The sequence below is a fragment of the Tasmannia lanceolata genome, unplaced genomic scaffold (assembly GCF_043159265.1).
Source record: "Tasmannia lanceolata isolate RefF3 unplaced genomic scaffold, GAP_Taslan_0.1 ptg000003l, whole genome shotgun sequence".
Classification (NCBI taxonomy): domain Eukaryota; kingdom Viridiplantae; phylum Streptophyta; class Magnoliopsida; order Canellales; family Winteraceae; genus Tasmannia; species Tasmannia lanceolata.
Window position 1 is genome coordinate 38799549 of NW_027518680.1, and position 72089 is coordinate 38871637.

Sequence of the window (72089 nt, forward strand, 5' to 3'; positions counted from 1 at the left end):
ACTATCCTAATTCATTCAAGGCTCTTCGTGGTCTACCATTCAGGTATACCATAGACACTTGCTTCCCAAGTGGCTCTTCGTGATCTACCTTTCAAGTTGTATCATGGACCCACTATCCTTATTCATTCAAGGCTCTTCGTGGTCTACCATTCAGGTATACCATGGACCCTTGCTTCTTGAATGGCTCTTCGTGATCTATCTTTTAGGCTATATCATGGACACATTATCCATACTCATTCTATTCATCCCCATTACTTGTCATTGTTCATGTTGGGCTCTTTGTGGCTTATTGTCATGGACCCTATATTCATTGTGTGACTCTTCACGGTTTGTTGTCATGGACCCTCGATTATGGCTTGACTCTTCATAGCTAATGGCTATGGACCATTCATTTTCATTTTTTTTAATAAATCAATCACTCAATGTCTTTTGGTGTGGCTCTTCATGGTTTATTACCATGGATCCTCGATTTCTAGTTTCTTAATTTAAAAAACTTTTCCATGAGACTCTTCATGGCTTATCACCATGGACCCTCGATTCCTGTCTGCTTAGCTCTTCACGGCTTGTCTTTGTGGACCCTTGAGTACTTCTTGGCTCTTCATAGTTATTGCTATGGACCCTCGATATCCAATTTCCTAAAACAAATGACTTTTCTGCGAGGCTCATCGTGGCTTATAGCTATGGACCCTCGATTCCTGCTTACGAGGCTCTTCGTGGCTTATCACCACAGACCCTTGATTCCTGCTTGCGAGGCTCTCCATGGCTTATTACCATGGACCCTCGATTCCTGCTTGCTTGGCTCTTCGCGGTTTATCAGCATGGACCCTCGTTCTTTGCAAGGCTCTTCGTGGCTTGTCGTCATGGAACCTTGATCAAAATTTTCATTTAGCTGTTGTTCTTTCTTGTTTAATTTGGTGAAAAGCTGAACGACCACTTTATCTAGTTATTTTTGTTGTTAGTAATGAAAAAGTTAACCCATGTTTTACATGATTCGTCGTTGCGCAGTATACCGTTGCCCACGTGTGGATTTAGGTTACCGCTACCCACGTGTGGATTTAGGTATACCTGTATTTTTTTTGACATATTACCATGATAAGTCTAGTGAGAGTTTCTCTCACCAACATGTTTTGAATGCCGAGTTATGTGTCCAGTATTTCACCAAATTACTCATAAGTCATGTTAATTGTTGAAATTTTAAAACCAAAATCCATTTTATCCTTGTGAATACGGTTTCAAAACAATAAAAAAAAACTCTTTGAGTGATTGGTTTAAACTCATTTTGGCAAGGTTTTTAATATAACAATACAAAAAAACTCTTTGAGTGTTTGGGTTTGTGTTTGTTTTGGACAAGTTACAATATATCAATAGCAAAAAAAAACTCTTTGAGTGTTTGGGTTTGGACATATTTTGGAAAAAGTTTTAATACAATGATTAAAAAAAAACTTTGAGTGTTTGGGTTTATACTTGTTTTTGAAAAGTTTTGATACAACGGTGAAAAAAAAACTCTTTGAGTTGTTAGTTTGTACTTGTTTGAGTGATTTGGTTTGTACTTGTTTGGTTAGTACTCTTTGAGTGTTTATTTTGTGTTTGCTTTGGTAAAGCCTCAGCTTAAGAATAAAATGTGTGTGTTTTGTGTATGTTTATTTTTAATAAGAGTCCTTGTTGACTGATTTGGATAGTTGAATCATGAGCATTAGAAGAGGCCATCTCATTCAGATATCATGGTTACCATGATAAGAGTCAGTGAGAGTTTTTCTCCCTATTGCTTGTAGATTTTGAGTTTTGTTACAGAGTCACTTTGTTGTGTTACCTTTGTGAATACCATTTTAGAGTCAAAACCCCAAAAAATTATTTTACTTCATTTCGGGTCGGCCAAAATATGTTGTCTGTTTAGCTTTGGCATTCGCGCGACGAGCACAGTCTGCAAAAGAGGGGCATCTGTATACACCCCATTTTGGTCGAACCCTTTTACATTTTGTTTTGAATAAAAACCTTAGTAAACTAGTGTTTTAGAGTCCCAAATTGTACCCTAAGGAAGGTTAGGATCCCAAGTAGGTCCCTCTAAAATTTTATTGAAATCCGTCGAGGTTTGCCTAGTAAACGAGCGTAGTAGGTGGTGTAGTGTAAAATAGTGTAGCAGAAGGAGAGTGGTTTATCTAGTTTAGAGGTAGTCTAGTTAGCGTGTGTTGTAGCAGGGGGTTGTCTCTGGGTAATTAGAAGGGCACAAATTTATCTCTTAATATTTCATTAAAAGTTTTACCTATGGGCCACCCATTTTTAACAAAAACTAAGTGAAAAACTAAAAGTGGGTGACATAGGCAAATTAAGGGGGTCAATTTTTTTTATAAAATCCTACAAATAGCAGTGAGGGGGTCTCATTTGAGCAACCCCATCTTAGAAGTTAGGGTTTCATTCATCCCTTTGAGAGAGAAAAATTCCCAATTCCAAAACCCTAATTTTCATAACCCTATCTTTCGCACGAAATTCTTTTTTCTCTGATCATTTTCCAGTGAAATTCCGATCAAAATTCTGTCGGTTATTCTCTTTTATCCGATTAAATCTTGTTTCAGTGCAATTTTCTTCTTCTAAATTATATTTTCCTCATTTTTGACATCTCAGATTTGCTATTTTACATTTAGTTTCAACTCAAATCCTAACTCTACTTCACAAATCCTAGCTGTAAGCCAAAGGGTTCCCATGGGTCTAATAATTCACCTTACCTATTGTTTTGATGCTAGCAAACTCAAATTGATTAGCATTTATGGACTAATATGTTGCTTTGAGGTGTTGTGTTACCATTACACAACTCTTCTCAATACATGGCATGTGGATCAAGGATCAAAGGAACCAAGAGCTTGCGCCTACATTGGAGACATCATCATTTGAAGATGTTCAAGTCAAGAAGCTCGAAGATGAAGATTCCACAAGTTCCTCGCAAGTGTCAAGAAGGAGCTTTGAGTTGAACATGCCATGGTGACTCCTCATGAACCTCTCAACATGATTTGAAGATTGGAGGAAGTCACAAGAGTCAAGACAAAGTTCAAGATGTTCCCTCAAGCTGAAGTAGTCCAAGGAAGTGCAAAAGAGCTGATACAATACAAGAAGACTCATGATATCCACTTTTAGATTGTATTTAGAGTCCTCTTGATTTATGTAAAATGCACTTTCAAAAGGTTTTCAAATGGTTTTCATACTTAACCTTTTATATCTTAGGAAATCATTAACACACCCAAAAATGTGTTTGAAAACCTAGGACTAAAGCCCAAAGACCGTGGCCCAAAATCCCTGAATTTCTAAAGTTAAAATAGAATTTACACAGGGCTGGTCGACCGGGGGTATCTCGGGCGACCGCGATAAGGTAACTGGAAATCCAGCACTTACAGAAATTTAGCGGTCGGGTGACCGGGGGAAGCCGGACGACCGCAGAAATTGTTCTGTGGAATCAGAACCATTCTGTCATGGGTTTGGGCGGACGATCGCCGTGGGTCGGTCGATCATGATAAGGTTTTGCACTTAAATGTTGAGCGGACAGGTAGCCCTCGCCGGGCCACCGCCATGGGACAGGTCAACCGCGACGGTAAGAAATTTGAAAATAAAAAATGGCGCCCGATAGGGGCGGGCGACCGTGGTGGTTTGGTCGACCGCGACGGTCAGGCAAACTAGTCGTTGGGGCTTTCGCTGGTTGACTTTCTCAAACCAGTTTTTTACAGTTTTACCCCGAAACAGTCATATTTTCAAATACAATATATATACATCATCTAAACCTATCTAAACAAGCTTTTGAACATTTGAGAAAAATCAAATCCCATTTCTTTAAGCTTCAACTTTTAAAATTAAAAACTAAAACCTCTGACCTTGTATTTCTACATTTTATCAAGAGGCACTCCATTGGGCTTTTATTTGCTTATTTCTTTGGAGTGATTGTAAGCTTACAAAGTTATAATCCACCTATTAAGAGGCATTGAGAGATTTTCATTTTCTTTGTTCTTCATTGAGGGTCTTTTCTTCGGCCCGGTAAGAATTGTAAAGACATTGTGAGGATCTCCTCTTCGGCCCATTAAGAAAAGTGAAGACATGGTGAGGGTCTCCTCTTCGGCCCTTTAAGAAAAGTGAAGACATTGTGAGGGTCTCCGATTCGGCCCGGTAAGAAAGGTGAATCATGTAAGAGGGTGTGTCCCCTCGCAAGGCTTCTTGCAGAAAGGGTTTGTTCCCTTTGGAGTTGGAGGGGTTGGGTGTACAGCTTGGAGATTCCCCATTGAAGAATCTCATCTTTAGTAGAGTACCCCAAGGAGAACAACTTGGAAGAGTGGAGTAGGTCTTGTAATAGACCGAACTACTATAAATCTTGTGCCTTGTGGTTGCTTCTTCTTCTCATTCTCTTTGCACGTGTGGTGATTGATAAACTCTAACCCTAAGTTATATTTACGCTTTTAATCGAACAAGGGTTAGTAAATGTGCTTGTTAGTTTATCTACACCCTAGATTTCACTAACATGCCTATTTGAACAAGGGTTAGACTAATTAGTGCTTAATTAATGGATTAATATTTAATCTTCCACCTAATTAAGCCTAAAAATTTTAATTGACCAAGTCAACCCCCTCTTGGGTTGTCACACATGGATTTCATTTGATATCAGAGCTTAGGCTCTTAAAGAGTTCAAACGAATTTTGAAAAGGGCCGATTCATCCTAATTCCTCCATTCTTTGATACAACGAATTATGGAGCTTGGAAAGCATAAATAGATGCCTATCTTAAAACCATAGATCATGACATTTTAGATGTCATTGATGAGGGAATTTATTTTTCAAGAAAATGTATAGAAGGTGATTTAAAATTATTTTACTTGAACTCAAAGGTAATGATTTTATTGTGTTGTGGTTTAACTCCAAACATTTTTGACAATATTTCAAATTGCATCAATGCAAAAGATATTTGGACTTAATTAGAAAATATTTATGAGAAGGACTTCTCAAAAAATCTTTTGCAAAAGAAAGTTCTTTCAAACTTTCAATTTTCGAGTTGGAAATTCAAATTGAAATTTTAAAATAAAAAATAAATGTATGTTTGAAAAGAATGAGAAATTAAGTCAATTGCGCATATTTTTTATAAATAAAAATGTTGACTTATTGCAAAGACGCAATGCCTTTGAGAAAGAAATTAAAAGCCTTGAAAATACAAACATAGAATTAATTGAAAAACATAAATATGTTTGTGAAAATGAAGAACAATTGAAAACTAATTTATCTCTTCAAAAAGAATGTTTTGAAAATCAATTGAATGAGATTAAATTAGAAAAAGTAAAACTCTCTGTAAAGAATCTAAGACTTCAAGAAGAACGGAAAAGCATGATTGCTTGAATTCTAAGTCTTCTGATTCTATTTGTTCCTCATCTACCAATCATTATTATTGTACTCATTGTGGTAGATCTGGACATCACAAATCTGAGTGTAAACTTAGATTTGTGAAATCTAACAAGTTTGTTTGGATAATAAAAGATACACTCCCTCAAACAAACTTGGATGGAACCAAAGGGATTTGGGTTCCAAAGAATCTCATAAACTAATCAGTGAATGAGTTAGTTTAGGGATTGTGCTAAATTGTTATATCATTTACATTCATTCTAGATACCTCAATTCATTAATTTATTCCTTGTATCTAGATTATTTGAGCTTAATTTATATATATTGTTGTCCATGAATATAGATACTCATATGTGTGATGTTTTTTACTTGAATGTATCTATATTCGTATGGAGTTAATGATCACATCTTATACCTGCTATAGTCTAAAAGTAATTAAATGATATATTTGTTTGTAGACTATATTTTGTTCTTTACTGAATATCGTTTTAAAACCCATCTAAGTTCAAAATTACATCACATTTGCACTTAGCATCCACAAGTAGAAAGCCTTGCTTGTCAACCGTGCTAGACATAAATTAGACACATGTCATAGGAATCTAGCATTATTATTGGGCATCTACCCATTATGATAGTTAACATGCAATACATTGTGATGGGAACACATATCTCGCTCACATTTTGGCTTTCTATAGATTCATTCACCTTGTTATTTTAATGGTGATTTGTGGATGAAAACATAGTCGTTTGGACCATGAACCCTATGGGTCATGTCATTTGGGTTCAAACTCTGAAGACTATCCATGAATGCTTAAAATGCCATATCTTGCTCATGATTACCCATAAGTGATAGACTATCACTTGCATGAGCCATGGATGTCTCTCTCAGACATGTTCTCTACAGATTCATTCTTTGTCAGAGTTCTATAGATTTGTGCTTTATAGACATATGTATATATAAAATCTATAGTTATTTTCCCTTTTATTGCATTAGCTACATGTTTTGATGGTAAACCTTAAAGTTAAAATCTACTCAATTGGTGCTTTTAGCCTTCTTACTTGGTAAGAGGGAGATTGTACCTTCATCTTAATTAAAACATATAATTACTTTCGCTTCTAGCCAACATCTTAACCATGATAAGCCATATGTGCCTTATGTGTTATACATACATATATATATATATATATATTATATGCACAAATGTAGGGGGAGCATGGTTTGCTAGGTTATCATCTCTTTTTGTATCATATGACTACCTCCAGCAATCATGCATTTGTAGCCCAAGGGTGGTTTTTTCAATCTTTCACCTTAAATCCCCTGGTGCATGTGTGTTAAGACAGCCCTTTGGATTCATACCATGTATGAGTCTTTAACAAAGGGGGAACTTTACATGAATATCTGTCATTTCCATCTTATCATATGTAGGTTGATATGGGTATCATACTACGTGTGATAAGCTCACCCATATGGAGCTTTATTGTTTCATATGTGTGGTAGTTGGGTCTTGTCTTATACTGTCACTCTGAGGTCATCTCTCATTTATGACAAGTACCCTTAGCCTAACCTTTATAAGCATATCTTTTGCAGCTTCATGGGTCATAGAAGTGCATTACAGTAATTCTCTTCATCTATGTTCATTTTCAAACATAGATGTGCCCGACACTGACATACCACATGTCTATGTTTGATTGTTCTTATCATGTATGATTCACTTTAGACATCTTATATACATGATAAGTTCTTTGGGAGAGAAATCATGATATTATAAATTGAGCTTTAATTGTAAAATCTCTTCCATTTTTTATTCATGTATATAGACCTTTATTTTGCTTTATCTATATATACATGTTCCATTATTTGCCATGGATATAGTATTTACTTATCTATTTTTGTATCCATGTGCATTTTTATATCAGACCATATTCATTTCATTTGGTATATCTTTTGTCTGGTATTCCTTTATTCACATTTTAAATGAAAAATTCTGTTGAACGGATTAATAATGAATGGTTAAAGGTGTAAAATGGCAACTCAATTGCCCTATGTGCTTGAGCTATTACATTTAGTCCATATGCACATAGTCAAGGGGAGCATTAATTTCAAATCTCTAGGGTAAGCAACTTGTGCTTAAAAAGTTATTTTATATGTTCAGAGTATATTCATGCTCTGGAAGAGACTTGTTTGCTCATTACCCAAGAGTTCAAAGTTAAAACCCATCACCTTTCCTACCATTCTACCCTGGCATGCCCTAACATAGGTTTCACCTAAGGCCATGACAAATACATAGGGGGAGAGAAAAATGGTTTCTTATTCATGTTTATGTAGACCATTGTAATGTGCTCACCTGGTTTATTGCCCCCATAGTTGTGCTTAACTTGCAAATCTTTAGTACAAAAATAAAAAATAAAAAAAATCTGCTTATCATGCATTTTACCTTGTTTTATATTTTGATAAGCATCGTATGAGCTTAATTGAGACATCATATACACTTTGAATAACTCTTGTGAGTTATTCTTCATCTTGACACCCCACTTGCACTTTCACTTGCATATCCCTACCTTTGTTAATGCTGCCAAAAAGGGGAGAGTTTTAGGAAATAATTAGGTAGTCCACATAGTATATGTACTACATGCTTTACAATATCATTTTGTACTTGTGCATATAGTGAGGGGGAGCATTGCTTCATGGTTTATAGTTTTTAATGCTTAATCATCTATTTGTTTAATATCTCCTACCTCCGTAATCAATTTGTTTGTCATCATCAAAAACGGAGAGAATGTAAGCCCAAGGGTTCCCATGGGTCTAATCATTCACCTTACCTCTTGTTTTGGTGCTAGCAAACTCAAATTGATTAGCATTTATGGACTAATGTGTTGCTTTGAGGAGTTGTGTTATACACATGAACTTCATCTCATAATCACCATTACACAACTGTTCTCAACACATGGCTTTTGTTTGAAGGATCAAAGGAACCAAGAGCTTGCAACTACATTGGAGACATCATCATTTGAATATGTTCAAGTCAAGAAGCTCGAAGATGAAGATTCCACAAGTTCCTAGCAAGTGTCAAGAAGGAGCTTGGAGTTGAACATGCCATGGTGACTCCTCATGCACCTCTCAACATGATTTGAAAATTCGATGAAGTCACAAGAGCCAAGACAAAGTTCAAGATGTTCACTCAAGCCGAAGTAGTCTAAGGAAGTGTAAAGGAAATGATAGAATCGAAGAAGACTCATGATATACACTTTTAGATTGTATTTAGAGTCATCTTGATTTATGTAAAATGCACTTTCAAAAGATTTTCAAATGGTTTTCATACTTAAATTTTTATATCTTTGGAAATCATTCACACACCCAAAAATGTGTTTGAAAACCTAGGACTAAAGCCTAAAGACCATGGCCCAAAATTCCTGAATTTCTAAAGTTAAAATGAAATTTACACAGGGCTGGTCGACCGGGAGTATCTCGGGCGACCGCGGTAAGGTAGCTAGAAAGCCAGCACTTGCAGAAATTTAGCGGGAAGTCGACAGGGGGAAGCAGGATAACCATGGAAATGGTTCTGTGGAATCAGAACCATTCTGTCATGGGTTTGGGCGGGCGACCACCGTGGCTCGGTCGACCGTGACGGTAAGAAATTTGAAAATAAAAAAGGGCACCCGATAGGGGCGGGCAACAGCGGTGGTTCGGTCGACCATGACAGTCGGGCAAACTAGCCGTTGGGGCTTTCGCAGGTTGACTTTTTAAACCCAGGTTTCAAATACACTATATATACATCATCTAAACCTATCTAAACAAGCTTTTGAATATTTGAGAAAGATCAAATCCCATTTCTTTGTTTAACTTTTAAAATCGAAAGCTAAAACCTCTCTAAGCTTGTATTTCTACATTTTATAAAGAGGCACTCCATAGAGCTTTTATTTGCTTATTTCTTTGGAGTGATTGTGATCTTACAAAGTTGTAATCCTCCTATTAAGAGGTCTTGAGAGTTTTTCATTTTTTTTGTTCTTCGTTGAGGGTCTTCTCTTCGGCCGGGTAAGAATTGTGAAGACATTATGAGGGTCTCTTCTTTGGCCCGTTAAGAAGAGTGAAGACATGGTCAGGGTCTCCTCTTAGGCCCGTTAAGAAAAGTGAAGACAATCTGAGGGTCTCCGATTCAGCCCGGTAAGAAAGGTGAATCATGTAAGAGGGTGTGTCCCCTCGCAATGCTTCGTGCAGAAAGGGTTTGTTTCCTTTAGAGTTGGAGGAGTTGGGTGTACGGCTTAGAGATTTTCCATTGAACAATCTCATCTTTAGTGGAGTACTCCAAGGAGAACAACTTGGAAGAGTGGAGTAGGTCTTGTGATAGACCGAACCACTATAAATCTTGTGTCTTGTGGTTGCTTCTTCTTCTCCTTCTCTTTGCACGTGTGGTGATTGGTAAACTCTAACCCTAACTTGTATTTATGCTTTTAATTGAACAAGGGTTAATAAATGTGCTTGATTAGTTTGTATAAACCCTAGATTTCACTAACATGACTATTTGAAGAAGGGTTGGACTAATTAGTGCTTAATTAAGGGATTAACTTTTAATATTCCACCTAATTAAGCCTAATATTTTTAATTGACCAATTCACCCCCTCTTGGGTTGTCAGATTTGAATTTCGTTTGGTATCACAGCTTAGGCTCTTAAAGAGATTTTTAACTTTAAAAATCTACAAGGAAAAAGATCTGTGACAATCCAAATAGATTTTGAGAAAGGCCAATTCACCATAATTTCTCCATTCTTTGATGGAACGAATTATGGAGCTTGGAAAGCACAAATGCAAGCCTATCTCAAAATCATAGATCATGACATTTTATATGCCATTGAAGAGGGAATTTTTTTTCAAGGAAATGTACTGAAGGTGATTTGAAATTATTTTCGTTGAACTCAAAGGCAATGATTTTAATGTGTTGTGGTTTAACTACAAACATTTTTAACAATATTTTAAATTACATCAATGTAAAAGATATTTGAACTTCATTAGAAAATATTTATGAGAAGAATATTTGTCTCTTTTCAAATGATAAATTTTTTTTAAAAAAAGAAAAGACTTCTCAAAAATCTTTTGCAAAAGAAAGTTCTTTCAAACTTTCATTTCCGAGTTGGAAATTTAAATTGAAAATTTAAAATCGGAAATAAATGTATGTTTGAAAAGAAATGAGAAATTAAGTCAATTGAGCATGTTTTTGATAAATAAAAATGTTGACTTATTTCAAAGATGCAATGCCTTTGAGAAAAAAATTAAAAGCCTTAAAAACACAAACATGGAATTAATTGAAAAACACAAATATGTTTGTGAAAATGAAGAACAATTGAAAACTAATTCATCTCATCAAAAAGAATATTTTGAAAATCAATTGAATAAGATTAAATTAGAAAAAGAAAAACTGTCTGTAAAGAATCCAAGACTTAATGAAGAAAAGGAAAAGCATGATTGCTTGAATTCTAAGTCTTGTGATTCTATTTGTTCCCCATCTACTAATCATTATTATTGTACTCATTGTGGTAGATCTGGACAACACAAATCTGAGTGTAAACTTAGATTTGTGAAATCTAACAAGTTTGTTTGGATAATAAAAGATATACTCCCTCAAACAAACTTGGATGGAACCAAAGAAATTTGGGTTCCAAAGAATCCCATCTAAACTAATAAGTGAATGAGTTAGTTTAAGGATTATGCTAAATTGTTATATCATTCACATTCATTCTAGATACCTCAATTCGTTGATTTATTCTTTGTACCTAGATTATTTGAGCTTAATTGATATATCTTGTTGTCCATGAATGTAAATCTGAATATCCCTTTAAAACCCATCTACAAGTAGAAAGCCTTGCTGGTCAACCTTGCTAGACATAAATTAGACACATGTCATAGGAATCTAGCATCATTATTGGGTATCAACCCATTATGATAGTTAACATGCAATAAAGTGTGATGGGAACACATATCTCCATCACATTTTGGCTTTTTATAGATTCATTCACCTTTGTTATTTTATAGGTGATTTGTACATGAAAACATAGTCGTTTGGACCATGAACCCAATGGGTCATATCATTTGGGTCCAAACTCTGTAGACTATCCTTGAATGCTTAAAATGCCATATCTTGCTCATGATTACCCATAAGTGATAGACTATCACTTGCATGAGCCATGGATGTCTCTCTCGGACATGTTCTCTACAGATTCATTCTTTGTCTGAGTTCTATAAATTTGTGCTTTATAGACATATGTAAATATAAAATCTATAGTTGTTTCCCCTTGTATGGTACTAGCTACATGGTTAGGTGGTAAACCTTAAAGTTAAAAGCTACTCAATTGGTACTTTTAGCCTTCTTACTTGGTAAGAGGGAGATTGTACCTTCATCGTAATTAGAACATCTAATTACTTTGGCTTCTAGCGAACATCTTAACCATGATCAGCCATATGTGCCTTGTGTGTTATACATATATATATTATATGCACATATGTAGGTGGAGCATGGTTTGCTAGGTTGTCATCTCTTTTAGTATCATATGACTACCTCCAGCAATCATGCATTTGTAACCCAAGGGTGGTTTGTCAATCTTTCACCTTAAATCCTCTGGTGCTTGTGTGTTAGGACAGTCCTTTGGATTCATACCATGTATGAGTCTCTAACAAAGGGGAAACTTTACATGAATATCTATCATTTCCATCTTATCATATGTAGGTTGATATGGGTATCATACTACGTGTGATAAGCTCACCCATATGGAGCTTTATTGCTTCATATGTGTGGTAGTTGGGTCTTGTCATGTACTATCACTCTGAGATCACCTCTCATTTATGACAAGTACCCTTAGCCTAAACTTTATATGCATATCCTTTCCAGTTTCACGGATCATAGAAGTGCATTACAGTAATTCTCTTCATCTTTGTCCATTTTCAAACATAGATGTCCCTTACACTGACATACCACATGTCTATGGTTGATTGCTCTTATCATGTATGCTTCACTCTAGACATTTTATATACATGATAAGGTCTTTGGGAGATAAATCACGATATTATAAATTGAGCTTTTATTGTAAAATCTCTTCCATTTTTTGTTCATGTTTATAGAACTCTATTCTGCTTTATCTATATATACTTGTTCCATTATTTGCCATGGATATGGTGTTTACTTATCTATTTGTGTATCCATGTGCATTTTTATATCAGACCATAGTCATTTCATTTGGTATATTTTTTATCTGATATTCCTCCATTCACATTTTAAATGAAAACTTCTGTTGAATGGATTAATAATGAATGGTTAAAGGTGTAAAAAGGCAATTCAATTGCCCTATGTGCTTGAGCTATTACATTTAGTCCATATGCACTTAGTCAGGGAGAGCTTTAATTCAAATCTCTAGGGTATGCAACTTGTGCTTAAAAAGTTATTTTATAAGTTCAGAGTATATCAATGCTCTGGAAGAGACTTGTCTGCTCATTACCCCACAGTTCAAAGTTAAAACCCATCACCTTTCCAACCGTTCTACCCTATCATGCCCTAACATAGGTTTCACATAAGGCCAATGACAAATACATAAGGGAGAGCAAAATGGTTTCTTATTCATGTTTATATAGATCCTTGCAATGTGCTCACATGGTTTATTGCCCCCATAGTTGTGCTTAACTTGCAAATCTTTAGCACAAAAAAAAATTAAAAAAATCTGCTTATCATGCATTTTTCCTTGTTTTATATTTTGATAAGCATCATATGAGCTTCATTGACACATCATATACACTTTGAATAACTCTTATGGGTTATTCTTCATCTTCTTACCCCCCTTGCAGTTTCACTTGCAAATCTCTACCTTTTTGCTGCTGCCAAAAGGGGGAGAGTTTTGGGAATTGATTAGGTAGTCCACATTGTATATGCACCACATGCATTACATTATCATTTTGTAGTTGTGCATATAGTGAGGGGGAGCATTGCTTCATGGTTTATATTATTTAATGCTTATTCATCTATTTGTTTAATATCTCCTACCTCTCTAATCAATTTGTTTGCCATCATAAAAAAGGGGAAGAATGTAAGCCCAAGTGTTCCCATGGGTCTAATCATTCATCTTTCCTCTTGTTTTGATGCTAGCAAACTCAAATTGATTAGCATTTATGGACTAATGTGTTGCTTTGGGGTGTTGTGTTATATACAAGAACTTCATGTCATAATCGCCATTACACAACTCTTCTCAACACTTTGCTTGTGGATCAAGGATCAAAGGAACCAAGAGCTTGCACCTACATTAGAGACATCATCATCTGAAGATGTTCAAGTCAAGAAGCTCGAAGATGAAGATTCCACAAGTTCGTAGCAAGTGTTAAGAAGGAGCTTGGAGTTGAACATGCTATGGTGACTCGTCATGCACCTCTCAACATGATTTGAAGATTGGAGGAAGTCACAAGAGCCAAGACAAAGTTCAAGATGTTCCCTCAAGCCGAAGTAGTCCAAGGAAGTGCAAAGGAGTTGATACAATCCAAGACGACTCATGGTATACACTTTTAAATTGTATTTAGAGTCCTCTTGATTTATGTAAAATGCACTTTCAAAAGGTTTTCAAATGGTTTTCAAACTTAACTTTTTATATCTTTGAAAATCATTAACACACCCTAATTTGTGTTTGAAAACTTAGGACTAAAGCCCAAAGACCATGGCCCCAAATTCCTGAATATTTAAAGTTAAAATGGAATTTTACACAGCTCCGGTCAACCGGGGGTATCCCGGCTGACCTCGGCAAGGTAGCTGGAAATCTAGTACTTGCAGAAATTTAGCGGGCCGGTCGACCAGGGAAAGCCTAGCGACCGCTGAAATGGTTATGTGGAATTAGAACCATTCCGTCATGGGTTTAGGCGGGCGACCTCTGTGGGTCAGGCGACCGCGATAGGTTTTTGCTCTTAAATGTTGAGCGGACAGGTAGCCCTTGCCGGGTGACTGCCAAGAGGCCGGTCGACCGCGACGGTAAGAAATTTAAAAACAAAAAAGGGCACCAAATAGGGGCGAGCGACCACGGTTTCGCGAGTTGATTTTTTCAACCCAGTTTTTTACACTTTTGCCCCCAAACGGTCATATTTTCAAATATACTATATATACATCATCTAAACCTATCTAAACAAACTTTTGAACATTTGAGAAACATCAAATCCCATTTCTTTGAGCTTCAACTTTTAAATTCAAAAGTTAAAACCTCTCTGAGCTTGTATTTCTACATTTTATCAAGAGGCATTCCATAGGGCTTTTGTTTGCTTATTTCTTCGGAGTAATTGTGAGCTTACAAAGTTATAATCCGCCTATTAAGAGGCATTGAGAGTTTTTCTTTGTTCTTCATGGAGGGTCTTCTCTTCGGCCCGATAAGAATTATGAAGATATTGTGAGGGTCTCCTTTTCGGCCCATTAAGAAAAGTGAAGACATGGTGAGGGTCTCCTCTTCGGCATGTTAAGAAAAGTGAAGACATTGTGAGGGTCTCCGATTTGGCCCAGTAAGAAAGGTGAATCATGTAAGAGGGTGTGTCCCCTCGCAAGGCTTCGTACAGAAAAAGTTTGTTCCCTTTGGGTTGGAGGAGTTGGTTGTACGGCTTGGAGATTTGCCATTGAAGAATCTCATCTTTAGTGGAGTACCCCAAGGAGAACAACTTGGAAGAGTGGAGTAGGTCTTGTGATAGACCGAACCACTATAAATCTTGTGCCTTGTGGTTGCTTCTTTTTCTCCTTCTCTTTGCACGTGTGGTGATTGGTAAACTCTAACCCTAACTTGTATTTATGCTTTTAATTCAACAAGGGTAAGTAAACGTGCTTGATTAGTTTGTCTAAACCCTAGATTTCACTAACATGCCTATTTGAACAAGGGTTAGACTAAATAGTGCTTAATTAATGGATTAACTTTTAATCTTCCACCTAATTAAGCCTAAAAATTTTAATTGACCAATTCACCCCCTTCTTACGTTGTCACACTTGGATTTCACTAGCTAAACCTTGAAACCTCAGATACAAGCTCTATGATTATTTTTAGCCTACAATCTTCGATCGAACACCTTAAAAACCATAGCTATTTTCATCTTCTCCAGTGATTCCGATTAAGATCCTGTTGAAATTTCGGCCAGTAACTTTCCTTTGCTGTTACATCTATTTTCTACCATTTTTTCTGGATTCGTTGTCCTTCATAAAAGAAGCTTTAAATCAGTGTTTTGAACTATAAATTCTAGTTCTTTGTAAAAATCAAAAGGAGTTGGGTTGGAGAGATTTAGATCTGAGTTAAGGCATTTTATCTGCAAATTGAAGGAGAAGAATAGGAGTAAGTTTCTTTTACATGTAAGTCTTTTATTTTCAAAAAAATGTTGTGTTTATAGAAGATTCAGGTTAATTTTGTTCACTGATTCGCTCTTAATTAAATTTTAAAGGAAAGAGCTCTGTTTTTTATCTCCTTATGATCGATGACGTTTAAAAAAACACAGGCAGAAAAATTCTTTATATTTTGTAATCTGTTCCTTTGGACTTCTGTGATTTCTTTTTTATGTCCAGATTATATTTGCAACTCATGCTCTGTCAAAATGTTTTAAAAAAATGTTGTTCTTTAGAAATTTTTGTGTTAAAGTATTTCGAAAGTTTTGTTATATAAGAAGTTTATTGTTGTGTTAAGCTATTCCAAAAAAATGATGTTTGTTGTGTAAACTGCATAATCAAAAGAGTTTTGAAAGCTTAGATTATTTGAAGTCTAGCTTGATTAGCGAATATCGGTAAATTATGAAGACTGGAAGGTGTTTAGATCTGATTGTAAAGATAATCTATAGATGAAATTGTGATTGTTTTTCTGAAAAATTTGTAATGTAGATGTTATATCTGTAGTAATTGAGAGTAATTATAGTGTGAAAACTTTCTTTTCTTTAGTAATTTGGGAAGTCATAGTTTTGATGCAATGTCATATATTATGTTCTTTGTTTGTCCTTGTGGTTGGGGTTATTGTCTTAGACGACAAGTCTTTGGTTAAAAATTGATGAATGTATTTTATAAATTGTGAAGACATTCATTCTCTGAGTTTTGAATTGTGCACGATTCTAAGATGATATCATTAGTGCGTATATATGCGTATGAGTGTATGTGTGTCTATCTATATGTGTATGTGTCTTTGAATATGTGTGTGTGACTATATATGTGTCTATCTATATATGTATATGTGTCTGTGAATATGTGTGTGAGAGTATGTGTGTCTATTTATATGTGTCTGTGAATATGTGTGTGAGTGTATGAGTGTTTGTGAATATATCTATATGTGTACATGTGTCTATGAGTGTGTGTGTGTGTGTGTGTGTGTGTGTGTGTGTTTGTAAATATATCTCTATGTGTGTATGTGTGTGTATCATAGTGTTTTGGTATTGGTACTATTACATTTTAAAAGTGACAAGACTAGTGTATTAAAAGTAAAGGACAAGTTGAACTTAGTACATGCATTACATTGTATTGACATCTCTTCATTAGGCTTTAGATACATACACCATCCATATCCAATCCTTCTCATTTGGCAAAAAATTGACAGTTAGTGTGAGACAAGCCTAGTTACATGTGGCTGCATAAATGATACATGTGTTAAGATTTTTTTTTTTCAAGTCCTTTCATTGAATCCATGATCAAATTCATTGAAATCTGCTGCATTTGGGGTTGATCCGAGCACCTGGCTCTTATTCCAGAAATATTCCTTAAATGGGTGACTACAATTGGGTGTGTTTGATGGCTGACACCTTCTCTTTCCTTATAGTAGCTTAGGGAGACAATTCATGTGTCTTATTGAATCTCTGGTTAAGCACGAAATTGCCTATTGAGTTGCATGTAGAGGTAGAGGAATATGACTTTGTTGATTGAAATTTATTTAAAATTTTCTGTTAGAAGATTTATTCAAGAATCCCATGGACTGATTTCGAGCTAGTGTGTAGACACCCCCATTTTGCTACGCTTTAAAAAGCGAAAGATTTAGTTGGTTTGTCAAGTCTCGAGTCTGTATTCCGCATTAGATTAGGCATCCATGCATTTTATGGTAGATTTCATCTTATTTTAGGTGTTTTGAAGTTGATTCGCAATCCTAAAGGTTTCTTAGGTGTTTCAATGGTCTCTGGAAGATGAAAATTTAAGTTTCCAATTAAGTGAAAAACCTGTCATATTTGGAATTTCTCAGGGTTTTCCCTATTTTCACCTATTTTGCACCTCGAGGGTAATTTGGTCATTTTCAATGTGTTTCACTTGACCTTTAGAGTGTGTCTAAGGAGTCTTAGATGATTTCATGAGTTTTTGAAAACCTGTTAAATTTAGAAACTCTTAGGGGTTTGACTTGACTTTGAAATTTTATGTGTTGAGGGCATTATGGGGCCTAGCCCGGTCGACCAACCCTGAGTGAAATTCTATTTTAACTTTAAAATCCAAGGGCTTTTGGGCAATGGTCTTTGGGCTTAAGTCCAAGGTTTTCAAACACAATTTTGGGTGTGTTGATGGTTTTCAAAGATGTAAAATGTTAAGTATAAAAATCATTTGAAAACCTTTTGAAAGTGCATTTAAACATAAAATCTAAAAATAAGAACCTTGAGTCTTCTTGGAATGTCTTGGCTCCTTTGCACTTTCGTGGACTTCTTCAGCTTGTGAATGAACTGCTTGACCTTGTTTGGCTCTTGTGACTTGTCCTCAAATCTTCAATGTATGTTGAGGTACATGAGGTGTCACCATGGCATGTTAAACTCCAAGCTCCTTCTTGACACTTGCTTATGAACTTGTGGGATCTTCATGTTGAGCTACTTTACTTCAGCATCTTCAAATGAAGATGACTCCAATGTAGGTGCAAGCTCTTGGTTCCTTTGATCCTTGATCCACAAGTCATGTGTTGTGAAGAGTTGTGTAATGGCAATTATGACATGAAATTCCTGTATACAACACAACACCTTAAAGCAACACATTAGTCCATAAATGCTAATCAATTTGGTTTGCTAGCATGAAAATAAAAATGTGAGGTGAATGATTAACCCATGAAAGCCCTTGGGCTTACAGTTTTGAATGAAAAAATAAGACAAACAGGAAGCCTCGGAGGGCGACCGCAGCAACCCAGGTCGACCGCGGCGGTTTGAAATTCAAAATTAAAAATGAGCGCCCGATAAGGGCGGGCGACCGCCGTAGTTCAGTCGACCGCCCCGGTCTGGCAAAAGTGGTGTTGGGGCTTGCGCAGTTTACTTTTTCTTGGCCAAATATTTACAGTATTTCCCCCAAACGGTCACAAAAGCACTTGGGGTATTTGAACCTCGTTCAAGACCTTCCAAAGAACCTTTTGAACAATCATTTTGCAAACCCTAGAGCTTGTACTCTCAAAATCAAAATGATTCTTCTTCAACCTCTTGAAAGCATTTAATTTTGCATTTACTCCTAGTCAAGAGGACTCCATAGGACGTTGATTTGCAATCATTTGGAGTTATTGTTAGCTTGAGAGATTTGTATTTGCCTATTTAGAGGCTTGTGAGCTTGATCTTTCCTTTTCTTTCTTGTATTTGCAAAGAGGAGTTGAACCCTTTGAGGCGGTGTGCAAAGAGGGCTGATTCCTTGGAGGCGGTGTTTGCAGAGAGAGTTTGTTCCCTTGGAAGCGAATTTTGTTGTAAAAAAGGCCCAGAGATTCGGCGTGCGGAATCTCAATATAGTGAAAGAAAATCACAAGGAAAAGACCAAGTACCTGGGTAGAGGAGTAGGTCTGTTTATGACCGCACTACTATAAAAATCTCCGTGTGGTCTCTTTACTCTTCTCCTCCTCTCCTTGGTGTTTGGTAATTTCTTTCCTTAACTTGAAATTTTATCTCGAACAAGGGTTAGCATAATCTAGGTTTAAATAATCCAATTCACCCCACTCTTGGGTTGCCCTTTGGGATTTCAAGGAGCATGAGCCAAAACTTTCATATCTTTTGTGCTATGCTTGTTTATCATGTGGAGCTAGACTATGGCTAACATTTAATCATGATAAACCGACACTTAAAGTGTAAGTGTCATTGTAGCCCAAGGGTTGAGTCTAATGTGTTATCTTTTGGTAAATATATCCAAAATCCCTTGGAGTCTATTTGCGGACAACCCTTTGGAGTCATACATTGTATGATTCATTTTCAAAGGAGGAGCTTGGAGTTAAATCTTATCCTCAGGGGCTTATCATATGATGTTTAATGTGTATATCATTTATCATATAATAAGTACACTCATTTGGAGAATGATTGCTCCATATATGTTAGATTGGGCTTGTCTTGTGCTCTTATTCTAGTATCACCTAATATTTTTTATATCATTTACCATTTTCTTTTGGTATAGAGAAAAAGCCCATAGCCTAGGACCTTAGTGCCATATCCTCTTAGGTTTCATACTTATCTTGGATAATCAATCTGGTTAGATCTTAAATTTGGTATCATCTATTCCAAGGATAAGTATTCTCTTCTAGAGAACTACCCAAGATAAGCTCTAGAATCTCTTTCTTAGGACATTCTTATAGTTGTCTATCCTATTCCCTACGAAAAGATCTCCTTATCATGTGCTTGTAAAGTGATTTATTATATATATATTCATGACAAGTTTTATTGGCCATGTATTCACTTTTATATTTTTGGCCTATTATGCCTTGTCATGCCTTACCTCATAGGTTTCACCTAAGGCCAATGACAAATCTTTAGGGGGGGAGCTAATTTTTGATATCTTTATATTCATATGGACTATAAAGATATGTTTGCATTGTCCATTTTGACATTCCCCACTTATTATGCTTAAATTTTCATATCTTAACAAAAAAGGAGGGGCTTATCATGCTAAACTTTATATTTACTCTATTTCCTTCATGATAAGTATAACATGAGCTTTATATTGCCATATTATTCTTGTGAAATTAATTACGGGTCATAAGGTTATTCAATTTTTGGTTTTATTCATATACCCTACAAATTTGAGCTAAAATATAATGTCTCTTTGCTTTTTCTCCAACATAGACTTGATTTATATTTGTTTCTTGTTTCTATGTTGTTATGCTCTTATCATGGCATCTATACGTTGTTTATCTTGTACTCATGATAAGAAGCTAAGGGGAGCATTTATATTCATTGAATATCTTTCATGCTTTGTATTGTGCTTAATTGTTAATCCTTTCTTTTTGCTTATGCCAAAAGGGGGAGAATTATGAAATTAATTAGATGTCCATAATTCATATGCATTCTATACTATATTTTGGTAAATCTAACTTATGCATATGTTGAGGGGGAGTAGTTATGCTTATATTGTTTATCTAATCCTCATAAGAGGTTCCTCCTACCAGTCTAATCAATTTGGTTTGTCATCATACAAAAGGAGAAGATTGTTAGCCCAAGGGTTCTCATGGGTTCATTCAATCACCTTGTTTTGATGATTAATAAACTCAAATTGATTAATTGTTTATGGACTAATTGTTTGCCTTGAGTATTGTGCTTCAGACATGTAATTTATAAGTTAATTCATACTAGCACACACCTCTGTTGGCCTATGCTTGAAGATGAACCAAACAAAGGACAAAGGAGCTAGAGCATTCTCGGACCAATTATGCCTTGGAGGTACAACCAAGGAGTAGCTCAACATTACTCATCATCAAGGCAAGATCAAGTTCAAGCCCAAAAGACGAAAATCAACTCAAAGGCCCAAGTTATGTTCAAGCATCAATGGAGTTTATTAAAGACAATTCAAAGTGCCAACAAGATCGAAGACCAAGCTAAATTTAGAATGTAATGGTCAATCATGTACTAGCTAGGTTAAAGGCACAAAAGAAGAGATAAAACCAACCCTAAATTGAGCTTAAATGGTTAGTGAATGATCATGGTGGTGTCCTCACATATTTGGACCCACATGACATTCCATTTAACATGGTAGATGTGAGTTCCGAAGGCCTAAAGAAAATTAGCAGTTAAAACCTGAAAACATGCTGAAATAGCCTTCTCGGAACTCCGAGAATAATTCTCGGAGCTCCGAGCTCGGAACTCCAAGACAATTTCTCAGAGCTCCCAGAAATGGTCCAGGTTCAAAATTTAACATTTAACGGTCCACTCGGAGTTCTGAGCGCGGATTTCAAGAAGACCGTTGGGGAGTCTAAAAAAGCCATATTTCACTCTCCCCTATATATATGAACTTTGGGGCTTTTGGAAAAATACTCAATGACATAACCTAACATTCATTGAGCATTCAAAAAGGTATTAACTCCATTTAATCAAGGTTTTCACTCTCATCTTCTCTCTTGTGCATTAATCTTTGCTAGCTGTTGAGAGTCCTTAGGAATCCAACTTGTTTATCTTTCCTTGAGTGAGAGTGAGCGTGATTTACTTGTAATCAGCCTACTAAGACACAAGTGTGCTACATCCTTCTTCTCTACATTGTACTTGGCAATAAAGGGCGCCGTATTTAAGACCCTTGGAGCTTGGACGCTCAAATTGTACTTGGCGGAAGGAACGCCGTATTTAAGTTCCTTGGAAGAAGATAGTGGATACCTCAAGGAGACAAACTTGAGAAGAGTGGAGTAGGTCTTGGGCTTAAGATCGAACCACTATAAAAACCTTTATGCCAAGCTTCTAATCTCTTCCTCTCTTCTCTATTGGTAAGTGCCTTAACTCTTGCATTTGAATCTTATTCTCAATCATTTTTAACTAAATTAAAAACTAGTGCAAGCAAAGTCTTAAAATTCATAAAGTTTTAAAAGAAACCCAATTCACCCCCTCTTGAGTTGCCAAGTGGAATTTCAGAGAACCCTTAGGCTACAATATTGTATGCTTGCCATAAACAAAAGAGAATCATAGGATGTTTTGAAAAACACATGCTCCCCCTGGATATGTGCATAACGTATACACCATAAGTCATATGATCATAGTTAAGAGTTAGATGACTTAATAGATTTTACATTTGGGTTTAACATCTAAAACAAATCAAGGGGTACTAAAGAATAGAGTGGATTTACAAAAAACAAATAACCTTATCAAGAATAGCAAATATAGCCATTCCAATAATGAAATGGCCGAGCTTTGGGTTTAACATTAATCCTAAGTATTTTATAGAATAAGAATGATTACGTAATTAAGTGAGATTAATGTTTATTATTTGATCTGTTTAATTATTAAGCCAGAGGCGTATTTTGGTAACTTCACTAAGGGACACAAGTGTAATTGAGAAAAGGCTAAGGGAGTATTTTGGTAAATTTACTAGGGGACACAAGTGTAATTACTAAAGGCTAAGTGTGATAGTTAAGGACATTTTAGGTATTATACATTAGAATGGCTGGGAGAGAGAGGAGAGTGACACTTGGAAATTCAAGTGCCATCTCTCTCTCATGCAAGCTTATAAATCTATATTAATTCATTTTAACTATGGAAAAATGAAGAGAAAATTAGTTTATTTACATTTCATTCAAAATTAAGTAGACATTTTAGTTGATTTCAATACTATATTTGGATTCGACCTCTTGGAAGGTAGATGGTTGGATTATATTTGTGGGACCTTTATGTTCAAATTAATGATTATCTTAGTTGCTCTGTTTACTCATTGTACAGAATGGTGATGCGGAAATGTTTGTCTTCTGTGTCCATGTGGGTGAACCATGGATTCGCGACGCTGTTACGGTCCCCGGTCTCGGGGCGTGATAGTAGTGAGGTCAAATCTGTAATAAGAAGAAAGAGGAGGATGGTGATGTGGCAAGGTGATTGGGGCCACATGGTGTCACATGTGGTATTGGAGAATTGGACATGTGGCAATTGGGGGACCACATATATAACTACCTAAGCCCCTAGAATGATGACAAGTGTCCTAGGGGACCACATGGCACATGGCAGGTGGATGGCCTTAAGCCTGAATGGTGGAAAGTGTCCAAAAGAATCACATGAGCATATTGCAAGTGGACACTTGTCTCTCTCCTATTGGTGGCCAAGAAACATTTACAATCCACTTGACACATATTGATTTGTTGCCTTGATTGCCTACACTCATTCCTACTCTATGAATAAGGGTTGTGGCCTTGATTTTGGGTATTTTGGATTATTGACAAGTGTTTAATTACCATCTTTGACTCATATTGTCACGCCCCCAAACCACACACCCAAGGCCTGGAGACACAACAATGTCTTATACCTGCAAAGGAATCTTCACAAGCATACAAGGCTAACAAAGCAATACCGAAACCATCCATGACAGGTCAAATATAATAACTAAAAGGTCATACATAATCAAATAATTAGATTTTAAACTCTGTCTCATCCATCCCAATTCCCAGAATACTAAAATAGCAATGTTCCAAACAATATCTAATCAATGCTCAATGCCTATAAAACTAGAAGAACCAACTAAAGTTGTCAATCAAGAAGTCACACCTCCGCTCCCTCATCTGCACCATGAGTGTCAAAATTTAAAAATGTTAAACCACAGTCAGCCAAAACCCAGTAAATAATAACGCACTACAAAAGTTGGGTCATGCATGCTACTAACAAGGGAATTAATAAGTGTATAAAGAGGGTACACAGATACACATGAAATAGCTAACATAAGTACAATAAATGAATGAGAAGTAAAATCCACAAGGTTCACACACAATAATTCTGCCCTAGTTCACCTTTCACCTTTGTCGAGTCTGTTGAGTTTCCAACAGAGGCTGTTTCTCCTTTGCACTAACCCTCTTTCCTTCTCATGGAACCCCCTGATCCAGGGATTCAAACAGGCCTGAAATCCCCGTACCAGAAAGATCCAGAAGGATGGCCGATCTAGTATCATCCAGCACCTGGATTCTTCAAACATATTGAGGAACTAAAAAACAATAAACCCTCCATTCAAAACCCTCCTCATGTACCCCATGACTTCGAAAATCCCCCTTTGATAGGAAAAGAGTGCTCGCCCTCTTCTGTCAGCATCTCCTCGTCCCAAGCTCTAGAAACCCTGAATCTTTACTGGCATAATGAAAAACATCAATCATAAATCCCCCCTAGGACCCACACCTCCCTTCTTCTAGAACTCTCCTTGAAATCCAACCCTTTGGATAACCTAGACTTGGATCCTAGTACCCACTTCAAAAGAGGAACCCGCACCCATAAAATCTCCGATAAACCTCAAAAGGTAGCCTCTTTGTCTCCCAAATCAATCACCTCCAGGAGGAAACCTGATTCTCATCCATACATCAAACCCCATATGATGCATTCTCTGGACCCTGAATCAGTAAAACATCTAAACCCCCACCATTAGCAAAACTCTCCTCCTTCTTCAACACCCTACCAAAAGAGCATGTGCAAACCCTGAACTCAGCTCTTCCAAAAAATTAAAAAGCTTATTGTGACTCAGTTGCCATTGTCGAGTCAAACGCCCCCACCAGAGTGAACTCACTAAATCAGCTCAATTTTGAATCCCCTGTCTCCTCGGGCCCAACGCCAAACCAGAACCTTGTGCAGGCGGGAAAATTCAAAATTTTGACGGGCTTACACAATGGGTGCCAAAGCCTATTTGAAAATATAAATGGAATCTTCTCAAAAATCAAAACCCCTCCCTTCCCGCCAAATAAAATCAATCGAGATTCCCTGGATAGGAACCCCCCCCCGCTCAAAATATTAGCCCATCAAAAAGCTCTGCCCTCAACTAGGAACCCCCCCAGGACCAAATATGGCCAGCCTTATTGGCCCCTTCCAACAACAAACCTGAAACCCCTGCTGCTCAAACCCCCTTGCCTACTTCCCCCTCTTACCTCTGTCCCTTCACCACCCCCTTGGAAGGCTCTGTTCTCCTCATCAAAACCGAGAGTAGTCGACACCAAAATAGAGTATCATGCCCCTATTGAACCTGACCAAGGACCCATAAGAGCCCAATGTGGTGAAGCAGACTTTCAAAAAGCTGAATCAATGAGGAGCCACTGCCTTCTAGGATACTTTCTAGGGAGGAGCCACTGCCTCTCTCTAAAAGAGCATCTCCTTCGGAAATGGAAGATCAAAGGAGATTCCAACCTCATGGCTTTACCAAATAGTTTCTTCCTCTTCCGTTTTAGCAATGAAGAAGATTGCACAAAGGTGCTAGAAACACCTACAACCTATGGAGGCAGAACCCTGATCATCCAAAGATGGACCCCAAACTGCGCCTTGGAGAAGAAGAAACTCACTTCTATACCCCTATGGATCAAATTCCCTGGCCTTCACCTGAAGTATTGGACCCAGACTGGATTGGGAAAATTGGCAAGTCTAGTACGGAAGCCCCTCTACATGGACACCCAGATAGCTGAGGGTACCCGTCTCACCTTCGCTAGAGTTTGTGTTGAAGTTTCTGCAGAGGACCCCCTTCCTGAAACCATTCATATCCAAACCCCGACTGGCCTAGAAACTCAAGATGTGGAGTATGACTAGAGGCCCAGGGCATGTCAACTGTGCAAAGATTTCAGTCACCCCCAAGAAAGATGTGCCCAAAATCAACCCCGAGGTATCCCAACCCAAAGGCAAAAATGGATTGCAATAAAACCACCAGAAGAAACCGAGGATCAAAGACCTCAATTGGAGCCTGAAGCCTACACCCCTGCTGAGAAATTGCCCATCTCAAATCCTTTTGACATTCTAGATAAAATTGGAGAAGAATCAGGACCTGAAGAAATCCTGCCCCCTCTAATCCTTCCTCCCTTAGAACTCCCAAGCCCAAAGGAACATGAAAATCTTGCCAAAGAAAAATCACCTGAGCAAAAAACAAATTCCTCTTGCAAAAAAGAAAAGAAAAAGAATCCCAAAAAACCCGCAAACCTCTCAAATCTTCATCCACCCATAGAAAAGGAAGGAGTAACCACGGACTTAACTTCCCCCTCTGCAAACCCAAATCTTCCCCTCGCCATTCCCCCTCTTATAGCCTCTAGTTCAACCCATCCCAACATCTCTACTTCTTTCCCCAATCGACCGGAAGGCCACCCCTTTCCTTTGAACTCAGAAAGCTTAGAAAACCATCCTGAACTAATGATGTTCGACTCTCTTAGAGCCCAAACCTCCAAACCTCTCAACCATCAATGAAAATCTTAAATGCATGGAATATAAGGGGCCTTTGTACAAAAAAAGAGAGGGCGGAAATCAAAGAACTCATGAGAAAATTAAATGCTCCCATATGTTGCTTAATAGAAACAAAAGCAAAAATTCACAAGCTGGCTGAATACTCCTCTCATATATGTGAAGGCTGGCAAGCTCATGGAAAGTACTCTTCAGTCATTAAGGGAAGAATCTGGATTTTGTGGAACCCTCTTATGGTGGATATCACCTTCCTCGAAGAATCTTCTCAGCATGTCCATACAGAGGTAAGAGTCCTGCACTCAAATAAATGCTTCAATCTCACTACTATCTACACGCATAACTATTATATCTCTCGAAGGGCCCTCTGGTCAAACCTGGAGAATTTAGAGCCAAGCATAACCCTCCCCTGGATCCTGGTGGGGGACTTCAATGTGGTTAGATATGCAAATGAGAGAATTGGGAACACAAACCACCATCAAAGTGAAATGGAAGAGTTTAATGAATGTATCTCCAACTGCTCTCTCTCAAATCTTAGATCAAATGGGCAAATCTGGACATGGCACAACAGATCAAAAGATAACAGAAAGCTGGCAAAGCTAGATAGAACCTTGGTCAATTCCCTCTGGCTCCAACATTTCCCTACTTCCTTTGCAGATTTCCTTACTCCTGGAATATCAGACCATTGCCCAATCTCAATCTCCCTAGATACTCTTACAAAACATGGTCCAAATCCTTTCAAATTCATGAACATGTGGGTTGAAGATCTATCAATTTTCCCCATTGTTGAAAAAGCATGGAGTATAAAATTTGATGGAAACCCAATGTACCAACTCTGTAAAAAGCTTAGAGAGGTAAAGACTTATCTGAAAGTGTGGAATAAAGAAGTTTTTGGGCGTATTGATATTCGCACCCCCATAATTCGAAGTAAGCTTGAAGAAACCGAGAAATTGCTTCAAGGAAATCCCCTTGATCCCCCCCCTCATTGCCCTGGAGGATGATCTAAGAACTGAACTCCTCAAAGTTTCCGCCCTTGAAGAATCTATGCTAAAGCAAAAATCTAGAATCCAATGGCTGCAACTAGGGGAGTCCAACTCAAAGTTCTTTCACTCAGGTCTTAAATCCAGAGAAAACCAAAACCACATCTTGGCAATCAATAGAGAGGATGGCACCCAATCTACTGACCCAATGGAGATTTCGGATTCACTCGTGCAGTACTTCAAAAAAATTCTGAATAATGGAAAAGCACAAACCTCAGCAACTCCCACTCCCCACAGAATTCTTACTGAAGAAGAAGCTGCTCTGTTATCTAGACCAGTTACAAAGGAAGATATTAAAAGAGTGGTCCTCAAAACAAAGTGGGAAAAAGCCCCTGGCCCAGATGGTTTTAATGCCTTCTTCTTTCAAACTTTCTGGTACCTGGTGGAAGATAATTTCACCAAAGCAGTGCTGAATTTCTTTGAAAAAGGTACTCTCCTTTCTGAAATCAATTCCACCTTCCTTGCTCTCATTCCCAAATGTCTTGATGCTTCTTCTCCAGACAAATTTAGACCTATCTCACTTTGCAAATTTGTTTATAAAACTATCACTAAAATCCTTGCTGATAGGCTAAAAAAAGTCATGGACTCCCTCATCCACCCAGCACAATCGGCCTTCATAAGAGGCAGACAAATTCAAGATAATATCCTCCTAACCCATGACCTCCTCCATAACTTCCATTCCCCTCGGTCCCCAAATGCAATGTGCTTAAAACTTAACTTGGCAAAAGCATTTGACAATGTAAACAGGAAAGCCCTACTTGAATTCATAAAGCTGCAAGGCTTTGATGACAAATGGATCTGCTAGATTTCTGAATGCATTAACAAGCCCAGATTCTCGTTCCTTATAAATGGCACCCGTCATGGATACTTTACATCCTCAAATGGGCTAAGACAGGGGGATCCTCTGTCCCCACTGCTTTTTTGTATTACAATGGAGATGTTGGCCACTATATTTGAAAAAGCCTCCTCCCAAAACAGACTTAAATCGCCCTTCCACAGAGGAAATGTACGAATCAATCACCTCCTTTTTGCAGACGACCTAATGGTCTTTGCAGAAGGATCCACCTCTTGCGCTAACGAAATTTCAGAATGTATGAGCTATTTTGCGCAGGTGACTGGCTTGGAAGCAAACAAAGGAAAAAGTGAAATTTTCTTTCCTAGCACTGGCCCTAGAATCAGAAGAGAAATCTCAGACTCCTTGAACATAACTGAAGGAAAGCTGCCCATCCGTTATTTGGGTCTGCCCTTAATCTCTTCCAGGCTCTCCGCAAATGATTGCACTCCTCTGGTCTCCAAAGTCAGGAAAAAAATTCATCAAAGGAGCAGCAAATATCTCACCCAATCTGGCAGAATCGAGCTTGTTAAATTAGTTCTCAGCACTTTTCATATCTACTGGGCTGCCTCATTTGCCCTCCCAAAAGGCATCCTCACTTTGTTGGAAATTTTTTTTCAGAGACTTCATTTGGGGAGGATCTGAAGGCTCAAAAAGATTCCACTCAATAAGCTGGGCTGACATGTGCAGAACCAAACCTGAAGGGGGAGTTGGAATCAGAAAGCTAGATGAATTAAGCAAGGCCCTTCAAGTTAAGCAACTATGGCATCTGCTTCAAGGAAAGAATACTATGTCGACAAAGTGGATATACTCCAAATATGTCAAAGATAAGAACATTTGGACTATGCCTATGCCATCTAGGCCATCATGGGGACTTAGGATGATCCTCAGAGCTCAAGAATATGCTAAACCTTTTACCTGCTTTGAAATTGGACTGGAGGAAGAAATTGACCTATGGGACCAACCTTGGCACCCTTCTGGCCCCCATCCTCTCTTATTCTGAGAAGCCTGACTGCCTACTCCCTCAGCTCCCTGAATCTCCTCTCTGAAATCTTCAAAGATGGCACCTAGAACCCCTTGTTAGACAATCCATCTCTCCGTGAAGAAAAAATTATGATAATGGAAGCCATGCTTAGCTCGGATGCTAAAAACACTCCTATTTGGAAGCGACCACTGATGGAGTTTTCACAACAAAGAGTGGGTGGGAAACTTTCAGAATGAAAACTGGTAAGCCCCCTTGGATATCCTCTATTTGGTTTGCTGGCAATAACCCCACCCATGCCCTTACTACGTGGAAGGCTCTAAAACAGAAGCTCAATACAAAAGACAGAATTATAAAAATGGGTGCTATTATTGATCCCACCTGCCCCCTCTGCAAATCGGAAGAAGAATCAATTGATCACCTCTTTTTCAAATGCAGCTATTCAGCCTGGCTTTGGAAATCAATCGTATGGCGGAATGGTCACCATAGAACTAAAAAAAAATCCCTTCTCGCTGAAGAAGAATGGCTCAGACATCACTCAAAAGGAAAAGGGCAAGCCACAGTGGCCTTCAAGCTTTGCTTCTGCGCTCTGATTCATAATATCTGGATGGAAAGAAATAGAAGAATTTTTGAATCCTCTGAGAAGCACAAGAGGCTTGTTCTTAACCAAATCCTCACAGAGATCAGCATCAAGATGAATGGGCTGAAAATTAAAGACAAGAATTCTCCACGAAACACATCTACGGCCACAAATCTAAAATACAGACACATTCCTGAAGATCCTTCCAGCAGATACTACTCTTGGTCTCCACCAAAAGAAGATAAACTGAAATTGAATTCGGACTCATCTTTGGATTCAAACGGAGGAGGTCTGGGGGGCCTTATCAGAGATAATCGGGGTATGATTAAAAATCTCTTCTCTATCAATGTAGACAAAATAGAAATCTATGAGCTGGAATTGCAGGCTATTGAAAGAGGCATCGACCTTGCCCTGTCCATGAACTGTCTGAACTTATGGATCGAATCGGATTCAAAACTCGCAGTGGATATCATCCTTGGAAATGTACCTGTCCCTTGGAAGCATAAACAAACCCTTAGACAAATCAGAAGCTATCTGGAACATCTGAGCTGGCGAATATCCCATTCTTGGAGAGAAAGAAACTGCCCTGCGAATCAACTGTCAAAAGGAACTACCCACATAAAGGCTTTCCTTCCATTGTTTTTTTGGCTACTCAAAGCCTCCTCTCAGCTGTAATTGAAGACAGGAATGGATCATTGTATCTTAGATTGTAAGGGCGGAAGCCCGGCCTGTCGGCCCTTTTGTACTGGCCTCTTGGCCCCCTTTGTTATACTTCTATCTTTTTAATGATATCTGGTAGGGGTCTTCCCTAACCCCAGCTTACCTATAAAAAAAAAAGTAAAATCCACAAGGCCATATATCGAAAGTGCCACAACAAAGAGAGAGTCAATATAGAAGAGAGTCTCAATATATGAGAGTCACAAGTCCTGAAAGATCACTGCAAGCAATCAAGCTGGGAACGATACCACCCCAAGATCATCATCGTCTTAGTCCAAAAAGTGTGTTATTGCTTACACCGACCACTCACGATGTCGAAAATAGTTTCTAATCCACATACATGTCGACAGGGTCAGCGTCTCGACCCACTGACGGGACCCAAAAGCTAACGTCCTAGCCCCATTGGTACGGGCCCTCATAGTCCACATAAACCTAAGCCTCCACAAAAGGTATCCACGTATACACAGGGTCCAAAGAAAGGTACAAAGGTCCAACGATAGTGATTCACATGGGTTTCACAAAGGTTTTCAGTATAGGTTTGTGCACAGCAGCCGAAAAAAGTTTATATATAGGGAGGATCACAAAGGTTTTACAAAAGTCCCATGTCATGGGGCACACATTCAATACGAGTATCATAAGACGCCAATAAGCATAAAGATCAATCAATTTCAAACAATAAAGGCGTGATCATGCAAGACCAAAATCAAAGTTCAAGGGTACATCAAAGGTTCCACATATTCAATGAGTTTAGGGAGTGTTAATCGAGAAATAGCACATCATCGAATGATGAAGCATTTCACTAAAATAGTACGAAATTACGTACCTCAAATGTTCCTCTCTGAACTCTTCTGGACTCAAGAGCAATCAGCTAATATAACAATTATCCCATTGTTATCAATGTGGGACCTAAGGAGATGAATCAAAATACAAAAATTCCATTCTCGGAACACAACAAGGTCAAGTGGGAGAAAAATGGTAAGCCAAAGTAGGGTCTCTCAAATTGTTTTGAAATTAACATCCTTATAGAGTTTTTAAGCGTTTTGCAATCGTTTTTAATAGAAATAATATGTTTCAGAAGTATCCGTAGAGTACAAGAGCGTCGGAAGCGGACGAGAAATGAAGTAATAATTTCTAAAGTTGCACTGACAGGAGGAAAAAAATCGTACCGGACGTCCAGGATTTTTTCTGGACATCCGTCTGTAATCAGACCCGATTCAGGTTGATCTGGACTGGACGTCCACCGTTTCGCCGGTTGTCCACCCCTGCACAGACTCAGTTTTTCTCAAACTATGATTTTTCACAGTTTTGACACAAAATGGCTCTAACTTGGTCGTTTGACATCGGAATAGGGTGCGACTGGGCTCGTTGGAAAGATTAGAGCAAAGAGCTTCCAAAGAGGGTAAAAACCTTGTCGGAATCTCGCCAGACTGCGATTGTAAGAGAAAATCAAAGAATAGGTGAAAATCGCATCTATTCACTTCTAATGATCAAAATATGATGATCTAGGGTTCGATGGGGATCCAAAGACACGATCAAAACCAAAGAACTCTAGATCCATCAAAATGACTGTCTCAAACACGATTGAAGATCCAAATAGTCCATCACAATTCAAGAGCGTTAATCTTTAGGGTTTCTTACCAACAAACTAACTAGGGATGTGGTTCTTACCTTGTTTCGCAATCTATGGCTTGGAAATCCGCTTCTCCTCTCTCCTCCCCACGCACTCCACGTTTGGGGATGTAGAAACGTATAGGTTAAGGTTTTCTCTACACAAAACTAACAAAAGAATGTATTTATAGCCTCTCAAAAGAAGCCATAACTTACGCTTAACTTGAAGGACAAAAAAGCCCTCACTGACTAAGTGGGGAAGACAAAAAGGCTCAGGAGGTATTTTTGGGATATTTCAGTGATTTTTTCAGCCCCATCAGGCATTTGGTGGGATCTTAGAGGAGAAGATGTGGTAGAGAGCTAGGAAAGTCTCCGGATTTTGTAATGGGTCTACTTTCCCTCGCTCTTTCTACTTGCATACAATGTAGGATCATCTTCTATCTCTTTTATGTGGAGTATTCAATACTTCGGATCTTGTTCGAATTTTCCTCATAAACTTCATGAAAATTATTGCTTCTTGCCATAAATTTTTGAAGTTTCATATGTATATATTTTTTTCTTCCGCTGATTCCCTCTAGATCCACATCACCCACGCCATTAAAATATGAGGTCTAAAAAGATGGGCCCCACCCTAAGCGTGGGCTTGGTGGAGATTGTGGGACTCATCAGTAAGAAACACATGCTACTTTTTGACATGTAATGATGTGATTCACCAAGGCTTCGCTGTCACTCGTGGATAGGGGCTAAGATTAGATGGTCCCATTAGATACCTTGTGAATATATGGCTCGCTTCGGCCCACATGTGGGCTTAAAGTATGTGAAATAGGATGTCCTCCCTTTCACCCCCAATTTTAAATTGGTGTAGGTCTCAGCCCATCGTGGTTTAATATTTGAACTCGTACTGCCGAAACCCATGTATGCTCTATATTATCCGCATAGACATCACTTAACTATATACTTTGAAATACTAGACCGAAGTATATATGTTCGAAGTTCTAGCCCAAACCCTTAGATTCTCGCGGATGTGGTGAACTTACGACGTGCTTCTGACAACAAAAAAGCGTATGGTCAATAGATAAATTTGAAAGAGAAAGGACCATAAAGGGTCCCATTTAAGGACCGAGGTTGGCACCATACATGTACTTTTATTTAATCCAGAATTTATCTAGACCTATGGTGGAATCATAAATTTTAATCATTAGGTAAAAAAATACAAGAGGAGACACCCCACCTGACCACGAAACCCAAGAGTGTACTAGAATTACTTTCATCGAATACTTGAAAGAAATAAGTTGTCAAATCTTAACGCAGCCCAGATTTAGTAGAAAGATCTCTCACTCAACAAGTGGGCCGCTACCTTCTTGGACCACCAGTCTACCCATTCATACAATGTGTGCCCCCAGTGTTTAAGAGGAGAAATAATGAACTTAGCACCGGTATGACTCTCTAACAGCCAGTTCCACATCGAGAGGCTTTAGCGAAGATGTGACTTGGGAAGCATAGCACCTCTTTCCCTTTTGATGAGCACGTAATTACTCATTGTAACCAATCCGATGTGCTTACTGTTCGTCCAATGTCTTAGGCATAGAGACAATACATTAGACCAAAATCTGCGTACATAACCACACCATTTTGAGATCCATATATCCTAACCCCTTGAGGGATTGGAGTGGCTGATCAACCATGCACTATTAGATTTATATCACCAGCACAGTTGGTGAAAGATTGAGCAACTGGATTGGCCTCTCATATTGATGAGACATTATTCGCTTCAGTTATAGGACAAGAGAGTGCAATTCCTGCGGAGCAAAATTAATAGGCCAGGAAAGGTCTTTAGGGCAATGATAATTCGCACCCCTGTAGGATAATTCACACCCGTTTAACGTGAATTGACATTAAAAAGCATTCAAATATGCCTCATACCCTCTTCTAAAGGGGTGCGAATTATCCTACAGGGGCTGCAAATTTATCATCACCCTGTCTGTATTGTCATTCAGCATATCAATCATCACCTTGCTGGTTTCTTCAATACAAATGTTCAGCACACCCACAGTTTATATTACCTAACTAAGACCATCAAGCATGCATTTAGCCTGTCCTTGCAAGTTAGTAGCAACATAATGATAGCATGACAAAGTAAAATCCATCTTATCGATACAAATACATGTACTTAATACAGCAAAATTCAATTTTAAGTTGGGTTGAATACACTTCGACTTTTAATTAATAAGGTAAAACTATAGAGTAGTGTGTAGTCTCAGTGGGCTTGGGTTTGAACGAGAGAGAGATTGTGGTAGTGGGGGAACCCAAAAGATGGGTCAATTTTAAAGAAAAACAGAAATTTAAGAAGCTCAGAGAAGACTAAAACAACTAGAACTTGAGAAGAAGTTCTCTCACCCTTTGCTTGATGGATAGAGAACATATGTGTATTGCTACAGTTATAGATTTTACAAAATGATTCAAGCATATTTAGATATCCTATTTGGTATACAATATTCAATCAAGGATCCTCTCTTAGGTAATACTTTTTCTATGATTTATGTGATACAGGGTATATTGCCTTAATAAACAAGGACAGCTTGTGCAAGTCTTGTTGATGCAAGATCTGTTGTCTTAATAAACAAGGACAGCTTCTGCAAGTCTTGATGATGCAAGATCTGTTGCCTTAATCAAAAGGACAACTTGGGCAAGTCTTCTCAAGCAACAATTACATCCTTAATTGTTACCGTGAATCCCAGGATCACATAGGCTACCATTACTTTCCATTTCAGTACCTCCATTATAATCTTGTATATCACTTTCCTTTTTTAGCACCTTGATTATAATCTTCTATACTCCCCCACAAACTGGGCTGGGGTCAACACCACAGACCAAGTTTGGTACGTAGCTTAATGAAGACATCTCGAGATAGAGGCTTTGTAAATATATCGGCTAGTTGATTCTGGGATGGAACAAACTTTGTGACCAAAGAACCGAGGGCTACCTTCTCCCATACAAAGTGGTAGTCGATCTCAATATGCTTGGTGCGAGCATGAAAGACTGGATTAATGGTCATATGAAGAGCACTCGGGTTGTCACAGAAGAGTGTAAACGGCTGAGAGTGAGGGAAGCCGATATCTCGAAGGATGAAGGAAAGCCATGTTAGCTCGGCCGTGGTAGAGGCCGAGGCCATAGCACTATACTCAGCCTCTGCACTAGATAGAACGACGGTAGACTGCTTTTTGGCACACCAAGATATACAATTCGACCAGAGAAAAGTACAAAAACCGGTTGTGGATCTCCTAGTAGTGCGGCAGCCGCCCCAGTCAGCATCAGAGAAGGCATATAAATGTAGGGAACTGTGAGCAAGAATGTGCAACCCGAGATGTAGAGTACCCCGAACATATCTTAAGATTCTTTTGACTAGTTGAAAGTGACCAACTGTTGGGTTGTGCATGTGTTGGTAGGCACTATTAACCGCAAATGATAAGTCTGGTCTAGTCATGGTAAGCTATTGGAGTGCACCAGCAATACTGCGGTATTGAGTGATGTTTGGATGGGGCTCATGAGTACCTCTTGTAGTTGAAAATTTGGCCGCCATAGGTGTAGAGATACTCTTACATGATTTCATCATAGCGCGATCCAGGAGATCAATTGCATACTTAGATTGGGATAAAAAGAGACCATCGGGTGTGTGATGGACTTCAATACCAAGGAAATAATGAAGTGGCCCCAAATCTTTCATTGAGAAAGAGCTTCCCAAAGTGATGATAAGATCATGAAGTAAAGACGGAGTATTTCCAGTCAAGATTATATCATCCACATAAAGAAGAAGAATGATAGTGTCGTCACCGTGTCGATACACAAAGAGAGAGGAATCTGCTACACTACAACAAAACCCGTATCCAAGGAGAAAATCACTAAACCGGTCGAACCATGCCCCGTGGAGCTTGTTTGAGGCCGTAGAGAGCCCGTTTAAGTTTGCATACATAGTGAGGCCGAGCAGGATCAATAAAACCTAGAGGTTGATGCATGTAAACGGGCTGAAGAAGATACCCATGTAAGAAGGCATTTTTAACATCGAGTTGGCGAATGGGCCAGCCTTTGACTGTAGCAAATGTAAGAACCACACAAATACTCCCAAGTTTAATTACGGGGCTGAATGTTTCAATAAAATCCACTCCTTCTTGTTGATTGTAGCCTTTGGAAACAAGCCAAACTTTGAGACACTCAAGCCCACCATCAGCCCGTAACTTGGTCTTGAATACCCATCGACAGCCAACTATATTCATTTGTGAGGTGGGGGGTACAAGATCCCATGTCTGATTATCTGCAAGTGAAACCATCTCTTCCATCATTGCAGTTCGCCATCCTGGGTGTTGAAGAGCAGACTTTGCAGTTTTGGGTTCAATGGGTATGGAGGGAGTCAGAAAGGCATATTTGGGAATGGGTTTGATTATTCCAAGTTTACTACGTGTTTGCATGGGATGGATGTTGTCATTTTGAAAGGGTCACTACAAGAAAAGGGATATTCACCGACGGTCATGACCGTCGGTGTATATACCGATGAATGTCGGTGTAACTTACACCGACACTTTTAGTGAACGTCACTGATGCTACCGTGCCTAAATGTATATACCGAAGTAAAAAAACGTCGGTGATACCATTTATACCGGCGTTTATGAACGTCGTTATAAATAAAAATCAAACGTTGTTGTTAGGTAATCGCCGACGGTTTAAGAAACCATCGGTGTATATAATATTACACCGACGGTCTCGACCGTCGTTAAATCCCAAGTGGGCCTTTGGATATGTATATTTACCGTCGTTTTTGGAGCGTTGGTAAGTACACCGACGGTTACTAACCATTGGTGAATATTCTATTCAGCGACGTTTTTGGAGCGTCGGTGACAAGACTGACACTCACAAAACGTCGTTGAATAGGATATGGCTGCACTTTTATTGTTGAAATCACCGACGGTCTTGACCGTCGGTAAATATAGATAAATTTTTTTTAAAAAAAACAATCCCTTTATTTTGAATATGTCCATCAAATGGAGATACAACCTGTAACCTGTATCAAGCGAGCACAAGGAACTCGTGCTTCCTCTTTGATCTTCTGAACTACTTTCATCAACATCTTGAATCTAAAATAAAATAAATAGAAGTTATAAAATCAATGGCATTATTCCATCTCTACCACAAGCTTATCATGAACGACTCATAGAATCAACAAGGGAAACTTATCAGATTATGATATTAATGAAATCATTTATTTCAAATACCTATGCAGTACAGACCATGAATGAAATGAATAAAGAGAAGAGATTCTCAAATAATCTAAAAAAAACATAAGGTCATTCATTCTAAAGTCTAAACTACTGCATGCCCAATATCTGTATGATCAAATAAGATAGTATTATTTATTTCCAACCGTGTGGAATTGATTAGAAAGAAGAATTAATTAATTTCACACTCAAAGATACATACGTGAGCATTTGATAGACACCACTAAATGATGGATTACGAAAATTAACATCCAACAGCTTATTCAACTATCTCTTTGTTTTTTAAAAACAATCAGCCAAGAAGAACAAATGTCTTAAGAAGAGGGATAACAAGTTGAATCCTTTTTTTTTTTTAAGACAAACTCAAGTAGTCATACTATAGAGGATTGTATGCTATGTAATGGACGTAAAACCAACAAGCATCTCAACCCAATAGAACTTTCACTAAGAACAACTTTATGCTATTTAAAAGGGAAATACTAACCAATTCTATGTTTTGAGCAATACCGTATCATTCCATAAGTAAAAATCAAGCAATTGTTGTAACTAATAAAAGTTTTCGAAAAGAATCCAACAGTTGCATCCACTCAATTTATAAAGAATTGCAAACATTCAGTGTCTTAATAAGTAATTAGCCTCATGAAACAATCTTAATATGTTCAAACTTGTCCCATTGCATTCGCTCACTTTGTCATTAAATGGTTTGGAATTTCTTACTTACAAACCAGTTTCTTAAAGACCTTTATTCTACAGTCTACAGACTCACAAAGGAACTTTTATAACAATTGCAATGAATGGAAATAATTCATTACAGAATTGTATATAGAACATAGCTGGTTGCTATAATTAGTAACCAAGCAGTAGAAACCATTAAAAAAAAAAGAACATAAAAAAAACATACTTACGTATTTTTCCTAAAAAAATGGGCACAAAAACAGGTAAGCTTAAAATATCTGGAGGAGAATCAGATTGGGATCTTTAGAGTGAGAAAAAGTCCAAGAGAAGATTTTCAAGAGCAGATCTAAGAAACAAAACTGAAGACAGATTAATATAAGTCGATCTAGCAAACAAAGCTGAAGATCTATTAAACAAAGCTGAAGATCTATTTTCCTCTATTGCATAATACCATAGTTTTTCAAATCACAAATTTTGGTAAATTATACCCAACACCTAATAGATCTTCAGCTTTGAAAAGAAATAAGCACTTTATTAACTCTTGAACGAACCACCATATTGACAAAAAATCCAAAAGAATCTCAACTTGCAGCTGACTTTCTGGGCCAGGGACACTAAACAGGAAGAACTCTCTTTTTTAAAAAAAAAATGAATTCCACATAACAAGAAAAAAAAAACACTAATGCCTACTTCTCAAAATGGGAGTTCAGACAAAAAATATATAAGTGTCCTTGAAACAAAATTCCAAGACCATTTAAACCATGAAATGAAAGCTTTCAGATTATTTATTAAGGGTCACCACGATCTCCTTCTTCTCCGACGAACCCCCAAGATCCGAAACCCCTTTCTCAGCACTACAAACCCATTCACCTCACTACCCCCTGTTTTTCACTTGAAACCCACTTCTGTGCAAATCTCCCATCAGCCACCTCCATCATTAACCCCTCTTCTCCGGCCGGATTGCCGGAATCCGGCCAATCCCCCATCCTTTTGTTTCAACCTTAAACCCACTCCCATTTTTTCCATTTCCATCATCCTCTGCCATTGCAGCCATCACCTTCACTGCAAACCCAATTCGTTTTGCCGCCATTAATACCCTCTAAAACCCTCACCATCAAGATCAACTTCTGGGTCTTCATATTTGGATCGGATAATTCGGGAAGGAGGATTGAGAAGAGCATAAAGATCCGAGCAGAGAGGGAGAGATTTCGGCTCTTTGTCTCCATCGATTTTGGCAAACCAATTCCGACCACCACTGCTACTACCAAACCCAGTTCATTTTTCTTCACAGCTCAGAGAAACAGAGAGAGGGAGGAAGGAAAATTGCAGAAGGGAGGAGTTCTTCATTTTTCTGGAAAAACTTGCAGAGAGAGAGGGTATCCATCTTCTCCGGTTGCTTAGCCGGAGCCCCGACGAATCCGACCCAACAGCCACCCTCTCCGGTTCCCTCCGATCATCTCCCTCAAACCCATATAATCTCTTCCATTTTTGGTCTTTATATAGCCCATTCATCATCACCAATCTCAGCCGATTGCACCACGGATTGCCGACGGTCATTCAGGAATCACTCAATACAGGTTACTCTCGGAGAGATACTATAAGTAGGAGCCGTGAGGGCTATACCCGCCTTCTAGTGCCACCGCACCATTAGTATCTCAACACCTGGACACCTTGTGTGTAAAACGGACATAGTTCGTATGCTGGGCGATAGTCACAGCATACAAGTCACTATGCACCCGGCCAGGTGGACCTCTCGACATTAAATCTGGTCGCCATCTACAAAAGGATTCTCGTACAAGGATAATTTTGCAGGGAGAGGGATCTTCTTCTCATCTATATCCTCTACCTCTTCTTCTTCAGCTCCTTCAGATTCGGTGTCTTCCTCCATCTCGGTCTCCGCGTGGGTTTCCGATCCAGAATCCGGTGGATTCTCACGGCTCGGTGGTCGGCACATCTTGCAGAGTGGAGGAGGATTTCGTGACAATTATGATCTCCGTCGGGGTGAGAGGTGTTGGGGGAGATCGCCCTAGATGGGCCAGTGGGGCGAATTTGATCCCTCTTGGGGTCAGGCGGATCAACCCCGAAGCAGGCCTTTTGGGCGATTCTGTAGGAGGTTGGAAGAAGTTTGGCTCTGAGCCGGCAGTTGGGTAGAGAAGTTCGCCTCACCGATCTGAAGAGGAGGAGTGGCTACCCGTCCGAAGCAAGAAGGGAAGACGAATGGAGAGTGCCTTCCACAAAAGAAAGAATAGAGAACTGGGAGATTGGAGATGTTGCAGATGTGCTTTCGGGAATTTTCGAAGGAGGGTTAGATGTTGGAAGTGTCATAAAGTCTGGTCCAGTTCGGACTTCAATTTTCCAGGGCACCAAGAACAGTCAGCGGATCCGGTGGCGAGGAGGCGGCTTGTTCCTAAACCAACAGCGCCTCAAGCAGAGAATGTTAGAATGGAGCCGTTGCTTCCTGCAACTTCGGAAGGTGTAGCTTTCAACCTTGAAGTAGTCCCCCTTAAGTCTATTAGTAATGCAGACTTAGGCTTATGGGGGAAGATGAAGGAAGGGTGGGATGGTGATCTGGATGCGCTGGAAGACTGGCTCTCTCGCAATAGCAGACTGAAGCTGTGGTGTATAAAATTGCTCCTTTAGAAATCCAAATTTCCATCCCAGCGGGCGCTAATCGATCTCACTTAATCAGAGATTGGTGCTCTCCATCCCATTCTCCTCTGGAAGATCTACAGAAGTGGGATACAAAATTTCCTAAGGCGGGGAAGCCTTCTTGGTGGAAAATAGAAGGAGTTCCGCCTGAAGCATGGTGCGCCGATAATTTTCAGCGTATAGGGAGGAAAATAGGCCAGGTGGTGGAGGTAGATTTGTCGTGTTATGCGGGTTTCAGATATGAAGTGGGTAGGATGCTGATCATGTCTGAAGGACGCCCCGGAAGTGAACTATCTCTCCAAAGCTCTATCGATGGCACAATTCGTTGGATTCTAGCCTCCCGGGAAAGAGTTGACGACGACCCGAACTCTGCAAAAATCTCCTCTCCTTCTCCGGTGGGGCAGATGGTTTCCGAAGAAGAGTTGGGTCTTCCTTTAAATACTCCTACTGAAGGGGTAAGTGAAGCTGAAGTAGTTCACCACCCCATAACTGCAATCCATGATGTCTTCAATGCCATCAATGAAGCCTCAGCATTGCTGTCTGTGCCGGAGATAAATGCTGGGGTCGTCGGGTTGGTGGAGTCGGAGATTCCTTCACATTCAGCCTATTGTGCGCAGAAAGCGGCACCGGTTAGCAGCATCACACCTGGCAAAAATGTTGAATTTCAAAAAGGGGGTCCCCCACATGCATACAGGTGGTCCAGTGTAGCTGGTCCTATTCAAGACTCATCAGCAACAGCTACTCCTTACTCTAAGGTCAACAGCTTTGAAGATATTATCTCAGCCTTATCCCCTCCGCACCACAGCGACTCTCCTCGAGTAGATGTAATCTACGTGCCCGATTCGGGTCCAATGGAATTTTCTGAAAGAGAAGTTGCTTCAGAGGACCTTTGGGCTTCTCCACTGGTGAGCCCTGGGAACCAGGAGGAGAGCCTCCTCCACGACTCAAGCACAATGGGCGCTACTCGCACGTATTCTGAGACTGAGGAGGAGATCGGTGACAACCGGGTGTGGGGGTATAGTCTGCAACGTCACAAGAGTAGGTGTATCCTTATCTCTCGTGATGACCGTTTCTTCATTCAGTGCCGAGTGGGGCAAAGGAAGGTGATCATTGATTATAGTGGTTTGGGAGGTATGAAGCATTTATTCTCTGGTGAAGTTAGGGAGTGGTCCTTTCGCTCGCTCGTCAGGGTATCGCTTGGAAGTTTCTCCCATCTTTGTCCACTGAGATGGTGTAGCAAGGCGGATTTTCAGCTCCTGCCTTGTGCCTCAGAACTCTCTTATGTCCCTCCACGGAATGACTCGGGCTTGGTTTCTTCCCAACAGGTGCTTGAATTGATGGTGGATCATACCATGCACATTAGTTCTCATCTGGGTCTAATATTTCCGGGTCCCGTTGAGAAATATAGGTCTAGCATAAAGGCGGCAGAACTACGGGAGGTCGCTGGAGTGTCATCTCCAGTCTCCATATCCGAAGTAAACCTGAAACGCACGGAGCGCGAATTGGTGAGACTTCAATCGGATATCAATTATGATTCTGGATCGTATAGCAAAGGTCTCACATCCTAGAAAAAAGGAAGAAAGTATGGTATCAGGGCGGGGAGGAATTCATCGGAATACAGTTGTTAATGAAGATTTTATCCTGGAATATAAACGGCTTGGGCTCTCGGGAGAAAAGAATTCAAATCAAAGCATTAGTTAAACATCGGCGCCCTGAGGTTGTTTGTCTTCAGGAAACAAAGATGGAGCAAATCCTAACATAGATATGAGAAGCATGGGGTTCAATACTGACTGGAATTTTGCTTTCTTAGCATCCAAAGGAGCTTCAGGGGGCATCTTGGTGGCTTGGGATTCAGTCTTGTGGGACAGCACGGATGTTTGGCGTGGAGTTTTCTCTCTCTCCGTTGCTTTCCGAAAATGCAATGATAATTCAGTCTGGTTCTTCTCAGGCGTCTATGGTCCTTTGTCATCCTCTGAGAAGTGTCTTTTTTGGGAAGAATTAAATCAGACGCGACGCCTATGTTCCGCTCCTTGGTGTATCGGGGGGGATTTCAATGAAGTTCTAGGATCAAGAGATCGACTTGGGGGTCAGCGAGTCACTGCGGGCATGAGATCTTTCGCTGATTTCATCGCAATCAACGAGCTCGCAGATTTACCTTTAGGTGGCTCCTCTTTCACCTGGGCCAGAGTTCGACCCGGAGTCGGCTTGACCGATTTCTTCTCTCGGGTGACTGGTTGGCAATTCTTTCTGAAGTCTATCAGCAGGCTTTACCCCATTCAGTTTCCGACCATTGCCCTCTCCTTTTGTCTCCTAAAATGGAGTTCTGGGGCCCGCCCCCCTTCAGATTTGAATTAGCTTGGCTGGAAAATCCCCAAATGGAGGCTCTCTTAGTCCGATGGTGGTCTGAAAGCGTCTTTGAAGGTCCAGGGGACGTAGTTATAGGCAAAAAATTACGCTTCATTAAGGGGAAATTAAAAGAGTGGGATAAGGAGCAGAAAGAAGTGGACCAAGGCAGGAAGAGGATTCTTGAGGACAGATTGATGGAGATAAATACATTGGCAGAGAGTGGTTTGGCCTCGGCGGAGGATTATGAGCAACAAGGAAGATTAATTCAAGAGCATAAAGAGTTGTTGATGCTTAAAGAAATCTCTTGGCGCCAAAGATCTCGAGTCAAGTGGTTGTTGGAGGGAGATAAAAACACAGCCTTCTTCCATGCCATGGCTAGTGCTCGCAGAAGAAGGAACAAAATTGAATCCTTAGAAGTGGAGGGGGAGATTGTATCTGACAAGGAGCGAATTATTGAAGAAATTATTGAATTCTACAGATCTTTATACTCAGCTGATGGGATGTTACGCCCAATTCCTCAAGACATTTGTTTTGCTAGCTTAAGCCTGGAAGCCTCAGCCGGATTGGAAATCCCTTTCTCTGAGGTGGAAATCCGATCAGCACTATTTTCTCTGGCAAAAGATAAAGCCCCTGGACCTGATGGTTTTTGTTTGGCTTTCTTTCAAACTTGCTGGCAAACAGTAAAATCGGACATTCTTCGATTCTTCATAGAATTTTTTGAGGGAGCCATCCTTGACAAAGGGACAGGTGCAACTTTTCTCGTCCTCATTCCAAAAATTGAAGGAGCAACAAAAAGCTCGGATTTTCGCCCGATTAGCTTGGTGGGCAGCCTTTACAAAGTCCTCGCAAAGGTTCTGGCAGATCGTATCAAAGTGGTTCTTCCTTCAATTATATCGGTCTGTCAAAGTGCCTTTATAAGCAACCGGCAAATTCTTGATTGTTCTTTAACAGCCAATGAAGCCATTGACTATTATCGGAGGAAGGGGGAAGGTGGCATTCTATGCAAGCTTGACATGGAGAAGGCATATGACCGAGTGGATTGGGTAGCATTAGATTTTCTCATGGGTCGTATGGGCTTTGGGGGTCGGTGGAGAGGGTGGATCCGGAACTGCTTATCGTCCGCCTGGTTTTCTGTCCTCATCAACGGATCAGCAAAAGGATTCTTCAAATCTTCTAGAGGATTGCGGCAGGGCGATCCTCTCTCTCCTTTTCTTTTCCTGATTGTGGCCGAATCACTGTGCAGACTGCTGAAAAAAGGAAGTGAGTTGGGGCTATATCAAGGGTTCCTTATTGGTGAGAGTAAGGTGGAAGTATCGCTTCTTCAGTTTGCGGATGACACTCTTCTGTTCTGTTCTCTGGTCATATCCCAGATTCTTAACCTTAAAGCTATGCTTCGTTGTTATGAGATGGTTTTGGGTCAAAGATCTAATTTCGCAAAATCTCGGTTGTTCGCGATCAACGTTTCTGAGAGCGATGCATCCTTTTTCGCCGGAATTATGGGGTGTGGTTTAGATGTCTTTCCAGCAACCTATCTGGGTCTTCCTCTTGGTGTGGGTCGACCGAAACACAACTTATGGGCTCCTATTATTCAAAGGATTGAGCGACGTTTGGCCACCTGGAAGCGCCGGTTGGTTTCCAAAGGAGGTAGATTAGTGCTTATAAAGGCCGTTCTATCCAATATGCCGATATATTTTCTATCTCTTTTTCAATGTCCCGCCTCGGTTGCTAAACGCATCGAACAAATTCAGAGACGCTTCCTGTGGGGCGGATCAGGGTCTTCCAAGGGGGTCTCCCTGATTAAATGGAGTATGGTCTGCTTGCCTACTAAAAATAGAGGTTTGGGTATCAGGAGGGTTCAGAGTTTTAACCAGGCCCTTATGGGCAAGTGGCTGTGGAGATTTGGCGAAGAACAATCCTCTTTGTGGGTCCGGGTCATTGGAAGTAAGTATGCTTCAGATCATGGGCATTGGGACTCTGTTGATAATTTTAAACTCAAAGGTCTCACGGTTTGGAGGGACATCTTGAAGTTGAAGTCGTTATTTGCTCCTGGCGTCCGATTCAGAGTATATAGGGGGGATCGGATTCGGTTCTGGCAGGATCCTTGGTGTTCGGACGATCCTCTTCAAGTCATGTTTCCTGACTTATTCATCGTTTCATCTCAAAAACAGGCCTGGGTATCAGAATGTTTTGCAAGGGAACATGGGATGGTGGCTTGGTCTCCTAAGTTTCGCAGAGACTTCTTTGTTAGGAAGTTAAAATCTTACAGCGCCCTCCTCTCCTTATTGGATTCTTGCTTCATCAAGTCTTCGGGCGTAGATCGTCGGATTTGGATTTGGAATCCTTCGAGGATATTTTCAGTCAAATCTTTTTATAACCATCTGATCCCTTCTTTAATGGAGCATGTGTCCTCCTCGGTTTGGAGACAATCTTGCCTTCCGAGAGTTGCTTTCTTTGGGTGGTCGGTTAGCTGGGGCCGCATTCAAACTATGGATTTTTTGAGGAAACGAGGAATGTGGTTGGTAGATCACTGTCCTCTATGTTTATCCGTTGGGGAATCCATTGACCACCTTTTCATACACTGTAAGGTTGCTCGCCATATTTGGGGTCTTATTTTTTCTCGTTTTGGAATCAGTTGGGTCCCCTCCAACTCTATGGCTGAATTCATTCAGAGTTGGGCCTGGACTCCTTGGAAAAGGAAAGGCAGAACGCTGTGGAAGATGTGTCTCCTGGCCTCATGGTGGTTCTTGTGGAAAGAGAGGAATGCTCGTATCTTTGAAGGGAAGGCTAGATCTCCCTATTGGATTTATATTCAGTTGATAGCTGCGGTCATATCCTGGGCTCGAAGCCTTCCTCTGTTTCGTTTTGTTTCAGCTTTCGACCTCTGGGAAGGATGGTCAATCATATGCTTGGAATCGGCTACCAAAGTGAAAATCCTCCCCTCCTGGATTCCTCCTCCTCCGGGGTCCCTGAAACTTAACTTTGACAGATCGTCTATCGGCAATCCAGGAATGGCAGGAGTAGGGGGGTTATGTAGAAACCACAAAGGGGAAGTCCTCTGGGCCTACTCGGGGCCTATCGGAGTGGCAGACTCAAACGAGGCAGAGGTCCGAGCCGTTCATAGCGGGCTTCTCTCGATGCCTCGTCTAGAGTGCGACAAAATTATCGTCGAAGGGGATTCCTTAAATGTTATTCGCTGGCTTTCAGGTAACGCTTCTCCCCCTTGGCGATTTTTGCCTCTCTTAGAGGAAATAGAGGACAGAGCTAAGGGCTCCTCAATAGTTTTTCGCCATGTCAGGAGATCAGCCAATGCGGAAGCAGACACCCTTGCCAAGAAAGGAGTCTTTCGGGCCGCGTTTGAGTGCTTTGACTATTTACCTCCTTGAATTATTGTACTGCTATCTTTGTATTATCTTTGTTCCTTCAGGACCACCTCGGTTCTGTTTTTACATATATATATATATATATATATATATATATTCTGTTGCCCTTCTCAAAAAAAATTAAGGGTCATGATTTCTATGTACAATGCCGTTAATCTCAACTCAAATGTTCATAAAATAAATAATATTTTAAGTGCCTAAATGCAATGGGAAAAGCTCTCAGTTGGATAATAAAAATCTTCTTTTATATGTAAACGAGATAAAAGGCTACTGTTGTCTATAAAAACCTTATTCATATGGAAAGAAGAAAATCAATTTCTGAAGATATTAAGCCCAACATCACATTATTAATCCTACGATATCATATTATCCTCCACTGTTGGAAATACCCTATAAGCCTATAAATTGACTTTGAACCTGTTCATGCTACTATTGTCATAATGACATTACACAATAAAAAATCATCTCCATGGACATGATGAGGCAAACTTAAACCTGTAAATTCCATTCAAAACCTTTGGACTGGCTTCTTATTGTACTCATGAAATTGCATGTTAAGACCCTTAATTCATATGGTTCCAATGACTTTGACCTAATACCCAAATGTTACCTTCAAGTGAGCTGACCATCTATGGGGAGTAATCCAAGACTAATTGACTCAAATAAACTCAAGAATGACAATCAGCTTGAACAAAGTTTGTATGAAATATGTGGCTCAAAAGAATCAATGAGCAGGCTCAAAAAATCCATCCAAGATAGAATATTCAGTAAAAGGAAATCAGAAAAATGATCCTTGTGCATTTAAAAACAAAACAAGAATATTTTCTAAGTCCATTGCCTTCAATTTTGCCTAAAGCTACTACACATCTACTCGTATGGAACTTGAATAGAAATTTGAGTTTTTATACGATGAAGAGCCGTATAAAGCAGTATTGGAGATCCCATCCTTCATATTTGATCCAACAGCAGCTCGCTTTTTGCCTCAAAAAGTGAGCTGCTGTTGGATCAAAATATCAAGGATGGGATCTCCAACGTACTCCAATACTGCTTTATACAGCTCTTCATCATATAAAAACTCAATCCTAAAACATAAATATATGAAAGAAAAAAGCCTCCTCACCTGATCGAAGTCTTTATTGATTGTTCTAAGGTAGTGATCACAAGGGCTCCTCAGTAATGGACATGCGAAGCCATTCAATACTGATTTTATGAATATGTGGGCATAGAGACACTGATTTTAAAGTTAATATTTAAGAGAAATTATATGATGAAGGGCCATATATACAAGTATCCATCATCCCATCCTTGATAACAGCAGCTCACTTTTTTAGGAGCTGCTGTTGGATCAAATATCAAGGGTGGTACTTCCGTCGGACCACCTTTACGTGTTTATACAGCCTTTCATCATATAATTCCTCACTATTTAAATAGGTTCAAAATGTTTGATATCAGTAGCTTTTAAACATTAAAATGACGACATAACTTTGAATTCTATGCCCAGCATTGCATCAACCAAGAATCAAATAGAATGTTGAACATTAATATTATTTTATTTCGAAATTCAAAGTGTTCACAGATTTTAGCACTAACAGCAGGATACTAATGTTGCGCAACCCATGTTTTATACCTAAAATCATATTTGTCCGCATTACTGAAAGTGTCACATAAAACATACAATTTGCCCGAATTGAAATGAATTACACTTTCATGAATGTTAATGGTTTTAATGATAATCTTTTACCATCTATAGCTGGAGATGAGTTTCAACTGTAGGTAAATTAATAAGGTCGGATTCTTGCAAAAATATGACCGGTGGGAATGCTTAAGGTCAGATTCTTGCAAAGCAACACTCCCATGTGCAAATATATGACAGTTGGGAATGGTTAAGGTCGGATTCTTGCAAAGCAACACTCCCATGTTCAAATGGGGACATTGTAGACACATCACCAACCGGACCCATGATCCCTAGCATACAAATTCAAGCACTTTATACCATGCAAATGTTTCAATTACCATATAATTTTAACTGGTTACCTAACAATTTGCCACATGATGGAAAAAGCTTACTTGCTAAAAAATTTGAAGTAAAATGTTAACCGGCCATCATATAAAGTGATAGTAACATACTTGAGACAATTCCTCCAGAAGGAGAGAAGGACTGCACCATACTTTCATGAAAGATATAGAGAACACCATAGGAATAGAAAATTTTAAAAACAAAAACCAAATCATGATGCTAAAATTCAAAATAGATAACAAAAATAGGAGATTTTTGCATACCAATTCGGCAATTCGAAATAAACCCCACCATGCTTAACCCCATGGACGGTTATCTCCCTCAAGGGTCTTTTCTTCATCTTGGCCCCACCCACCACCAGATTATGCATATCATAAATGTAGATGTACAATTAGATAGCATCTTGAGAGCACTTTATAGATGAACAATTACTCAAGAGACAAAAGATCATATCAATAGTGTTGCCACATCCTAATAAATAGAAGGAAAGAGGCAACAAATAACAAAAAGAACTCACGATTTCCATTATGTAGATCCAAATGATCACTTTTCTCTTGATCCGAAGCTCTCCCATGACCTCTAGTACCCTGTGCAAAGCAAAACCCAAATCAAATAAACCATAGAAGCATAGACCCTGTGCAAAACAAAAACCAAATCATGATGCAGCCTTCTCCTGCCACATCCCACCACCTGATGGTGAGCCAAACAACCTAGACGGCGTAGGACCAGGTCCCAGCATGCGCACCCTGCCTCGTTTCTCTGCGCCAAAGACCCGCCCTAAGTCATCATCTGGGGCAATTGAGGACCTAGACTCGAGATGCTGAGTCTGGATGTCCTTTATTTGTGCCTGCAATAAAGAGAATGTGAAATAATCAAGTTTTATATAAATTGTAATATCAAGAGTAATATAGTAGATTAACTACGAATGTTACAAAACTTACTATAATAGGTTTGTAGGTATCATCATAAGGCGTTTTGTCTTTCTTTTGGTGGGTACGTATGAAGATATCTCCACGGCTTTGAGGCCTACCATTCTTGACGGTCTGTGCTCATAGAAAAATATCATTGTTTGTAAGTATCGAAGAGCTGACAAGTAAATCAATTAAAGTCATTATTGAAATTACCTCCTCTTTCCAATACACTGCAATGCTTTTTGTCCCACCGGTGTGTTTTATCATTTGTAAGGCGCGGTTCACTTTGTTTTGAATGCAAAGGTCCTAAATCATGCCATCCAAAAAATATTCAATTTCATTCTTTTGTACGTAGAAGAACCCAAAATGTATTTAACATTCAATCTTACCTTCGATGCTCGTGTACTCCAGTGGTCACACAGAAATCGGTAGTGCGACTCAGTAATTCTATCTAGTGGCGGCGGAAGATCCTCGTCAAAATAGTTTGTCTTCAGGGTACACCTCCATTCCCGCCACTTCCTTCCAATGTTTGCAATAAGCCAACCCTTATGGCTATCACCAAAAGCCCATTTTTCCTACATTACATGTAAAAAAAAGACCGGAATATAATATAATTGGCAATTTGATGATGAAGAAACAAAGACAAATGTCTGTCATTTCAATATACCATAACAATATCCCATGCGTCATCTTTATTTTGCTTCGGCATCTTCCTCCAGTCAAGATAAGTAAGCGGCAATTTATCACCCATTCTCACTACAGACCTGAGGAAATTCGCCAATTTGCAAGCTTTTGGACACTCGGGCTGCCCAAGCTCATTAAATTCCACAATTTTTTTCTCTTTAGAACCCCATGTATCTTTGCAATATGTGGCCCCTCGAGTCCTCTTCGATGAGGAGGGGATGAAATGGGAAGACATGGAGATCCTGTGAAGGTGGGATAAGCTCGTGTGCATCTAAATGTGGGCTCATCTCCTGTATCTCTGAATGTGTGATCGGCTCTTGCCACTCTGAAGGTGGGAGTCTCTCATCTTCCATGTAAGATGGGAGCATCTCAACTGCCATGCAAGGTGCGTGAGGCTCTATCCTCTGGGCAGAGGGGTGTATATGTCTCCTCATAGAGGGTGGTTGTGAGTCATGGGAGGTGGGCATATTCTTCCTCTTTGCCATGACTGAATGATAAAGATATGACCTGTAATATAAAAAAGGGAGATCTACATCAGTGTTTAATAAAACATATGCACTTAGCTGCATGTTAAAAAAGTGAATGGGTTCCACATGCATCCAAATGTTGTTTCAGACATGAGTAACTCAATTGAGGATGATAATTTTTTCTTCCCAGAAATGATGTTACGCAAAGAAAATAAAGAATGAAACCCATCTAAAAGATATTAGAAAGGGGAGGAAGTTAGCATATTCACATGACTGTGTTATATTTTAGTTGTAAAGAAAATTAGTATTAGTACTTGAGCAGTTGAGCCTATTCGTATTTGTCTATGATCATTTTTGCTATTTGGGGCTGTGATTCATCATATTTCGCATATTAGGCAATCTACCCTAGTATGAGATTAATGGAGTTATTTTGCCTCTTTCCACATTAGATGTTATTCAAGATTTGACATGCCTAGGCAGAGCCATTAAAGTAACAATTGAAAATAGAACTCACTTTTGAAAGAGGTTTTGGATTGCGAAAAGTTTTATGATCAACTCGTGCTTCATGTGCTTACCAAGGAAAAACAAGCGAAGAGATTTGCAATGATGAAGCAAGGAGAGAGTTAAAAGGGCCACTGAGAGCTAGGGCCACTGAGAGCTTGAAAAAGATAAAAGCACACAGGCATTATGATTGGTTTTGACACAGGCTTTTGAAACTGAGGGCCACTTTAGATCTGACCAAATTGGTCCTTATCTGCAAATATGATTATTTTAAGCTAATCTTATTTACCAATTGGACATTAATGCCTAGCAAGCCATTAACAAAGATCGATTCATAAGTATAATAAGTAACATTAGCATTCAAGATTGTATCCAAACAAGATTATATGCATATTAAATTATATGCAAATAATTTTTAGGGGCATCAAAAGATGCCTAAGTTCATGGAGGTGTTAGTGCTTCCAAAAGGTTGGTAGTGGAGGTCATATAATGTACTTTTGAATTAAGTAGATACTAATCTCAGAGACAGCAGAAAAGGTAGTGATGTACTTGTATGTTGGTACAGAATAGTACATGCTGTGTAAAACAACTTAGAATCCTAAAGGTGCATCAAAAAGAACTTCCATTAGATTAGCTTTAAAAAGTTTTCTGTGTGCGAAAGTACAAATAGCGTAACCAATTTTTGTCTCTACCTCCTAATGAAATATTTCTTCTTCAACTGAGCTGTATGCCCCATTAACATCCTATGACCATTAATCAAAGGGAAATAGAAAACAATTTCAAATGTCAGTTACGACTGAGGTTCTGCCATGATGCAATCAAAAGTAATATTTAAAAGATACATATTGAGTATCTTGCACAACAACACAAAGAAGCTGATATTAGAATCATACAAGTCATCATGCTCCAAACCTATGGCAGCACAGAACCTTGCCATGCTGATGTAACAAGTAAACAATCAAATACTTGTCTTTGACCTGCAACTAGTTGATGTAAATTCCATCCTAGAAGCAACCAAGTGCAAATACAGATGAAACTTTCGACGCATCATACCAGACAGTTGCCACCTTCCAATTATAAATGGGAAATGGAAAAAAAATGAAATAGACACTGCAAATAATGGTAAAAAAACAAACAACTCATATTCAACAAACCAAAAACCTAAAAAAAACAATCAAAACAAGCTTGGAGACCGTTGCAGATTAAAAACCCATCAGCCAAGTTTACAAAAATCCTTAAAACTGGAAACCCCAAAATTTAAAAGCAAATTACTCAAACTAAATAATGCAAATTCAAGCATCCAAGAAATATGGAGCCTGAATTCAATAACCTAAACACCTACAAATCCAAAATTCAAAACACATAACCAATAACCAAGAACCCAAATTAAATAATCAAACAAAATCAAACAAGTAATAGCAGAACAACTTTTACAGATGACATTCAACATATACTTCCACATTCCATTAAAATAAGTCCACTCACAGGAAAAAAAAATTAAGGCAAAGGCTTGGATTCGCTACCCATGAAAACCCTAGGTCCGATACATACATAGTCCACGAAACCCCAAAATAAAATCTCATGAAAACCCAAAAATACATAATCATATTACCATGAAAAGACCCCCAAAAATCCATGAAAAAAGCCCCAAATATCAAACTGAATCCTCCATGAAATTAATCTATTTATAAAGAAGCGCGTGAGTGTGTGTGTGAGAGAGAGAGAGAGAGAGGGGGTACCGTTTTTACGTAGAGACCTCCAAAACCCTCCCAAAAAATGAGATCTGAGAGATGATGGAGGCTGAGACAATGGAGCTCCTCCTTGATGAATCCTCCCTATTTTTGTTCTTCAAAACGACCATTAATCGAAACCCAAACCCATTCTTATTCTTCCTCTTCAGAAAAGAAACCCTACCTTGAAACCAGTGGCGACGGCGGTTGAGTTTCTCGGCGGCGACGGCAAGAGAAAGGAAGAAGGAAACCCTAGCTTTTGTTCGCGCCAGAGAGGAGAGAGCGAAATAAGGTTTTCCCGCGCGCGAGGGTTTCCTTATCTTTGGGCGCGAGTGGTTAGTCGTGCGGAAAAATCCTTCACCGTCGCTCCTTCGGTGAACGTCGGTGTATGTACTATTATTAGGGACGTTCAACGTCGGTGAATGCCCTTTTTTCTTGTAGTGGGTACAAAATCAAGAGAAGTTGTCGAGGAGGTAGTTAATCTATCTCCTGACTCAACAAAGTTGAGAGAGGATGGAGATGAAGTTGGTTCAATAGGAATGTCAGGAATGAGGGATGTAGATTCAGGAGGGACAAGTGGTACTGATGTGTGCTCTCTTTGGGTTGAATCAGGTTCACTCTCAACGTGTTAAATTATAGAGATCTCATTAAACTTTGATTGCTTTACAAAGAGAATCAATGGTGCTTATATAGAGCACTTACATGATGAAGATAGAAAGAAGATCGTGGTAAACATGGAAAGAGATAATACTAGAATATTCTAATTTAATCTAGTTACTAATTTAATTAAGCGACCTATTCTAGCTACCTTTCATGTTCAACCCACTTGCCTAATCCCATTCAACCCACTTGCCTAATCTACACCAAGATAATCCAACGGTCTGATCTGACAAATCTTAACACGTCCCCTCAAACGTATATTGATTGAAAATCTATATACGTTTGCATACAATGAAAATTCTCAAATTGATTACAATAAAAATTCCCAAACAATTACAATAAAAACACCCCCAACACACTCAAGCAGAATATTGCTGATTCTTCTAGTGTAATACACACCAAGTTGATGACGAAGGTCCATTAACGCTGACTGATGCTTCCTGCCGATGTCCATAGAATTCCGGTTGTCGAAATGAAGTCGCTCGCAAGACGAGCAACGAAGATAGACTCTCAAGGCCTTGATGGGCGAGCCTACATGAAATGGGTAACCATGGACCAGCGAGAATGAGCCTAATGGGCAAGAAAACTATCTCAGGCACGCACTACAAGGGGCCAAGGATTGTACCCTAAAGGACCGAAGTACCTCAACTGAGTAGAGTAGTTATTCCAGGCACGCACCCCAAATAGAGGTACCTCAACTGAAATATTCAAATTGAAAGAAATGAAAAGCAAGGAAAAAATTGAAGGAGAGCGACAACAAGTGGCTGAAGGACAACAATTATTGGCAAACATCAAAGGTCAAACAAAACTTAGGATAGTGTGGACAAAAGGGGGCTGCAAATATCAATTTTTGGGAAAGTATGTTGAATAAAATGAAAAAGGGGTGTTCCAAGGAGAATGGGGGCCACCAAATATAAGGGATAAAAATAGAGAAATCGAACTAAAATGTAACCAAACCAAAAAAGAAAGGGTGACCATAGCAATTTTTTTTGGGTAGTCATAAAAAAGGGAAGATGCAAACATGAAATGGTCCAAATGGATATAGGCTGTCACTATCAATATAAAAGGATGGGTATTTTCCTAAAACCAAAAGAAAGGGTGTTCTCCTTTATGAGTCATAATACCAAAGCCTGAGAAAGTGACAGGTGGTATTAAAGGTTTTGTGAATCTGCCATTTTTTGCTTGCTTCTGACATGCAGCTTGGGATTTTTCCATGTCTCTGTGTTCTTGAAGAAGAAGAAAAATCCGCAGCATGAAATGTCCATAAACCTAGCCAAAGAGAGAAGAACAGAGCCGATGGCCATTGGAGGCGACGATGAAGAAGCTTCGGCAGCCAAAGAGAGAAACAAATAGGAAATTGACACGATAAAGGAAGGGGAAGCGTAAAACCTTATGAACCCTAATAGTGGCTTGTGATGGAAGAGCAATAGGTTTCTTCTTCTTCTTTTTTTCTTTTAGTTGCAGGCCCGGCGGATGGCTAGATCAGCCGTCCACCGGAGAACGAACCTCCTTGAGTTGTGCTCAGGACCACGTTGGATCGTAGTGCTCTGATACCATGTTAAATTATAGAGATCTCAGTAAATTTTGATTGCTTTACAAAGAGAATCAATCGTGCTTATATAGAGCACTTACATGATGAAGATAGAAAGAAGATCGTGGTAAACATGGAAAGAGATAATACTAGAATATTCTAATATAATCTAGTTACTAATTTAATTAAGCGACCTATTCCAGCTACCTTTCCTATTCAACCCACTTGCCTAATCCCATTCAACCCACTTGCCTAATCTACACCAAGATAATCCAACGGTCTGATCTGACAAATCTTAACACAACGAGCCCAGCTAGATCATTTGTCTCCAAAGTAGAGGATGATTCATTTGTCTCTAAAGTAGGTGGTGATTCATTTGTCTCCAAAGTAGGGGGTGTCACCAAGGGCATAGCTAGATCACTCTGATCTTCATCATCACAAGGTGGTACCCAGTCATTGAAGATGGACAACTCTCCTTCCACTTGTTCTGCATAAGACGAGTTAGCAGACATAGTATATGGAAACATATTTTCATTAAACATCACATGTCTCGAAATATAGACTCGACCGGTGGAGGAATGAAGACATTGATACCCTTAATGTTTGTCATATAGCCAAGGAAAGCACAAGGCAATGATCTGGGCTCAAATTTGTTGGTGGTGTAATTCCGAAGATATGGGAAGCATCTGGAATCAAATACTCTCAAGATTGAGTAATCAGGTTGTATTCGAAATAAGATGTTGTAGGGACACTTCATGTTCAATGTAGGCGATGGCAAACGGTTTATTAAGAAAACTACAGTAGAAAATGATTCAACCCAAAACCATTTAGGAATTGTGGCCTGATATATCATAGCCAACCCAAGTTCAACAATATGTCAATTCTTTCTTTCAGCTACACTATTTTGTTCAGGTGTGCCAGGGCAAGAAGATTGATGAACTATCCCACATTCAGCCAAGTGGTTGAGGAATTCCTTAGAAGAGAACTCTCCCCCACCATCTGATTGAAAATATTTAATTTTCTTGCCTAGTTGTCTTTCAACCATCTTCTGAAAGATTACAAAGCATATGAAAAATTCTGATTTTCGTTTCAAAGGATAGAGCCATCTATAACGGGAATAGTCATCAACAAACAATTCATAATATGGAAAATTTTGAATTGAACTAACCGGAGCTTGCTCCCAAAGATCACAATGCACCTTTGTAAGGGTTCAGTAGAGTGATTATTAGAGGCAAAGAAAGGAAGTTTAACATTCTTACTGATTTGACAACTAGTGCATAAATCCAATGATTTTCTAGTAACATAAATAAAACCATTATTCTTAAGAAAATTTAGTACTCTGTCCTGTGGATGACCCAATCTCCTGTGCCATATGTCTTCGGCTGCGGTACGAAAGCGCTTTGAAAAATGTGCCTCTACTTTTGTGCCATCCAATGCGTACAATCCACCTCATCTACTCCCCGATGCCAATATCTGTTTTGTCCTTTGCTCCTTTATCTTGAAACCAGATTCATCAAATTCAAATCAGCAAGGATAGTCAGTGGTAGGTTGAGATACGGAAATTAGATTTTTCTTAATATTTGGAACCATTAAAACATCTCGCAAGGGAATTGTAGTATTATCACCGACTATTTTTCCTTGACCAATATGAGAGATATGCATTTGATTGCCATTACCTACCACGAAGGAATCCAAACCTTTATATAGGGTCAAGTTGGTGAGATTACCTGGATTCTCAATCATATGGGAAGTTGCTCCAATATCAGGAAACCATTCATTGTCTTGCGAGTCTGAAATCTGCATTGCAGCTAAGGCTTTCGGAATTTTTTCTGATTGGTAGCTATTATCCCATCGTTTCCATCAATCTAGAGCTTCATGGCCATTCTTCCTGCAAATCTGGCATTTAACAAGACTGCCTCGATTTTGAAATTGATCATCTTGCTGAGAATTAAACGTTTGAAATTGGCCACCTTGATTAGGTCGGGCATGATTTTGATTTTCACGGTGAGGTGAATTTCCAGTTTGGGGAAATCCCTTGACTTTGGATTTGAAGGACTGGTATCCTCTCCTCTTATTATTATTGTTTCCTCCGTAAGGAGAGCGCTGGCCATAGAAGGCCATTGAAGGGTTCAATGCTTCTCCCATATATTCCTTATTACGTAGTTCATGGCTTTGTAATAAGGGTACTACATCGGAGTAAGTTGGAACTGGATGTTTAAGCATCACCATTGTGAATGATTCATATTCTGGCCCAAGTCCATGCAACATAGTATATACTATATTTGTATCAGGAACAGGCTTTCCTATTGCATTTAATTCACCATAGGTCGATTTGAATTTAAGCAAGTAATCAGATAAGGATAACGTACCCTTAGGAAGTTTCAACTCCTGCAAGAGCTCAAACTCTGTTGCGTGTGAGTCTTGAGCGAAGGCGTTTTCAAGGGCCTGCCACACATCTCTAACGGTAGTCAAGCCTATTGCCAACCCGAGAACTTCCTCTGAGAGTGTTCCGGTGATCCACGCCATGAGTAACCGATCTGTCCGATTCCATGACATCAGGTCTGGATTGGGCCAAGCATATCTTGGCTCTAAATCAATGCCGTGATTTGAGTCTTCCACAGCAAATAGTTTGATTGTTTCAGTTTCAGTGAGAGAAAGTTATTTACATTTAATGAAGATGGGTAAGGATAAGTTGAAGCTGCCATTGGTTAACAAAGGAAAAGGCCGGATTGGATACGGTGGAGAAGGCGGCAAACGGACAGATAGATGGTAATGAGACTAGATAAAAAGAAGAAGCGAGAATCGTGATGGTGGAGGAGACGGCAAAGAAGAAATGTCAATGGTGGCAGCTATGGCTCTGATACCATAAAGAAAAACAGAAATTTAAGATGCTCAGAGAAGACTTAAACAACTAGAACTTGAGAAGAAGTTCTATCACCCTTTTCTTGATGGATAGAGAATGTATGTGTACTGCTACATTTATAGATTTTACAAATTGATTCAAGGATATTTAGATAGCCTATTTAGTATACAATATTCAATCAAGGATCCTCTCTTAGGGAAGACTTTTTCTATGATTTATGTGATACAGGGTATATTGCCTTAATAAACAAGGACAGCTTGTGCAAGTCTTGATGATGCAAGATCTTTTGCCTTAATAAATGATGGGGTCCAAAATCTGCAACCAATCGGCTGTTGACACGTGGCCCTCACAGGGACCACTGCAAAGCCAACACCTGTCCCTGCTAGGTATGACACCTGGACCAATCAGGGACTTCCACCTGCCCCTCCTAGGTATGAGACCTGGTCCATACAGGGGCTACCACCTGTCCTGGACAGGTGGCTCAGAACCACTATAAATAGCCTTCACTTGTGCTAAGGTGAGGGATCTGAAATCAAAACCCTAAGCTTTTTGCTCTGACATTGCTCTGCACTCCTGCTCATACTGACTTGAGTGTCGAAGCGCCCGTCCGGAGCACCACTCCGGGTTGGTCTTCTGACCCTTTGTATCCTTGTCTGTGCCCTTGTGCAGCGCAGGACTCCATTGGCCCTTCAGCTGTGGCTTGCCAGATCAGCCCTTCCGGCCCTACCATAACCTGTTACCAATTTTAGACCTAACAGATTTGGCGCCATCCGTGGGACCCCGGAACAAAAAGTTGTTCGGAACCTCACTCAAGCAATGGTAGGGAAAAACGGAAAGCATGTGCCAACCTCCCGGACGACTCGGGCTACAGCCCCCCGCGAAGGAAGAAGCGAGCGACTGGCCTCGCAGATAGAGGTCGGGGCGGTAGGGGAGCAAAGTCCGACTCGCTCGGACCGCTCAGACCCTACCCCGACCCCAAGGGAGATGCGGGCCCTTTTCTAAGAAATGACTGCTGTGATTGCGCAGTTCAGGAATCCGGCCCCCGCACTCCAGCAGCACCCAGTCGAGGCTTCTCAGCCCACCCAGAGGAGGGGAAGCTCCCGCAGAGAGCACACGCCCCTGCCCCGGGAGCAGACTCGTCACTCCACAAGACGAGATCACCTCTCCCGGGACAAGCATGTGCGCCCCGAGCCTCGCCTACATCACCGGTCACGATCTCCCTCCGTACAAAGGCATGGCAGCAAGAGAGACGCCACGCACGGAGAAGGATCGCGGCACCGGCAAAGGAGTTCGGCCAGTCAGTCCGGCTCTGCTATGAGCCCGCCGGCAAGAAGAGAGAGGCCCGTCCACCGGGCAGAAAAGAGAGACGACCCGATGTTACTAAGGATCCAGCAGATGGACCACCGGATTGAAAAGCTCGCCAGAGAGCAGGGCCGGCCTGCCTCCCAGATCTTCACAAGCGCTCCCCCATTTTCTGACAGAGTGCTCAGCGCGGCAGCCCCCGCGGGCTGGAAGATGCCGCAGATGTCGCAGTATGACGGGACCACCGACCCCGTGGACCACTTGGAGACTTTCAGGACTACAATGCTCCTCCACGGGGCGTCGGATGGATTCCTTTGCCGGGCATTCCCCACCACATTGACTGGAGCCGCGAGGGACTGGTACTCGCGGCTCAAACCCAGGTCCGTGGATAATTTTGATGTCTTTGGGGACGACCTGGCCCGTCACTTTATGAGCAGCAGAAGACCCAGGAAGACGACGGCTTCGCTGATGGCCCTCAGGCAGGGAGATGATGAGGCCTTGAAAGTGTTCGTTGGTCGCTTTAATAGGGAAGCCCTTCAGGTTCCTAACCTGGATCCCTCCGCGGCCACGAATGCCCTTCTGGACGGCGCCCGATCAACTGACTTCAGACGAGCAGTGGCCCGGCGCGATCCGCAGTCCCTCGCAGACCTGATGGCCGGGGCGGAGGAGTACATCTCGGTGGAGGAAACTCTCGCCGCCCTGGACTCTGCTAGCAAGAGAAGGCCTGAGGAGAAGAACCCTACCAAGCAGCGTAGGGATGATAAATCTCAGAAGAAGGAGAGAAGCCCTTCCCGCAAGGAGAGAAGCCCTTCCCGCAAGGAGAGAAGCCCTTCCCGAAAGGGGAGAAGCCCCCACCCGAGAGAGCATTACACGCGGCTGACCGCGTCCATATCACAGATCCTGGCAGCCATTCGGGAAGAGGATTTCATCCGGTGGCCGGAGAGGCAGACCTCATCGGGGAAAAGAAACATGTCCCAGTACTGCAGGTTCCACAAGGACCACGGCCATGACACCAACGCGTGCCTTCATTTGAAGGAGGAAATCGAGCAGCTGATCAGCAGAGGGTACCTCGGCAGGTACTTAAAAAATGATGACAACAGAAGAGAGCGCAAGGACAAGCCGAGGAACAGAGGCAGAAGCCCCCGGGGCGCTCAACCTCTGGGCGACCGCATCCAAGCTCCTGCACCGGCCAGCCCCCCTCCTCAGGTACCTCAACCTCAACCTCATGGTGTTATTGGTACCATTTCAGGAGGGCCGACCGCGGGAGGAACCTCTTCATCAGCCCGCAGGACTTATGCCCGGCAGGTCAACGCCGTCCATACCTGCAGCAAGAAGGCCAGGCTAGAGAACGAGATATCCTTTTCAGATGCAGATCTCGACGGCCTGATCCTCCCGCATGATGATGCCCTGGTCATCACTATGCTGGTGGCGAACTGGGAAATGAAGAAGATCTTGGTCGACAACGGGAGCTCCGCAGACATCCTCTATTATCACGCCTTCGAGCAGATGCTGATCGGAACTGATCGTCTGAAGCCGGCCAACTCTGATCTGTTCGGGTTCTCCAGAGAAGTTGTCAAAGTTGAAGGGCAGATCGAGCTTCCAGTTCTTATCGGGGAGCCGCCCTGCCAGTCCTTCGCCATGGTGAACTTCTTGGTGGTAAGGGCCAAGTCGGCCTACAATGCTATCTTGGGACGCCTCGGCCAGAATCTCCTCCGAGCTGTTCCCTCCGCCTATCATCAGAAGATGAAGTTCACTACACCAGGAGGTGTAGGGGAAATCAAAGGGGATCAGCCCCAGTCGAGGCTGAAAGGGAAGAATGCGTCCGAGTCTCTGCCAATCGAGCTGTTTGATCTAAGGGATGAAGCCCAGATCATAGTAAACGAGCCGGCCGAGGACCTTATATCTATCCCGTTGTACAGCGATGACGACCAGAGGGTTGTCCAGATCGGCTCTGCCCTGTCAGAGGCTGCGCAGCAGGATCTTGCTCAGTTCCTCAGAGCCAATGCAGATGTCTTTGCCTGGGCTCCTTCAGACATGCCCGGCATCGACCCTGCAATTAGCACCTATGAGCTCGGGGTTGATCAGACCTACAAGCCCGTAAAACAGAAGAGGAGGCACTTTGCACCGGAGAGGCGAAGGGCCATCAGAGAAGACGTGGAAAGGCTTCTGAAGGCCGGCTTCATCCGCGAGATCCAGTACCCGGACTGGCTCGCGAATGTGGTGATGGTGAAGAAGTCTAATGGGAAGTGGAGGACCTGCATAGATTTTACAGACCTGAATAAGGCCTGCCCGAAGGACAGCTACCCGCTCCCAAAGATCGATCAGCTCATCGACGCTACTGCAGGTCACGAGCTGCTAAGCTTCATGGACGCCTTCTCAGGATATAATCAGATCAGAATGCATGAGTCCGACATTCCGAAGACATCCTTTGTAACCGATCAGGGAACTTATTGCTATCGGGTTATGCCTTTTGGACTAAAGAACGCAGGGGCCACCTACCAGCGGCTCGTCAACAGGCTGTTCAAGGAGCAAATCGGCCGCAATATGGAAGTATATGTGGACGATATGCTGGTCAAGAGCAGAGCTGCCTGCAATCATGTTGCCGACCTCAAAGAAGCGTTTCAAGTCTTGAGGGAGCACAACATGAAGCTCAATCCGACCAAGTGTACGTTCGGCATCGGAGCAGGCAAGTTTCTGGGCTTCATGGTAAGCCAGAGAGGGATAGAGGCAAATCCTGAGAAAATCAAGGCGGTGATGGAGCTGACTCCGCCCAGAACTATCAGAGAAGTACAGCGACTGACCGGGTTAGTGGCTGCCCTGGGGCGGTTCATCTCTAAGTCCGCGGAAAGATGCCTTCCGTTCTTCAATGCGGTCAAAGGTATAAAAACCGCGCCCTGGACTTGGGAGTGTCAAGCGGCATTTGAAGAGCTGAAGCAGTACTTGTCCTCTCCGCCGTTGCTGTCCAAGCCAGAGCCAGGAGAAGAGCTGATTCTGTATCTCTCAGCGGGACCTTTAGCAGTTGCAGCAGTACTGATCAGAGAGGAGTACCACCAGCAAAAGCCGATCTACTATGTCAGTAAGGTCCTCCATGATGCAGAGACAAGATATCAGCGAGTCGAGAAGCTCGTATACGCCCTCGTTATGGCGGCCAGAAAGTTAAGGCCGTATTTCTAGGCGCATACGATCAAGGTCTTGACGGGACAACCCCTCAGGCAGATCCTCCACCGTCCAGACACTTCAGGCCGACTTGTGAAGTGGGCCGTGGAGCTCAGCGAGTTTGACATCAAATATCTGCCTAGGCCAGCAATCAAAGCTCAGGTTCTTACAGACTTCATAGCTGAATGTACAATGCCAGATTCAGACCCCAAGTCGGAAGCAGCGCCTCCTTCAGAAGCAGAACCGGTTATACCCGAGCAGCAGATCGAAGCCAAAGCGGTTCTGCTTCCCGGGCTTGAGAGTGCAGCTCCACCAAACAGCCCGCTCCCGTGTTCTGAAGAGCCGCTCTGGGAGGTATATGTCGACGGATCTTCAAACAAAAGTGGCAGCGATGCCGGACTAGTTCTCACAGGACCAGAGGACTTTGTCCTGAATTACGCCCTGAGGTTTGGTTTCCGTGCGTCAAACAATGAGGCAGAGTACGAAGCGCTCATCGCCGGAATGAACCTCGCCATTCAGGCCCGCGCTCAGAGACTGAAGGCGTACTACGATTCACAGTTAGTTGTATGCCAGATCTAAGGAGTATATGAGGCCCGTGAAGAGCGAATGATCAAATATCTGCAAAGGGTGCGTAGCCTGGCCAGTAAGTTCAGAAGTTTTGAGGTCATCAGAGTCCCCCGGACTGAAAATGCAAAGGCTGATGTGCTCTCAAAGCTAGCGGCATCGGGCTACACCGCTCTCAGAGAAATTCGTATGGAGTTCCTAAAAACCTCCAGTATTGATGGCTAGCCTGTCGTAGTAATGCAGATCGACGATGAGCAGTGCTGGATGGATGAGATCATCAGATATCTGCGCAGCGGAGAGCTCCCCAGAGAGAAAAAAGAGGCCCGTAAATTCGTACAGCGGGCAGCAAGGTTTTCACTTGATGATGAAACTCTGTACAAGAGATCTTACACCCTCCCGTACTTGAAGTGTCTCCGGCCAACTGATGCCCTGTATGCCCTGCGAGAGACCCATGAAGGGATTTGTGGAGAGCATCTTGGGGGCAAGGCCCTCGCCATCAAAGTCCTTCTAAGAGGCATGTATTGGCCTACACTGAGACAAGATGCTCTGAACCTTGTGAAGAAGTGTGAGAAGTGTCAGAAATTCTCCCCCGCCGTTCACCAGCCTGCCGTGCCAATGCCTCCGATCATCAGCCCTCTCCCTTTTGCTGTCTGGGGAATGGACATTTTAGGTCCTTTTCCGCCGGCCTCCGGAGGCCGCGAGTTCATCGTTGTCGCCATCGACTACTTTACTAAGTGGGTAGAAGCTGAACCTCTGGCCAAGATCACCAAGCAGAATATCCAGAACTTTTTCTGGAAATCAGTGGTGTGCAGATTCGGGATACCCCGGGTCCTCATAACAGACAATGGCAAGCAGTTCGACTCAAGTAACTTCAGAAAGTTTTGCTCAGATCTGAAGATTGAGCAAAGGTTCACTTCCGTGGCACATCTTCAGACAAATGGACAGACCGAAGTGACGAACAGGACTCTGCTGCAGGGGATAAAGAAAAGACTGGATGATAAGGCCGGACACTGGGCTGACGAGCTGTACCATGTGCTCTGGGCGTATCGGACTACTTCACGCACTGCAACGGGTGAGTCGCCTTTCAATCTCTCCTTCGGAACAGAGGCTGTGATTCCGGTTGACATCGGCGTTCCCTCCTCAAGAATTGTTGACTTCAATGAACAGCTCAATGGGGACGGGCTCCGTGTCAACCTCGACTTGCTTGAGGAAGTCCGTGAGGAGTCTCAGATCAAAGCCGCAGCATATAAGCAGAAGGTGTCTAGATACCATGATGCGAAGATCCGACCAAGGGAGTTCCGCACAGGCGACCTAGTTTTGAGGAAAGCGGCCGTCTCCCAGCCAAGAAGGGTGGGCAAACTCTCTCCGACTTGGGAAGGGCCGTACCGAGTCAAAGAGGTCATCCGTCCAAGAAGCTACCGGCTAGAGACACTTGGCGAGCAGCTGCTGCCGCACGCCTGGAATTCCAGAAATCTCCGAATATACTATCAATAGTCTTTTCTCTTGCCTTTGAAGGCTTGTAAAGAATCTCTGTAATTAAATTTCAAAGAGAAATAAAGTTGAGTTGTCACTAAACTGTGTTCCTCACTTTTGAGTCACTAATATATGCCGGCTCCTCCAATCAAAGACCTGCCCGGCCTGGCCGTCCACAGCCTTAGCCGGACAGGATATGGCGCAATCACTAGACGCCAAAAGACTCTAAGTGTTTGCAGACTTAGCTCTCAGCCTAAGTGTTTGCAGACTTAGAGAGCGGCACTGGTGCACTCCGGCGCGTCCAGTTTGGTGTGGAGATCAGTTCCAACCACATGGACCCGCCCTAGTGGAAAACCACCTCAAAGACCTGCCCGGCATGGCCGTCCACAGCCTTAGCCGGACAGGATATGGCGCAATCACTAGACGCCAAAAGACTCTAAGTGTTTTCAGACTTAGCTCTCAGCCTAAGTATTTGGAGACTTAGAGGGCAGAAGTGGTTCACTCCGGCTCGTCCTAATTAGCTTACAGACCAGTTCGGCCAATGACATCCGGACAACGACTCCGGCCCGGCAGAAAGACAAGGAAGAAGCACAGACGTCATAAATACAAAAAGCAAGGCAGCCGTATAGACAGTTGGACAAAATTGAATTTGTATTCATATTACAAAGTGCCCTTTTTGCCGAGCTGGCTTACAAAGAATGAGCCTCATGGGCCATTACAAAAAGTACACAACCAAAAAGAAAGATAGGAGCAAGAGGGCTGCCACTCACGCCTCCTCATCAACCACCTCCTCGGTGATGACCCCTGAAGTAGGGACTGCAACCTGGCCGGCCTCAGTGGTTGGGGCGGTAACCTCGGAAGCCAGAATAACTTCCTGTTCCACCTCGATGGGTTGGGAGGAGTCCGGTTCGTCTTCTCCCTCCTCGTCCTCCTCCTCCTCCGGAGGTGCATACAGGATGGCCAGTCCGTCTAGGGAAATGTCGGGGTGAGTCTTCTTCACCTGCTCGGAGCAGAGAAGGAACCCCTCCTTATAGGCCTGGAGGCCCAGGTTGAAGAACTGTGTGTCCTTCCTCTTCTCAGTTTCCTTCACGGCCTCCCCCACTGCCGTTTTCACGGCCGCCTTAATAGCCGCCTTCTCCCTCTGACCGGCTCTCTCTTGCGCATTTAGGAGATCCTGCACGGCCTGGTTTTTGACCCTCTGCAGCTCCTCCTTCAAGCTGTTGAATTCGGCCTCTTTGATCTGGACGGCTTCGGTAAGCCCGTCCTTGTCCTTCTGGAGCTGGCTCTTCTCGGACTCTATCTGTGTGAGCGTCTCAGAAAAGAGATAACGCTTCTTGGCCATATCCCTCGAATACACCTGGAGTTGATAGAGGGCGGAGGTGATTGCTGCTTCGCAGGTCTCCGGCGCCTCCTTCTTGACTTCCCGCCGGTCGCGTGGGAGGACGCCCTGGTACACAAATTCCGTGGCCACCCGGCTATCCCCCAGGCCGGTGTCCGTTTTCTGCACCGCCCAGTTCGGGCGGAAGACGTTGTCGCCTCTCACCGCCGTGGCGGCAGGGATGCCCAGGACCGGCCCGCCGCGTTGGGGCTCTGTCACCCCTGCAGACCCGGAGCTCTGTCCGGCGAAATTTGCCCGGCTCGACTTGACGGAAAGCTTATGCGTCACCCGGCTGCTTTTAAGAGGCTCGGCCAGTGCGGCCATTGCCGGAGTTGACTCCGGTACCTTTCTTTTCTTGCCCTTGGGTTGGGGCTGCTCCTGCGTTGGGGACGCTTGGGAGGTCTGCCTGATCCTGTCCAGCATGGACATCTGCTTCACCATTTCTGAACGTGAGAACAGAACAGAGTTAGAACTATATATAAAAAAAAAGAGAAAGGAACAGTTCAAAAAATAAAAGCTGGCCTAAAGAGTCTACATACGTGGCGGCGTCGCACGACTGATCCCGAGCGCTACCAGGACGGCCTCCTCGGAGAACTCCGAGCAGTTTATTTGACCGCGCTTCAGCTCTTCTTTGATCAAATCGAAGGTCATGTAGTCGTAACCCTTAAGGGCTGGCTTCTGACTAAGGTTCTGGGTGTCCGGCGTTCTCCATTCCAACGAGAACGGCCAGTGGGAGCCCGGCTCGGTGTCCCTAGCGTAGAAAAACTTGTTCTTCCATGTGTGAATGGAAGTAGGTATGCCAGTGATCATTTTCACTTCGGGCCGTTGGCTGATATAGATCCAGCCGCCCTCCTTGTGCCTCTTCAGGTGCGCACACATCCTGAAGACGGGTATGGTGGGGTTCCTACGGAGACGAACTCCCAAAAAATAAAGGAAGCCGACCAGCGTCCTCCAAGAGTTCGGCACGACCTGTGTAACCGCCAGCCCGTAGTACCTCAGCACATCGACAAAAAACGGATGCAAGGGAAGCCTGAGCCGGCCCGGAAGGCTTCTTCGTATAGGCAGAGATCTGCACTATCGTTGCTGGCCCGGTCCCCTTCGACGGCCGCCCTCAAAGTATACCGATCAGGGATACAGTATTTGTCCCTGACGGCCTGAAGTTTGTCCGGCCCCAGACGGTTCACCTCGCGCAGGGCCCCGATGTTGTACTGCGGATTGGCCTCCATCCGTGCCTCCGCTATCACCTCGACGGGCGCGCGCGGCAAGCGAGGAACTACCGCCTCAACGTCTTCTTCGTCGCCATTGGTTTCTACCCGGTGCGGTCCGTCCCCACGGACCGGGATTGTGTCTAAGTCCACAATCACTTCCTCCCCGCTCTCCTCGTCTACAATTATTATCTCTCCGTCCTCAACACCGGCCTCCGTAGGAGAGGCCGGCCTCGTCCCCTCCGACGCCTCGGACCCCGTACTACTGGTCGAACCAGACTCCTTTGAGCCAGAGTCCGACTCCGAACTAGTGCTAGACATTAAAAGGGAAGAAAAGAAAAGCTAAAAGAAATTACCGAACTGAAGTGTTGACCGAAGATCTCCGGGCTCACTGATCCGAAGCGGGCAGAAATTTGACTAGCCGAGCAGCAGAGGAGGAGAGTAAAATGTGAAAAGTGAAAAATGAGGAGTAAAAACTCCGGTATATATAGGCTGGGAAGAGCGGGAAAAATCCTGCCCTTTTCCCACCAGCCGGAGTGCGCCACGTCACCTACCGCATTAAATGCGCCGTCCGCATGAAATGCGAGGCACAAGTTCCAAAGTGATTAGACGCCAAAAGACCTGCCCGGCGTGGCCGTCCAGCGCATATGGCGCAATCGCTAGAAGCCAAAAGACCTGGCCGTCCAGCGCCTAAGCCGGACAGGATATGGCGCAATCGCTAGACGCCAAAAGACCTGCCCGGCCCGGCCGTCCAGCGCCTAAGCCGGACAGGATATGGCGCAATCGCTAGACGCCAAAAGACCTGCCCGGCCTGGCCGTCCAGCGCCTAAGCCGGACAGGATATGGCGCAATCGCTAGACGCCAAAAGACTCTAAGTGTTTGCAGACTTAGCTCTCAGCCTAAGTGTTTGCAGACTTAGAGAGCGGCACTGGTGCACTCCGGCGCGTCCAGTTTGGTGTGGAGATCAGTTCCAACCACATGGACCCGCCCTAGTGGAAAACCACCTCAAAGACCTGCCCGGCATGGCCGTCCACAGCCTTAGCCGGACAGGATATGGCGCAATCACTAGACGCCAAAAGACTCTAAGTGTTTTCAGACTTAGCTCTCAGCCTAAGTATTTGGAGACTTAGAGGGCAGAAGTGGTTCACTCCGGCTCGTCCTAATTAGCTTACAGACCAGTTCGGCCAATGACATCCGGACAACGACTCCGGCCCGGCAGAAAGACAAGGAAGAAGCACAGACGTCATAAATACAAAAAGCAAGGCAGCCGTATAGACAGTTGGACAAAATTGAATTTGTATTCATATTACAAAGTGCCCTTTTTGCCGAGCTGGCTTACAAAGAATGAGCCTCATGGGCCATTACAAAAAGTACACAACCAAAAAGAAAGATAGGAGCAAGAGGGCTGCCACTCACGCCTCCTCATCAACCACCTCCTCGGTGATGACCCCTGAAGTAGGGACTGCAACCTGGCCGGCCTCAGTGGTTGGGGCGGTAACCTCGGAAGCCAGAATAACTTCCTGTTCCACCTCGATGGGTTGGGAGGAGTCCGGTTCGTCTTCTCCCTCCTCGTCCTCCTCCTCCTCCGGAGGTGCATACAGGACGGCCAGTCCGTCTAGGGAAATGTCGGGGTGAGTCTTCTTCACCTGCTCGGAGCAGAGAAGGAACCCCTCCTTATAGGCCTGGAGGCCCAGGTTGAAGAACTGTGTGTCCTTCCTCTTCTCAGTTTCCTTCACGGCCTCCCCCACTGCCGTTTTCACGGCCGCCTTAATAGCCGCCTTCTCCCTCTGACCGGCTCTCTCTTGCGCATTTAGGAGATCCTGCACGGCCTGGTTTTTGACCCTCTGCAGCTCCTCCTTCAAGCTGTTGAATTCGGCCTCTTTGATCTGGACGGCTTCGGTAAGCCCGTCCTTGTCCTTCTGGAGCTGGCTCTTCTCGGACTCTATCTGTGTGAGCGTCTCAGAAAAGAGATAACGCTTCTTGGCCATATCCCTCGAATACACCTAGAGTTGATAGAGGGCGGAGGTGATTGCTGCTTCGCAGGTCTCCGGCGCCTCCTTCTTGACTTCCCGCCGGTCGCGTGGGAGGACGCCCTGGTACACAAATTCCGTGGCCACCCGGCTATCCCCCAGGCCGGTGTCCGTTTTCTGCACCGCCCAGTTCGGGCGGAAGACGTTGTCGCCTCTCACCGCCGTGGCGGCAGGGATGCCCAGGACCGGCCCGCCGCGTTGGGGCTCTGTCACCCCTGCAGACCCGGAGCTCTGTCCGGCGAAATTTGCCCGGCTCGACTTGACGGAAAGCTTATGCGTCACCCGGCTGCTTTTAAGAGGCTCGGCCAGTGCGGCCATTGCCGGAGTTGACTCCGGTACCTTTCTTTTCTTGCCCTTGGGTTGGGGCTGCTCCTGCGTTGGGGACGCTTGGGAGGTCTGCCTGATCCTGTCCAGCATGGACATCTGCTTCACCATTTCTGAACGTGAGAACAGAACAGAGTTAGAACTATATATAAAAAAAAAGAGAAAGGAACAGTTCAAAAAATAAAAGCTGGCCTAAAGAGTCTACATACGTGGCGGCGTCGCACGACTGATCCCGAGCGCTACCAGGACGGCCTCCTCGGAGAACTCCGAGCAGTTTATTTGACCGCGCTTCAGCTCTTCTTTGATCAAATCGAAGGTCATGTAGTCGTAACCCTTAAGGGCTGGCTTCTGACTAAGGTTCTGGGTGTCCGGCGTTCTCCATTCCAACGAGAACGGCCAGTGGGAGCCCGGCTCGGTGTCCCTAGCGTAGAAAAACTTGTTCTTCCATGTGTGAATGGAAGTAGGTATGCCAGTGATCATTTTCACTTCGGGCCGTTGGCTGATATAGATCCAGCCGCCCTCCTTGTGCCTCTTCAGGTGCGCACACATCCTGAAGACGGGTATGGTGGGGTTCCTACGGAGACGAACTCCCAAAAAATAAAGGAAGCCGACCAGCGTCCTCCAAGAGTTCGGCACGACCTGTGTAACCGCCAGCCCGTAGTACCTCAGCACATCGACAAAAAACGGATGCAAGGGAAGCCTGAGCCGGCCCGGAAGGCTTCTTCGTATAGGCAGAGATCTGCACTATCGTTGCTGGCCCGGTCCCCTTCGACGGCCGCCCTCAAAGTATACCGATCAGGGATACAGTATTTGTCCCTGACGGCCTGAAGTTTGTCCGGCCCCAGACGGTTCACCTCGCGCAGGGCCCCGATGTTGTACTGCGGATTGGCCTCCATCCGTGCCTCCGCTATCACCTCGACGGGCGCGCGCGGCAAGCGAGGAACTACCGCCTCAACGTCTTCTTCGTCGCCATTGGTTTCTACCCGGTGCGGTCCGTCCCCACGGACCGGGATTGTGTCTAAGTCCACAATCACTTCCTCCCCGCTCTCCTCGTCTACAATTATTATCTCTCCGTCCTCAACACCGGCCTCCGTGGGAGAGGCCGGCCTCGTCCCCTCCGACGCCTCGGACCCCGTACTACTGGTCGAACCAGACTCCTTTGAGCCAGAGTCCGACTCCGAACTAGTGCTAGACATTAAAAGGGAAGAAAAGAAAAGCTAAAAGAAATTACCGAACTGAAGTGTTGACCGAAGATCTCCGGGCTCACTGATCCGAAGCGGGCAGAAATTTGACTAGCCGAGCAGCAGAGGAGGAGAGTAAAATGTGAAAAGTGAAAAATGAGGAGTAAAAACTCCGGTATATATAGGCTGGGAAGAGCGGGAAAAATCCTGCCCTTTTCCCACCAGCCGGAGTGCGCCACGTCACCTACCGCATTAAATGCGCCGTCCGCATGAAATGCGAGGCACAAGTTCCAAAGTGATTAGACGCCAAAAGACCTGCCCGGCGTGGCCGTCCAGCGCATATGGCGCAATCGCTAGAAGCCAAAAGACCTGGCCGTCCAGCGCCTAAGCCGGACAGGATATGGCGCAATCGCTAGACGCCAAAAGACCTGCCCGGCCCGGCCGTCCAGCGCCTAAGCTGGACAGGATATGGCGCAATCGCTAGACGCCAAAAGACCTGCCCGGCCTGGCTGTCCAGCGCCTAAGCCGGACAGGATATGGCGCAATCGCTAGACGCCAAAAGACCTGCCCGGCCCTGCCATCCAGCGCCTAAGCCGGACAGGATATGGCGCAATCGCTAGACGCCAAAAGACCTGCCCGGCCTGGCCATCCACAGCCTAAGCCGGACAGGATATGGGGCAATCACTAGGCGACAAAGGATCTGCCCGGCCTAGCCGTGACGCCCAGGAGATCTGCCCGGCCATGACGCCCAGGAGGTTTGGCCGGCCAGACTTCTGGTCCAAATTTTGGCCGGACTGGATAGCCCAGAGGCCCCTGTCCGGCCGTGCTTCTTCAGGCCAAGCTTCAAGGCCGGACCAGGCCGCTTGGAGGCCCCTGTCCGGCCACGGTTTCTTCTGGCCCCGTCTGAGACCGGCCTCAGCTGCCCAGAGGCCTTAAGGCCGGCCGAATGCTGTTTTAACCCTCTATTTGCTTCCCCTAGCCGCTGTCACGACTCGGAGAACCAGGGGGCAACTGATGGGGTCCAAAATCTGCAACCAATCGGCTGTTGACACGTGGCCCTCATAGGGACTACTGCAAAGCCAACAGCTGTCCCTGCTAAGTATGACACCTAGACCAATCGGGGACTTCCACCTGCCCCTCCTAGGTATGAGACCTGGTCCATACAGGGGCTACCACCTGTCCTGGACAGGTGGCTCAGAACCACTATAAATAGCCTTCACTTGTGCTAAGGTGAGGGATCTGAAATCAAAACCCTAAGCTTTTTGCTCTGACATTGCTCTGCACTCCTGCTCATACTGACTTGAGTGTCGAAGCGCCCGTCCGGAGCACCACTCCGGGTTGGTCTTCTGACCCTTTGTATCCTTGTCTGTGCCCTTGTGCAGCGCAGGACTCCATTGGCCCTTCAGCTGTGGCTTGCCAGATCAGCCCTTCCGGCCCTACCATAACCTGTTACCAATTTTAGACCTAACAATAAACAAGGACAGCTTGTGCAAGTCTTGATGATGCAAGTTCTGTTGCCACTTGCCTTAATCAAAAGGACAACTTGGGCAAGTCTTCTCGAGCAACAATTACAACCTTACTTGTTATTGTGATTCCCAGGATCACATAGGCTACAATCACTTTCCTTTTCAGTACCTCCATTATAA

The 72089-nt window shown here is 42.3% G+C and overlaps 2 protein-coding genes across 2 annotated transcripts; one reads left to right on the plus strand and one right to left on the minus strand.

Moving 5' to 3' along the window:
- Window positions 1-29602: 29602 nt before the first annotated feature.
- Window positions 29603-30499, plus strand: LOC143869758 (uncharacterized). The gene has a single exon (XM_077376318.1). It carries the CDS (start codon window positions 29603-29605, stop codon window positions 30497-30499), a length of 897 nt encoding a protein of 298 aa, XP_077232433.1.
- An 18639-nt stretch (window positions 30500-49138) lies between these two features.
- On the minus strand, window positions 49139-56534 carry LOC143869759 (uncharacterized). Its single transcript, XM_077376319.1, has 6 exons — window positions 56306-56534; window positions 50062-50585; window positions 49784-49969; window positions 49608-49700; window positions 49425-49526; window positions 49139-49330 (listed from the first exon to the last, which is right to left on the minus strand). The coding sequence occupies exons 2-6, from the start codon at window positions 50347-50349 to the stop codon at window positions 49139-49141; spliced, it is 861 nt and encodes a 286-aa protein (XP_077232434.1). The 5' UTR covers window positions 50350-50585; window positions 56306-56534.
- Between the last annotated feature and the right edge of the window lie 15555 nt (window positions 56535-72089).

Bases quoted from the DNA above. Each gene is read 5' to 3' on its own strand.
- LOC143869758 (XM_077376318.1), top strand. From the start codon at position 29,603: ATGGGTGCTATTATTGATCCCACCTGCCCCCTCTGCAAATCGGAAGAA.
- LOC143869759 (XM_077376319.1), bottom strand. From the start codon at position 50,349: ATGCACACGAGCTTATCCCACCTTCACAGGATCTCCATGTCTTCCCAT. The intron at 49,970-50,061 runs GTATATTGAAAT...CATGTAATGTAG, and splicing joins ACGCATGGGATATTGTTATG to GAAAAATGGGCTTTTGGTGA. The intron at 49,527-49,607 runs GTAATTTCAATA...CTATGAGCACAG, and splicing joins CAGTGTATTGGAAAGAGGAG to ACCGTCAAGAATGGTAGGCC.